Raw genomic sequence first — 72,089 nt, forward strand, 5'->3', positions numbered from 1 at the left:
CACACACACACACACACACACACACACACACACACACACACACACACACACACACACACACACACACGCGCACACACACGCGCACACACACCACATAACCTCATCTCATTCTCTCATCCCCTGGAGGTAAGCACTGTTCAAATACATCACATCATTGGCAAACACCGCACCCTCACCAGGCGGCCTCCCTCTACTGTGCTCATGACACAGATGGATAAGGGAGAGGTGGAGTAGGGAAACCAGTGGGGAAAGACCTGAAAACCTGTGTGTGTGTGTGTGTGTGTGTGTGTTGGGAGTGAGAAGAGGAAGCAGCGATGATACCAGACAATGATTCAGTCCAGAAGCAAACAGGGAACACCATGGTGACTAACTACTTTAGATTTTGGCCATAAATTCTACTTTTATGAAGGTTGGAGATTTTCTTTATCTTTTTACTGATGTTAATAGGTTGTAAAAAGCACTGGAAACACTTCAATATATTCCAGTCCAGGACATTAACTTTTATTATTTAAACTTCAGCTTACACTGAATAAGCATCATACAGGAGATTTATGATAGAGCTGTTGTATTTGATTACAGCCTTTCAAATAAAGACCCAGAAACAGTATATTCTTCTCCATTCCACTCTTCTGTGAAGGATGCCCAGATTCTCTTGAACCATGTGGGAGAGCATAACTGTTAACAGTACCTGTATGTATAAGTAGTTGGTAAGGATTTTTACTTTCAGACTTACATTTATGATGTTTGCCATATCACTATGGTTTTCATATAGTTTTGTGGGTTATTTTAAAGGGAACTACATATACTCCATTACTCTCCAGAGTGAAATATCACAGTATTTGGGAATATTTTGGTGTAGATTCACCATCATTCAGGTCATGGTAATCCGAAGAGCTTGATAAGAAGGTAACATATATTTTTGAGAACCAAGAAGATAAGTATTGTTGCCTTTCTTTTCAAGCTCTCTGGATTTGTGAATATTTGAAGAGATTTAGAAGTACAACTACAACTCTCATGTCTGCTGCAGATATGAAGCTACAGCAGGTTAGCTGAGGTTAACTGGAAACACGGAGTTAGTGACCATGTCTACGGCTGGTCTGCATAATACTCAAAGTTTCTTCTTTTATTGCTGCCCTAACACAAAACAAAAACATGTTATTCAGCGCTGTAGCTGGATTTTGTTTCCGTGCTCGATGTTTCTACTTTCTGTCTTTGATAAAAGCTATGCTAAGCTCAGTTAGCATGAAGTAGTTTGGTATAATCTTTCTGAAATACGCAAAGCCTCAACTGAAAAAGACATTATCTAAATGGCAGGTCATATCTTGTTGATCCAGAACCTGTGTATATCATTCAGAATTAATGGTACCTTCAAAGGACCCTTCCACATGCAGCCCCACCAGAGTGCGTGTTGAAAACAAACCTCAAAGTTTCCTTTTAATCCAATGACTAATCGCCCACGCTTTCAAAAAATAAACTAAACTTTGAATCATCAAACCACAGATTGGTTTTCAACTTCCCTACACCCAGCCTAAGTGAGGTTGGTCCCACAGAAGGTGGCTTTAAAAATGTTACATTCCTTGCATGGTAGAATTTTAACTTGCATTTCTGAATGCAGAAAAACGGTCTTTACTGATTCATTCTGAAATGGTTGAACTACTTTCCTGCAGTTTCAAAGAATGGAAAGACTAACAAGCTTGTTCTTTTTTTTTTTAAATCAAAATAAAATTCCTTAATATCAATATTATATAGTCATTGTTTTATTTTAAATCAGAAAGAAGGACTGTATTCTGTTCTTATTTGCATTTGTCCCAGCATTTTTGGAACTGATGCAATGATGAACTTAAACACATGCTCCATCATTTCTGATCTTATTCCGTAAGCAATAATTTGATCTAAACTTGTAAGACAGGCATGTTTTCCTTGAGAGCTATTTCCAATGCCTAATTAATTCAGCATCCCACCAGACTATTTAACCATTTGGCAATGATGCTCCCTCAGAGTTTAAAAAAAAAAAAAAATCAATGAGGCTGCGTTTTGTGGTCAGAGTGGAGTTTGTTAAACACAAAATCAATAGCCATCACCAGGACTGTTGGTCTATTTGGGGGCACTGCCTTCCCAGCCCTCTTTGGACCCCATGCAAACACACAAAAAGAGGAAGCAGAGAGGAGTTCGTATTTTGTCATGTCTGTATTTTTGTCTCATTTTCACAAAACATGTACAGGGGAAGGAAAAGCCTTTCAATTGAACCTGAGGTATTTTTGCATCAAGCAGCCTAAGGTATCAGGATTTTATTTTAAAAACTCATCTAAATTCAGTGTTCTTAGATGCGTTGCTATTTACACAACATAATAATAATAATAATAATAATACTAATAATAATGATAATAATAGTTTTATAACAACAGTTTAGCAAATGGGACAGCCTGCATCATCCTTGTTACATATCATAAATAATTCTAACAATGTTTCTTAAAAATATGGGGAGAAGGATGAGAAAAGGAGAGGTTTGAACCTCAGGGGAACACAGGAAACTATCTAAACTTACTGTAGATGCAGCAGCATAAGGTCAAAGGTCAGAGATCGCCAGAGAAGTAAAGCTAATCAAGGGTCAAAAGAAAAATAAACACATTTACATCATAAATAAATAACCATCTCGCACCAGGAAAGCAAACTTTTCATTCCTTCCAGCTCAGAACATGAAGATCCTGATTTTTTCTTTCTATCGTGTGTTACGCTGTTTTTAATCAAAGCTTTGGAAATGAAGAAATAAGAGCAAATACAGACAGAGAGAGCGTGGGAACTTTATGGACATGCATTGTGCTGATGTACCAGCAGCTGTGTACCCTGTGCTGGGCTTGGCTCACTGAAAGATCCCCTGAGAATGAACAAAAGGGTGCGTGTAGGGTCGATGCTTGACATGGGAATATAAATGTAAGTGCATACAGTATGGGGGGGTGTGTGTGCATGTGTCTTGTTTCAGCTTTGGTGGGACGTGCTGCGACGATGACTTGAAACTGGTGCTGGCTCGGAAAGGACACTCCAGACGAATCTTTATATCCTAACTTGTCATAGAGCGTGTGCCTGTTTGCATGTAGTTGTTATGCAAGCCCTCGTGTTTTACTGTGTACGAGTGATCAGAGCGTGTGGCTACTCAGACTTCCTCTGCAAACAGTCAAACAAAACAGTCGTTTTAGTTAACACTTGAGCCCTCAAATGTGATAAATCCACGAATTCACACTGTGGTGGAGCCTAAACAGATATCTTGTTTTATAGAATTGAAGGGACGTTTGTGCTGTCCTCCCAAATACAAAACAAAGGCAAAAACTTGGCTTTCAGAGTATCGCGTTGCCAGGATGTGAATGGCAATTGGTTACCAGAAAGCAGAAAAGTGCATTTCAAAGTCATACATCACTCTCTCCAAAAAAGGAACAGCACATATTGCTTGCTTGAATTTCTTGAATGTGTGTATTTGTATGAGTGTGTGTTCATAAATACCATACAGCAAATAATAATAATAATAATAATAATTCAACAGAAAGAAAAAGAAATAAATCCACAAAACATTATATTATTTCTCATTACCAGAATGAACCAATACAATAAATTAAAACTATAACTGAACAGAAGTCCATTAAAATCGCTATATATATTCATATTGTATATATAGTATTTGTCTGTCTGTAGTCAGCCTTTCAGGTGCATGCTCACTGGTGACCATAGGTGTTGACTGAGTCCAGCTGGATGGGGGCTTTGGGGGAGGATCCCAAACCCTCAGTCCCATTACGTTGGTAACACTGGAAACAAGAGGGCCAAAGTCAGGAAAGACACACTGTGCTTTAGGGGGGGAACGCTGCCCGTCACAAGTCTTTGACTCAAAGTTTTTTCATCAACAAAATGCTGAGGATCCTTCATCGTTTGAATGCAGTACCGCCTCTATGTTAAGTCCTTAGGATCTCTGCTTTGTGCTGTGGTTAGGTGAGGAGGCGGTGCTGCTGAAGAGTCCACTATTGTTGTTGATGTTGTTATGCAGTGTCTGTGGCAGGCTGAGCCACTGGGGAGGGTGCGGATGTAGCCGTGCGTGGTTCGGAGGTTCTCTGACAAGGGGTGAAGCTTTGGGAGGAGACATGGGGCTTCAAATCACAAGCTATACACCCACTGAAGCACACTACATTTGACCACAGGCAAGCAGCTTGTCTAAACTCTGTCAAAATTAGGGAACTTTATATATTAAGGATGCAACATGACATTTGCTCAGGACAATTTATTTTAAACCGTGACAGAGCTCATAAACATAAAAAGTTTCAGTACCAACAGTCACCCCATTAGACCCCCACACCCACCCCCCCCCCCACCCACCCTCCTCCAGGCTTTTCTTCAACTTTGAGTAAGAGTTCAGGATGGGTATGGCCAGCTAAGCACTACATCTGAGGCTCTGTCTGTCTTTTCACATTAACTCTCAGCTTGTATCTGTCCTTCCCTCAGTTGGAGTCTTTAACACTGTCTATGAGGTGAGCACAAAAAGTCCTCCTCTGCTCCACTTCATATGTCTTCTTCTTGCACTCCCTCTAACCAGGTCCATTTATGCCTCCAAGGGAAAGCACATATCATGTTCATTATCTGTCAGGACACCTCGATGATCTCCATACTCCCAGAGAAGCTTGACTGCTTCCCAATCTTCCCCAGTTCTTCCCTGGACCTTGTTTCAGAGATGCCCTCCTCAAACTCCATCTGACAGCTGCGCCGCTTGAACTGCTTGTCTGACACGGGCACGCTGTTCGAGCTGGTGGACATGGTCACTGCTGATGACGACATGGAGTCCCGATGGTCTCTCTGTGTCTGTGGTCCTGAGAGCTTCTCCCTCTGGGATTTGTCTCGTAACCTGACACCTTCGCTGCACCCAAATGCCACGTATGCCGAGCTGCTCCCGAACCTCACTGATGATTCCTCCCCCCTTCCATCTCCTCCTCCCAGCTCCATTTCTCTCTGAACGCACTCCTCTGCCCCGAAATGCCAGGGAGCATCTGTGGTTGGGGTAACGGGAGTGACGGGAGTGGTGGCCTGGACAGTGTCTCTGTGTTTGGTCCACATGGTCCCAGACCCCACTATGGGTAGGGAGGGTAGCGAGAGGAGCAGGGAGCCCTTTAGGTTTTCATCCAGGCTGGGGCTCTTATGGTCCAGCAACAAGCTGAGTGACTGTGGAGGTTGGATTGGTTGGGAGTGGATCGGGGAACTGCTGGAACTGTGCTTGGTTTTTCTTCTGGATCTTGAGGAGGTACTAGATCGATGTATTCCTTCACCTCCACAGAGACCCAATCCTCCAATGCTGCCCCCACTACCTGGTGAGGGGAACGGAGAATCAGAGTAGCTGGGGCTGTCGAGGACGGGCGACTGAGAGCAGACACCATTGGAGCTTCCTGTTCCTGGGCTGTCAAGCTTGCACAGCTTGGGGACGTCTTCAGAATGTGTGGGTGCAAGGCTGGGGCAGTGGGGACTGTTAGGAGAGTAGACAGACTTAATGTCCAGGGAGAAGGAGCGTTTGAGCCGGTTAGTGTCCATGATCCTCTCAGCAGAGAGGTGCATGCCGTTGAAGCCTTGCTGGAGGGAGGTGGGTGAGGGCAGCTTGGGTTCTGGTGGGATGTGTGAATCTGCCACAGATGAGTCACAGTTGGTGTGGTGACCATTCATCTCAAAACCTGTTGTGATCCCATTAACCTCTGAGCTGAGCTTTGTGTTGTTTTCAGAGTTCTTGTCGTCGGAGGTTAAAGCTTTTAGTAATTGCAGACCCTTCTCAAACTCCAGCAACTGACCCAGGAAGTTAAAGTTTGGTGATATGGACGGTCTTCTGTCCTTTACAAACCTGCAAGGAGGAACAAGGGTTTGAAAACAATTAGTCACAGTAAAGTAATTTAAAACAAAAGTATTATGTGTGAGTCCTATCTGTGGTCAAGGTTTGGCAGTAAATCATGTCTGCATGAGGTATACAGAGGGACTTTTTAAAGGCAGTTCCTCTATATGAGTCCATGATAACCGTTTTACTGATGCACAATAAATTGTTCTGAGCTAAACTGTCCTGACAGGACAAAGCTAAGCCTTTTGTACAAACGCTGTTACCTGGCAGCCATCTAACAATTTCAATTCACACGACTGGGGCAGGGAGTTCATCTAGCATTTCTTTCAACATTGGGGCCGACACCTTATCTCAGCTGGTGGTGGGCGGGAGGAGTGAGCGTACCTGTAGGCATCATCTGAAGTCAAGCCCATTGTCTTCATGATGTATGCAATTGCGATGGTTGCTGAACGCGAGATTCCAGCCAAGCAGTGTACAATGACTCTGCAGTTTGACACCTTTGCTTTGTCTGTTGGGAGGGAAATCAAAAACTATGAATACACATAGCAATCCATGATACACAAGACTGTACATCCCTGACATGTCTCATCAAACCGACTTTACTCAGAAGAATACAGAGAGTCATCTAACAGACATGTTACAACCAACACTATTGTTACCGAAGCTGCCCGTGAATGCTTCATAACCGACACAATATGCGGATATGTTGTCTAGAATATGCTTTGACACATAACTTGAGATAAATTTACTTCCTTGCAAAGACACCTCCCTCAGTCGTTATTGTGCTTTGTGCGGCTAATCTTTCCTTTCAATCCAAACTTAGCACGACTTCTTTTCAACATATTTGACCATTTCTTACCTATGAATTCATTAGTTTTGTCCAGCCATGGAAGCAATTTCTCGCAGTAGTTGTCATTGACTGGGATGCGCATGAAATGGCTCTCACTGATAAAATCTGGCTTGGGGCAGGTGTTGCTGGCATTCAGCACATAGGTGATGCCATTCTGAACCATCAGATCCTACGGAGATAGAGTTAAAGGTAGTTTAAGGTTGTGTATTAGCTGTAAGGTAACAGTAACGAGTCAGTTTGTTTACATTGATGTGACAACATGCAAAATAAATCATACCTTGTTGAGGACGTCTTTCTGTGAACCCAGGTAGAGGTGTGGCAGGATGCGAGTGGGCCCTACATTAGCTACAGGCAAACAGGGCTGGGACAAGCTCATTGGTAGAGCATTGGCAGGCTTCCCTTCACACAGGCCGGGGAAACAGGAGGAGAAAGCAGCAAAACCTCCTGCAAGGACAGAGGAGAAAACAAGAACTGGTTAGGTACACTAATGACTTTTCACTTAACAGTCACATAATACACTGGAAACCCCTCCAAATGTTCCCATGAACTCATCAGGAACATTGCACCACCATTAGCACGGCAGACAGACGCTCAATAGACATTCAAAGGTTGAATCTGGGCTACAATGTCTGGGTCCCACTTAGTGAAACAGAAGCAAAAAAGAGGCTCTCTGTGCTTCTGTGTGTGTTAGGTTAACTGCTGGGCGCCCAGGAATGCGTGTCTGGCCCTTTAAGAGGCAGGCGGCTCCGCTTTTGGCATATGTGCATATGTGTGTGTGCGTGAGAGAGAGAGTGTGTGTGTGGCTCTGTTTCCTGCATGAGCTCATGTCCTGTAGCAGTGCATTGCGTCAGGCTGGGGGAATGAAAGAGGCCACAGGTGCAGGGCCAGGACAGAGGCCCAGTAACATCCCCCTGACAACCACATTGCACGCACACACACACACACACACACACACACACACACACACACACACACACACGTATGGACACACACAGATATGAGCACAAAGATCATAATCTTGAATCCAACATTTGTTCAATATTCACTCTCACTTCCATCTTTAATTGTCTCTCTGCCCAATGCACACACGCATACCCACACTCATCATTACTCTGCAGTGCTGTGGTTTTATAATTGCAGGGTGGGGGACGCGAGAGGATTTGGGGGGTGAGCGTGTGAGTGTGTGTGTGTGTGTGTGTGTGTGTGTGTGTGTTGAGGAGTGGGTAATGACCTCGCTGAGAAGTGTTGAAAAGGGAGGGCAGTGCTACAAGGAAACCTTGAGACCCAGAAAGGAGATTAGAACCTAATCTAGGTTCAGCTCTGCATGACCCAATCTGGGTCGTGGCGTGTGCACACCTAAACACACACACACACACACACAGAAAGACATGCACACACACAAATATCACGCACACAATCACAGAGTGAGAGTGAGTGAGACATGACATCACCGTTCAAAAGTAGCACACAGATCGCAGTGCAGGCAGGACATTACTCGCTGTTTTAACGCACGCCCAGCTGCACATTACACACACACACACACACACAGAGCAAACAGTGTCCGCAGCGAGCACTGTGTGCTCAACAGATGTGACATGAAGAATAAATAAAAAGCTAAAAACAAAGACTTGTGAAGATTTTGTAAGATAAAAGATGGGGGTATTTGGAGCTGCTTCACAACAGCCTTGTTTCTGAAACACTGAGCACATCATCATGACACGGTGCTATTCTGGATGCACTGTCACTTTAAGAGCAAAGTGAAGAAGGCCTGTCTGTTTCCAGCTATTAATGGCAACCAGCGGAGCGATGACATCATCGCACAACATGGGGGGTTGGAGCGGAGAAAAGGGTAGATGCAGAAAGAACGATCAGATAACTTCCACAATTTAGGAGGGAAAACCGAGGGAGTGCTGCCTTGCTAGCTTGACTCTGTAATCTAACCTTTTTGGGCTCTGTAGAGTTGACTAAACAGACAGCTGTAATTCACACTTTGCTTTGGACTGTGCTGTACGACTCCACCAGGGTGACTCGAGTGATCCTATATGCAGCGCTACAGTGTCACTAATGGATAAAACAGAGGGAGGAAGGGCTCTTTGAAGGGTTTCTTCCTGGTTTCTCTGTTCCCAGGCAGCTCATGTTGGAGAATATACACACACACACAAAGAAAAATAATAGGTGCTACATATAGTATTTACTGTATCTGTGTGGGGAGGAGAGGAAGGGCTACACTCCTGGAGTTTGTTAAATCAACAGGAAAAGCCTCCCGTCACACAGCAACCATTTCCCTTTCTACGTAAAGACATTGTTAGAGAGTTGTTAGAAAGACAGGATGTTTCACAGTGGAGACAGTGTATGTGTGTGTGTGTGTGTCCAACACCGAAGAGAAAGTGCGTTTGTGCGTGTGAGGAGAAGTGAACACATGAATGAAAATATTCCTTCGACCTTTGATCTCGTATGCATCTGGATTAATAATTACAAGCATGATTACTGTGGCTGACCTCATCTCGTGTTAAATAAACGTTAAAGAGCCGACCGTGTAACTGAGGGAGTGAGTAAGGGGTTACTGGCGTGATGGGAGACAGAAGTCAAAGATAAGAGAGCAGAACTTGGTGTGCTTGCCTGCTTTTCTAAGAGCCATTACATTACACTGACATGACGTCAATGCATTTACAAACACCTTCCTTGTAGTCAAAGCACGGCACAATCGGCTCTAATGGACGTTCGTCACAGAAGACATACCATGTTATCGTTGCCTCGTCACCTGAACCCACTCTATTTAAAGTTGCCATGACAACAGAAAGACAGTGATGTTGAGAGTTGGCTCAACTTGTCACCCTGAGGATGGAATAAAAGGCACACAAAAACAGATTGTGAGCACCAAAAAAAGCCCAAAGAGACATGGTCTCATTCTTCCAAAAAAAATGATGACACACCTGCCAATTCTAATCTAAACACACCGAACACTCACACTGAGGTCACTGAAAATACCCCGTGACACACAGCAGCCTGGCTGCCCATGAGGGTGACATCAGAGTCAAAAATGGAAAGATTATTTTATCCTAAATGAAGCTTGACAATCAGAAAAACCAACATACTGCAACACAAAACTTTAGAGATAAACTTTTTGTGTTGCTCAATTTACCCACAACATTTTCCAAGAAATACAAAAATGAACCCAAATGTTCTCAGTGGAATGAAGATAAGCACTTGTGAGGGAATCAAAAGTAATTTCCAGTCACACGCTGAAGTCATGAAAATGTACTTGGACAGGATGTGACTAACCCAGTTCTGAACACACACTTTAGAAGAGCGAAAAAATGTTCAGGGAAAATGAAAACACACAAGCAGGAAAGAGGGCACTGTGTCGCCATCGGCAACGCTAGCCAGCGGTGACTTCCTTTTTCCGTTCTTCTCTGCCCACTTCGTCATTTATGCAACTGCTTATTTTCCTGTCCTGCCCCGTCAGAGCCAAGAACTCAGACCTTCTTTGTTCGCTGGTTGTGAGTCCCCCTCCTCATCACTTGCTTTCTACACCGAATTCAACATCCTCATTTCAGATTTAAGCTGCAGATCAAACTCAGATCAAATAATGGTGCTGCTGTAGAAAAGCCTCAGAGATGAATGGGGGTGGAATCACAGCGAGACTGACCAGAGACGGATGAAACACCTGCCTGGCACAGTTATGGTTATTGGGGGCTCTGCTGTTACATCACTACTGTTGGTACAATTGTCTGCCTTGTCAATACAACTTCAACCCTCTCCTTGTGCATGCACTTCAGCCTTTGTGGCTTTCAGTTCCCCTCTTTAACTCGTCTGTTAATGGAGATTGGGGGGGGGGGGGGGGGGGGGGGGGGGGGGGGGGGCACAAGGATGAATGTATACACTCACACACAACCCTCCACGGCCTGGAGCATTGATCTGCCTGAACGACTAACTACCCTGCACCCCTCTGTCGCTTTCCTCTGTGGTTCATATCAGGGGAGACATGACGCCATCCCTCTGTGCCCCTCCAGCTGTCCCCTCCGCTACGAGGGGACATTAGCATCTCAATGTGAGCCCCCTCACCCTCCCAACATGACATCATTGCACACATGTCCCTCTCAGCTCCACAAAGGCTGTGCTGCAGCCTGAAGAGGCAATGAGAGTGTGTGTGTGTGTGTGTGTGTGTGTGTGTGTGTGAGAGAGAGAGACACTAGGCAACATCTGTCACAAATGTGTAGAATGACAGAATATTGATGAGCTAGGATTGGATGAGGTCATTGCTTTTCATGCTTGGTGTCAGCTTTAAATGGAGTAGCTATATGATGAACATGTTGTCATTTTGGCTGACAGTTAAACTGCTTATTGTTCCTCTATTTGACTGGACAGACAGCAGGAATATGTCACTTTGATCAACTGCTGTTTCAGCAGTACCGTGTTACTGTAATATAGGACCTCCTGTAATTTAGGCTGCTTTCACAAGTCTATTTCCACAGTGATGTGTTAAAGAGCTTCAGTACCTGTGACACACACAATCTATTTTCATCTGATGACGGTTAATGTGTGACCTGAACAGAAGTGTTCAGTTTGTTTCTTTGTAGAAACAATGAACATGCACATGTGCACACAGTGAGAGGAACACCCAAGCTAACTGCTTCAAACCAGATCTCTGAGATGTCCTAATGTGCATACAGTGCACGAGAAACTTCACTCACATTCTCATATGTTATTTCAAACTGATGAACCGCTTAATAGATATTTTTGTGCAAAATGCACGACTGAGTTGTTGATTTCTCCTCAGCGCCATTGCTCGGTATTGCCTCATCGCTCTGTGTGAAAAGGTGTTATGTTAAACACCTGCAGTGCACCCTGCACACATATTGATACCATAATCTCCACAAGACACCATTCTGCAGAGGGAGAGTGAGCTGGAGTGAGTGCAAAAAGCCAAGAGCGAAGCACAAGAATGAGAAAGAGCCTTTGTAATAGTTTTACATCTCAATGACCACAGGCTGAGAGAGCATGAGCACTATGTCATACTGCGGGTCACAGCTCTCATTCTCCCCCTCCGAGCGCCTTTTCTCTCCTCTCTTTCCTCTTCATCGCTTCTCATCTTCATGATGTCATCCTCCTAATCCCCCCTTCCTCCTATTCTGGTTCTCTAAACACATTAACTGCACAAACAAAAGGGTGAGAAAACAATTAACAGTTTTGGCTCAGCTCCGGCGATGTATTCTTTTAGTCTGTTGTAGCGGTAAATCTAGCTATTGCTCTGGTACATATCCTTAAGATTCCCTTCACATCTAACTTTCATTTGTGGCAAGCATGGACTGGAATACCTGAGAGTTTGTGGTGTCTTTGTACTCCTCTGCAGTGCACGAACCCCTATCAGGGGCTTTCCCTAATCGTCTATACCTGCACAAAACATCAGTGGATTTTACAGCCCCGTCTCCAGCAGGAACACATTTACTATTTTAACTCCTCAAAATCTATTTCATTAAACCACTCAGTGCTCGTTTCATCCTCATCATACACACTCGCCAAAAAAGCAGATTTGGGTCTTTTTAACTTGCACACACAATCGTACACACATTCTTTCTCCTCCAGGTAGATACACACCTCGCAGCTCTCTCCCCTCCTTCATCCGGCGGACCCTGATCTTCAGCCTCATGTCCGTGTCCTGCAGGTCCGGCCAAAAGCAGTCCTCTGCTGGGGCAATTACCACATCCAGAGGCATCCCCCAGTACAAACGAGGTATCGCGCGCACACACAGATAAAAATGTTCTGGTGCTCCTTCCTTCAGGGACAGAGCAACCCCTCACCAATAAAAATATATCAGAACAAACAAACAAAAGTAACTGTGTAGAGGACTGACTGAGGTGAGTCCTCAGTCTGAGTCTGCAAAGTCCACTCCGGTCAAATTAGCAGCTCCTGTGTTCAGGCAGTGACTCTCATAGAGTTGACCCCGGACAACAACAAAAAAAGAAAACAGTCCAAAATGTCTGTGAATGCACTCCTCAAGTAAACATATGGCCAGAATCCAATGCAATCACCACAAAAATTCCTAGAATGCTCCTGCGTCAATATTTGGCAATTTTGTGGTTTTGTTAGGATTGGTCGGCCGCAGAAAGAGCAAGAAGGAAAATAAAGTGAGTAGCCTGTAATGTCTGGATGTAAGCGCCAGCTGTGATCTGCCTGCAGCTGGTTTACAGAGCGTCTGTGTGTTCCTCTGAGCGCTCTCTCTGTCTCTGAGTCCACAGCCACAAGAGCTGCCCACTATTGTTGTGCTGCTCCACTCTCCTCGTCTCTCATTCGCTCAGTCACTGGCTTACACTCCTCCCTCTCCCTCCCTCCTCTGACTCTTTCTGCAAAGAGGATGACGGAGCTGCACTCTCTCCTCGAGCTCTGGGGTTGAATGAGCTCACTTGCCGTGAGCTCAGACTCTACCCAACTTCCCTCCCTCCTCCTCCTCCTCCTCCTCCTCCTCCTCCTCCTCCTCCTCCTCCGCTACCTCCCTCTCTTGTGGAGCCAGCGCTCCGTCATAGCTAATGTCTAAGGCACGTAACCACATTCCTTACTCACCCAACAAATATGCGGCCACCTCAGGGGCCTAGCTATGAAGCTGGCCTCTATCAGGGAAGAACAGAAGCTGAGATGAAGCTACCAAGCTGTTAGCAAATACATACACACCTATGAGGCTTAGGCTTCTCTGATGTTCATCGCAGAGAAAAAACAACAAGGTCTGGCTTGCTGAAAGAGGCTTGTGCTGATGTGCATTATAATATAGTTATGAAAGATGATTTTTGCAAGATTTCTGCATTTGACAGCTATTATTATTCACATATGAGACGAGGAATCGATTAAATCAAATTGAATCATCTGCTAATCCTTCAAATATAGATTCTGCCCCCTTAATGAACAGTATTGCATATTAGTACGTAGAAGCTAAATACCTATGTTAGATTGAATGCCTTAAATGTACAGTAGCCTCTAAGGACATTACACTTACAGGGTGGGGGATTAAGACTGTGTCAGTATGTTGACAACTGTTGTGTCTCTGAAGATGAGGGAATGTGTTTGACTTCATAAACGTTTCCTGTGCTGGTTAATGTCAAACATGCCTGTGGACTTCTCGTCTTAGAGGATCTAAAGGCAGAGAGGAGAGAAGAGCTCAGCAGAGGCAACGAATAAATTAAATGAAATCAGGCAAACGAGGAAGAGAACATAGAGGTGGTGAGAAGGCCAAACAAGTTTGTGGTTGACAGCCATTGTTCATTTGACAGGCCACAGAGTCCTGGTGCTTTACTATGGAATGAAAAGCACGTAGACCACAAGTCTAGCTATGGAAAATAAAGCAGCACGGAATAAGAAAAAATAATTACTGGAGGAGACAGGATATGAACTCATTTATGATAAAAAACATCTCCTATATTTTGCTTTTCCAATTTAATCAATTTTGTTAGCAGTAACCACTTAAAAGGCCATAAAGCAACAAAATCAACCATTTTATCAAAGTAATTTATAAAAAACAGCGCCTTCCACGAGTAGGTCAGTCAAATGTCCTTTCTGTCTGTCTGCTCAGTTTCTGGTTGAGACATAATGGTACACTGATTACATTCAAACCAGGTCAGATGGACCTCAAGCACATGAAGTCACAGTCCAGCTCCAAAAAAAAGGCAAATAAGCTTATACAAGATGTCTAGCGAGGGGGCCAGCTGCATGCTGACTGACCTCATCTCATCGCTGTGGACCCCTGAATGATTGCACACGAGTGAGAACACAGACTTACGTCACCCTCTGTTCAACAACAGGAGGGGAAGCAGAAAGGAAATAGGTCAATTTGCTGATGATGAGCTTTGTGACAAATGCAGATATTGGTTTTGGGAGGGTTTCAAGCTGTGAGCAAATGCACACACAACACCAGATTTGCCATTGCAATACACATTCTCGCACATATTCGCCATGTGCAGCTGGTTGGAGCAGGAGTGGCACTCCACAGTGGTCAACAGGGGTCACTACACTTCAAACACACTCGTCAATCACCCCCGTTTGATCTGCACCTAAATTTAGTTGTTCTGTCTGTGTGGCTCGAGGCCGTAAACCAGCTTTGAAATACACAGCTTCCTAACACCTGCAAACCCGCAAAGGTAGAAGCCAAGAGCAACAAAACAAAATAGCCTCTGGATGTCGTTTTAATGCTCAGACCCTTTTGAGTTCCTAAAGCAAACATCATGCCATCCCTCCCTTTACACCCCTTTCCCCCTCCTCTAGTCCTCAGCAGGGTAATAAGGCTCAGAATAGTAGGTGTGTTAATTAGAGGATTACAGCCAAGATGCTATAAATGACAGTCGGGCCTTTTTTATTGACTGCACATGTGTGCCCTGCTGTGACAGAAATAGGTGGGCCGGTCACTCATAGCACCCCCCTCCTCTAAGATTCCCTCTTAGATTTAGACCATGCTTTTAAGATACAGCGATTGTTACTTGGACAACGCTCAGTTTACACACACATAAACGTACAGAGAGAATGGTGAAAACAGACAGGAAGAGCGGTGGAGATGAATATGATATAAAGGCATAGGGTAAAAGTGAGAAGGTGAATGAAGGCCAAAGGGGCCCCGGAGACTGGACCTAATTCTGACTGCTACTCGGAACCTGAAACCTCGACAGGTTCGGCGAGTTGGTTGATTAAAAGAGTAAGACTTTAAAAAAGCTACTTTATATTTATATGAAAATTATATGATAACATATAAAACATATATAAAACATATAACACCCATTAATCGTTTAAAAGATGTTCTTAAAAACCCAAATCACTCATTTCTATCCAAACAAAGGCTTGAAACTGAAAGAAATTTGATTTCCTGTCATGGGACGCAGAGAAGCAGCACATGCATACCTCTGCAAACTGTACCATTTGCCTCTTTTGCTTGAAAAACCACAAAATATTTTGACAAAATATCTGTTGAATCCCTTACCTGGAGAATAATTATGTAATTTTATACAATATACACAGTCAGCTCCTGCTGCACATGTAACACATTTATGGTTTCACCGATCTGCAGTTTTTGAGAAACATTTTTTTTCCTTTATCACCTAAAAAATGATCAACGACAGCCTAAATGCTACAACCAAATCTGCCATGTAAGCTTATAATGACATGATAATATCCAAAATTTGTCTTTCATTTAATGGATTTTGTTGAAGCCTGTCCCCCCCTTTCCTCCCACTGAGACAGGCAGCAACAGGAGTGTCATCCTACACCGCGGATCATCTGTCAAGATATCACAGGAAAGAGAGACGTCATTCTCTGGATAGGGCAAGTTAACGTGATGAGTTAATGTATGTGTTTAGCTTTTAGTGTTTGTGTGTGAGCACATGTGTTGGAGAATGAGTGGTGCAAAGGTGAGAGGAAGACAGAGAGGACATTTCTGCAGGGGTTAGGGACGGGGTTGACAGTTATTTACTCCAAATACATACAAGCATTAGTGTCTGTGCACAAGTGTGTGTGCACGCTTACTCGTACGCGTGCACGTGTGTGTGTGTTGATAGTGCTGGTTGTCAGGGGATCAGTAACAAGACTGCTCTTGCAGTGATGTAATGCCTACAGGAGAACACAGCTGCCATGCCTGGGGGGTGAGGTAGTCACCAGGGGAGAAAGAGGGGAGGACAAATGAAGCGATAGAGGGTGGGGGAGGTGTTTTTAAGGAGAAGAGGGGGAGATTAGGTGGGCTGGAGGAAAAGGGGGTGCTTGGATCAATAGGGCAATATCTGAAAGGATGCACGATATCTGTGCCACCACATGTTTCCTCATGGCATTAAGTACCAAAATGTGTCAAGGACTGAGAACTCTTTATGCAAATGATCAGGCTCATTTAAGTATCATTTGATCAAATACTTACTGATTTAAAAATCAAACTTTTCAAAGCTCATATCAACAAAAACAATTCCTGGAATAATTTCCTATTAGAAAATTAAGATATCAAATATAGATTTGTATGCAGTATATGTGAGTCAAGGCTTGTTGAAGTTAACGTCTTTGCACCAATCTCCACCTGAGACCTTTTCCTCTCTTAGATCTGATTCCTTTTTTTTTTTAGAACTAATAAACTAACTCGGTGGCTTTTGGACACGAAATTGTCCAAAAGAACGACTAAAAGTGAAAATGTGAAGGGGAACCAAAGAAAAATGAAAGGAATTGCTTCTTAGATGTAGACATCAGGAGCCAGAATGGTGCACAGATTAATGGTCTGATACACATGCACGAAGTAGCTTCATCTCTATCTGCACAGCCTGGAGGAAGGCTTCCTCACATCAATCATGAAACGGACCCCCTGCTCTCCAAACAGCTTAACTCCCGAGAGGAGCTCACATCCAAGGCTACTGCACTGGTAAATCTGCCTCACTGGAAATATTTTTTTTTAAACATCGTACACACACACAAACACATACAAAGGAAAGAAGCTGGTAAGCTATCAAATGCACCAAGGGGGGCTTTGAGGACCAGACGGGCCTTCATAAACTAGATGAACTACTTAAAAATCCCAGTTGGAGGCTCAATATGAAACACTACCACAGGCATGTGCTTACAGTATGCTTGCATGCATGTATAGCCTGAGTGTTCACTTTGCTGTTAAGTGAATGCTAATTTAAGCTGAGAGTGAGACTGCAAACAGCTGTTTTCTGACATTTTATAAGTACAGGTGATGTGTTTATGCAACAAATCTGCAGAAATGATGCGTATATCAGTTTGCCGCAATCAAAATATTAAGAATGTGATCAAATAAGAGAAAACATTCCTCTCCATGCTGATTTCCCCTGAGGTGAGTTTGTCTACTCAGGTTTGCCTGAGCAGAGCAGGGGGTATTTCATACTAAATGCAAATGTCCTGCAGGGTTTCCTTGGGGAACTTTAAAGCAATAACAATCTGAAAACCCACCTCACCTCTTTCGTGTGTGGGGCAGTCTGACACATGTGGTGGCGGCGTAATAATCTCAATGCTGGGACAGGGGAAGCTGACAACAGATCAGTTTAATGAGCTTGTGTTGCTACATGCTGACTGACAGGCAGGTCTCCAATCAGTTGAGTGTTAATTAGCTCCTCTCAGTGCAGCAGGCAGGCTGACACACACACACACACACACACACACACACACACAATATCCTCGGCAGAGCTGGAACCTGCACCAGCTGGTCTCCTGCTAGTTCAGTGTCCTCTACTGTCTTGTCTTCCTGTGTCACAATTAGCTCAGACAGTATCAGACAGTCCCAGGGTTGCTCTTTGTAGTATATATATATTCTATAATCAGTACAACCAATATTCTTCAACACTGCAAGTCAACAGCTTCGGCCTTCAAATGCATAACATGGTGTAGAAGAAAGAAAATTTCTGCTTATGTCTCCGTGATACACCACTCTATGAGAAAAAAAAATGAAAGTGGTACATTTTCTCATTTGTACCTAAACAGAAGTTTATGGAAAGATAAACTTTGGCAAAACAGTTTTAAGACAGCATACCTACACTTTTAGTCATTGAGAATTGCCCTCTTATACACGGACATGCAACAGAAGTAAGTCGTTACACCCTGGGACTGTATTTGACCATTGGAGACACGGTGACAGCTGCTATCATAGCACCCGGGGCCAAGGTCGGCTTTCCTGACTGAATGCCATGTAATTTCTGTGTGTGAGTGTGTGTGTGTGAGAATGTGTCATATCCACAACGCGGCAGTGACATCACTCTGTCAGCCACAGAAGAACAATAGAGAAGGAATGACGCTATGCAATGAAAGGAACTAGCCAAGCTGTTTCTGTGCAGTCGCCAACGCCTACATCATGCTGTTAAAACGATTTCTAGAGCCGATTGTGAGACTTTTGAACTTCCCTCTTCTGTCTAAATAAAAATCTGTTTTTAAGTGTACATACACAAGCACATTCTCAAGATAGATATTTGTATATATACATGCTGAGTTCCCTAGGCGTCTCCCTCTCACCCTGGGGAGCTCTGATGTTCCTTTATCAGAAACAGGAAATGGTTACACAACAGTGGGGGAAGTAGCCCCTCCACACTGACCCGACTTCATCTGAGAATGTGTGTACCTGTTTGTGTATGAGAGACTTGTGTGTGTGCAGAGGGGGAGATATCAGGAGGACAAGGAATGATAGCAAACTGTTGCATTCCTGAATCTGAAGCCTTTGGCTTCCCTGGAACTCCAAAATTAGCCTGTTGCTGTGGTAATGGAAAATCTCCCACCTTTATCAGTAAACCGCTGCAGCTCCAGAGGCTTGATCCAACTGATTTTAGCAATCAGTGCTCGGACAGGGAAATACTCTTGTTCCAGTAAGATTAAATAAAGAATAGCAACCCGCCCCCCCAATCAACAAAGTACTTATTAAAATACATCATCACACATTTTATCACATTTCAAAAGGAAGCTGTAGGAAAAAAAAACATTTCAACAAAAAGAGTAAATAAGGAAGCAGCGCTGCAGCATACCAGAGATAAAGTGCATCAAAGACGGCTCGGTGATAAACAGGAATTCACCATTGTTCCAGGGGATGACGCTATAACAGGATCGACAGTGGGCAGTCAGAGCATGAATGGAATTCAGTGGATGCAGGCCAGGCCTGGTTATATTAAACTAGCATAATTGTTGGCTTCTCCTTTCCCTTTTCTTGTGCCTTTTGGAAATTTCCACTCCACATGTGTGTCAGAGTAATCAGCATAAATGCTGCAGCGGTAAACTGATGGCACGGCAACCAAAGTACAGAGAGCTTGGCCCAGATTCATGAGGAGGTTTGAGTTATGAGGTGCTGATGGGGGTAAACCGAGTCTGGGTTAGCTTAGCTGTTCAACTTCAGCTCCTGTTGACCTGATGTGTTGACACTGCCTAGGTAACAGTTTCAACAAACTATTTTTATCCCATGCTGGACGAATGCACAAAATGGGTGGGCTTGGGTGTTCAAAAGGCCTCTAGATAGATTTCAAGAACCAGAAGTTGCACTGTGAACAGACTGCATGCATATTACATACTGCATCTACGGCTGAAGTATTTAGGGCACTTCACTTCCTTGTCTTATCATTAAACTACATCTTAAGTGCAGAGCAAAATCTGCTTTAATGCTTTTCTTTTAGGGTGTGCCAATTGTAATGAACATTCACCACGCAGAGATAACTTTCACTATGTGTCACAGTGAGAAATGAACTATAATGGCAGTCAGGTTTGATGTGTGCGTGCCTGCACTGACATCATGAGCCCTTATCTTCATCCATGCGTTCTGAATTTTATACACATCTCTCCTTCGCATGGATCTAGGAGAAAACGTAATCCTCCTCCTTTGCATGCTTAAGCACATACGTATGATTGTGTTTCACTAGTGTGGATGTACATATGTGTGTGCGAGGCCTCTCTGAGCCAGCAGGGGACTTTGAGTGATGGGGGAGAAAGAGAAGAAGAGCAGGAGGCAAGCAGAGCAGTGAGATCACGTCATGTTGGAAACATTTGGCAACGGTTCACATAAACACACACACACACACACACACACACGCAGGCCTGTTTTTGTTCTCCGGTTTTCAGGGAAAGAAGGGGAAAATGACATCAAGCTTATCATGTGAGGCCAATGAGACCGATGAAGGAGGGGGTGAGAACACTGGCAGAAACAGAACATTGTTACATAAAACTCAACTTAGTGCAGACCTCCCTTGGGCCCTGTCACCATATTGTTTGTGTTTGTATGCATATGCGAGAGCCGGTCCAAATGTGCATGCATGTGCAGGTTTATTGAAGTATGTGTGCAAGATAATCAGGAGCACAATACCTGAACAAGGTGTGCCCCTAAAAAAAGGGATTGATAGATACCTGCAGAGTGACTGCAGAAAACAGCATTATGTCACTGCTCGGCTTCAGAGCTTCAATGCATTTCAAGGTCAGTAACACTTTTCAGAGCGGGAGGTGATGTCATTGGTATTCTGTAGTGCACATATTCTTTAACCTTTGTGGTCCCTCTGTGAGGACTGGGGTGGGGCCGATGTGTGTGCGTTTGTGTATCTACAGGCCAGGGTGAGAGCATCGAGGCCACTGGCGCCAGATGTGATGACCGCAGGAGTCTGGGCCTAAAAATAGAGCTCTGTTCTAAGCTTGACGAAACTGAGGAGAGGAAGGACGAAGAGGAGGAGGGGATGGGTGAAAAGAGGAAGATGTCAGGGGGGAAAGTAAAGGGGCTGAAAAAGAGATGAAGATAGAGGTGGTGAGGAAGGCGAGGACATTGATAATAATGTGTGAGACCTCCCTGGGGATGGTGAGCTCACCTCTTAATGGCACCATTGGCTCCTTCTCAATGAAATCATTGATCTGCTGGAGCTCCCCACAGTGTAATGGAGAGAGTTCAGGTGGAGGAAGAGGCAAAGGGAGAAGAGAAAGGGGCAAGGAGGTGCAGAAAGAGGAAGCTCAGAAGTTAAAAGACACAGTTGCAAACAGGAGATAAGGAGGAAGGGGGGAAATTAACTCAATACATCTGCTTGATTGAACTATAGGAAATCATGTTCCTGTCTGCACTGATGTCAGAGACAGAATAGATAGGCAGCACATTAATGCAAACATTTATTTCAGTGGAAGCATTAAGAACACATTATACAACACAGCAGGTGTGCATGCATGTGCAGTTATGTGAAAGAGAAAGTCCTGCCTCTCAATCGCTGTCACCCTAAGGTTTTACATTTCAGTCTCTAATTAAATATCTGGTCCTTACCAGATGTTGAAATGAAGTAAATACAACCTCAGATAAATAACAAAAAAACATATTAAACTGTGATGTAATCTATTGGGAAAAAAAACTAAATCAAAATCCAGAAACAGTGAGTGAAAAACTAAGCCAACTAAGTCAGACCGTGCAATGCTCAAGAGAAATAGTAGAAAAAAAACAAAAGAGCTACATGTCAGACGGGCTCAGTGAGCATGTTAAATGTTAAAGTTCATGATGGTACAATACAAAAAAAGACTGAACGAGTACAGCTTGTTTCAGAGAGTTGCCAGGAGAGAGCCTCTTCTCTCTCTAAAGAGAACATGGCAGCATGTTTTAGGTTTGTAATTGCATTTGAAAAAAACTCAGACAAGACAAGACCAAGGTGTAGAAATTTACAGCAGAATGTCTGAAAAAGAAAAGATGGCCCAGTCAAAGCCCAGTCTCCAACCTGACCTGAAATGCTAGGGCCGGACCTTAGGAGACATTTGCATAAACAAATGCTGACAAATCTCAATGAACTGAAGCAACGTTGTAAAGAAGAGTGGACCAAAATTCCTCGACAATGATCTGAAAGACTGATAAGGTCATACAGAAAACAATTACTTGAAGGTATTGATGCTAAACATGGCTCTACAGGCTACTGAATCATGGGGTGAACTTAGTTTTTCCCACAAGACATCCAACTGGGCTATAGAAGAAGAATTTGCCATAAAGATTTTCAGCTCTATTGAGGCTGACAAACACTGCACAGGAAACTCTGTCTCATTAAGTAAGATCTCCAGCCACACACACTCTGAATGCACATAAAGGTGCGCACACACATTCAAGATGTAATGAGGAGCATTACCTCATCTCCTCAACTGCTCTCGTCCCTCTGTTCTGTCTTTTTTGTTTCTATCACACATGCAGTCTCAAACATTGCCTCATGCACGCGCACATACACACTACTTCATTATGCACATATTCATACAGAAAAGCACGCAGACACACAAATGCATGGGTACATTCAAGCACACACACGGACACAAACAGACCTTCTTATGTAGCTCATTGGAATGTCTCTGTGAACGGCTGCATTGTGAGATTTGGCCTCCTATGATTACCTCACCTCCTCAGCTTCTCTGTGATGCACACGCGCACACATTTATACACATGGGTCACCACCCTATTGTATACCAGAGCAGCAGAGTGATATATAACTGAATTGACCTTTGGGCTTCCATCTGTGCAGTCACACCTTAACCTGCTCTCATGGGAGCCCTGCAGTTCCCAGCAGCGCCTGGCTGTGTGTTTTTAGCGTGTTTGAAAGGGTTTGAGCCAAAGCAAATTAAGGAAATTAGGGAGAGGGACCTTTCATCTCTGAATACCTGCCATCAGTACGTCACCAACGTGTCTCATCTTGTGCTTTTGCATTGATTTGGCAGACTGACAGACTCATCATAAGCTGTAAATAAATCAAAGTGTGTTCTAAGTATGACATTTTGTGCAATACATACTGTCATTAGAGTAAATAATTTCCAGCTCGTAAATCAAACTGAAACTTCTTAGGTAAAATGAGCCACGATAATAATAAGGTTCTTTCAGCATGACAGAATATCTTCTGACACATAAATTATTTGCGGCTGAGAGCACCAAGGACAACACTAGATGAAAAAAACAGGAGTAAATCTAGACGACATTGATGAGTGTAATGACTTTTGTCACCTTTTAGTGTGAAGGAACAACACATACCAAATCTTATTAGACCTGGCTGATAATTCTATGGAATGTGAAGGTGCTCAAAATTCACCAAGCCTGATTTTTTTCTAAGAAGTAGCAGTCAAAGGTTAGACATGAGCACATTCCTGTGAATCTGAAGTACATCACGTGGACATGACGCTTCACTAAAGAAATGATTTTTTTTCAATGGATTAATTTGTAGATTTACTTAAAACGCTGATAACAGATGTCAAAGAATAACGAAAGTTACTCTGCATACTTTGTAGGAGCTCATTTTTGTTAAAGCTAGCCAACGGCAAACACAAAGATACTTGTATCATGACATTAAAAACAGAAAATCCTCATAATGTAAGAGCTGAAACCAGCAAATGTTTCTACATTTGCCAATATAAACAAGACCCCTATCTAAATATTTGACTATGCATTTTGTGTTGATGAAGTAACCGGGACGGATTCATGGCAACTGTGGTCTGTAAGTAAAATAAGTAGCCGGATGGCAGTTTCCTGCTGCCCTCAAGTCTTACCACTAAAGATAAATGAGACACATGCTTTCACTCCTCAGCTCTACCTCCTTTCCCTCGGTGTCCCTTCTCCCTCTTTTGTCTTTTTGACTCTGTGATGTGACGCTTTAGTAATCCCATGAAAAACACTGACAGATGGCGCCAGGAAAGATTAGGAGCAATCTTGCACATCTGCAAACCCTCCCACTCACAGATGGATGAAGCCCACACCTTCCTTTCCTCTCCCATGACCTACCTGTCTTATTAGACACTTTTAAAACTGTTATTTATTTAATTCTTTCTGCGTTTGTTTTATTTCCTAATCTTTACTTGTTAGTTCAGTACTTCAACAAAAGGTGCCTTTCTTGATCAAAATGCATCTCCCCTCCTCTCTCATCATTCAACTCATCTATCTGCAGAACAGAAATGTATTTTCCACACACTCTTTTCCAATCGGTCTCTGCAGCTTCATTTGTCAAAACTGAAACATAAGTTACAAACACCAGCCTCAAAACGTTTCATCCTGGCAGACCTACATGAGAGCTGCTGTGATGCAACTACGTAGCTGGCATCAGCTTTCATACCACCTACCTCCACACTAGCGGGCAGTGTTCAGTGTTATCTTTGCTTTGGCTTTGTGGTTGCAGATTGGTGGGAAACACGCAAACTTTAGACCCACTCGGGAGGCAGCTGGCTCCAACAAAATGATGTTCTCCTCCTCTACAGACACACACACACACACATAAAATCCCAACTCTGAAAAAGGCAAGACATCAGCCTGAGATCCAAGTGGGTGAGATCACCACTGTGGTATAAATATGGCTGTCCTGGGAGAAATTTGTTTCTCACCAAAAGTTTCACACAATTAATGAAGTCCTCATGCATACACTAAACCATTGTACACTCATAGTTTCACATGCATATTCACATACTAATATTTTGCAACTGCCACAACAACCACATCCTGAGCACATACATATTTCAAAGTAATTACACAGAGAGAGACAGTCAGGACCCAGATTACTCGTTTCATTCAAAAACAATTACACAAACTGGGACGCGGTCAAATGACATCATGCACATTTAGGAAACACTGTTTATGTGAACCAGTGTTATTGATTATTTGGTGAATCGAGAGAAACCCAAGAGGGATTCACTGATTGTGTTTGGATCAATACACACCAAGTACATGCACTTGGGATGTGTAACGTGCCATTTAAGCAGCTTATCTGCCATCTCCCAGTTCCGGTAATTAATTCCCCTGGTTTATGCTAAGTGTAAGTCAATATACATTAGTTCAAAATAAAAGTGTGTCACTGCAAGAATGTACTCAAATCTGCTGATAAGCTGCAGCAAAAATAGCACTTGCAAAAAGAAAAAGAATCCTCGCCCCATTAAACATAAAACTTAGTAAATATACTATAATTCATTGTATCCATTTAATTTAAGATTCTTTCCATGTCCTCTCTATATCTGACCCGCCGTCCTTTCCAATCTCACATTACCTCTTGTTTTGATCTGCAGAAATGCGGGAGTGTAAATAGTGTGTGCTTGAGTGGTGTGAACATGTGAGGCTGAAAATAAGTCGTCATGTCAGATATGAAGTCATTGGAGGAATTATTAGTATCATAAATCAGAGGTCCAGCAGAGGGGAAGTGGAAAAGAGGGAGGCTGGGGGAGGAGCGGATAATGGCATGAACGAAGGAGCAACTAGATAGAGAATTATTACTTGTTTTTTTCTGAATGTGATTGGGGAGTATTGTTACTTAAAGTCTTATCTATTTCTGCTATTTAATTTACGGTTGATTAATAAAATAAAATATAAATCTTACAAATGATTACATCAAAAGTGCATAAGAAAGTTCCCAACTCAGTGAAATGACCTGGAAGGATCTATGAGGCAGCCATAATAAGAGCTGGTGAAATGAAAGTAGATTAAATGTCTCCTTTAATATCTCCTTCATCATACCGGAAAACCCTTAATGAAAGGAAAGGAGATACTTTCAGCACTTTTAAAGTGTCAGTCAATTATTTTCAACCTTTTATTCACTACTGTGGCTCTCATTCCTTTGTCATGGTTTTATGTCACCAACCACCACTTGGTTGCTCATATTGACAGAGCTTGCACGAAAGAACATAAATGAAATTGGAGAAGCATCCAATTAGCTTTCTGTTGTAGTCCATCGGATGTCAAATTCAAATAACCTAGAGCACATTTCTGAATATGGTTCTGCAAATTTCCAACTTAGTTGTAACATCATCAGTAAGATTGATGCAGGACTGAACCGTCTGTATTGCTTGAATACTCAAAATCTTTCCCTTTGTGTGAGGTGAGAACAGCACAAATATATATTTGTGCAAGCGTGAACATAAAGTGTACAAGTGTGGTCAGATTTTCATGACTGTCTTTTCAAAAGCTCTAAAAATTCCCTTCACAAAACTTCCATGACCTCATAATTTTTTTAAATGAACATGTTCGAAAAGTGTTCAGGCGAAGATATAAGATATAAGATATAAGATTTCTTTCTGTTTTGGATGGTCAAGGCTTTTCAAAGAAGAAAAACCCATGAATTGCTTTTCTTTATATATTCTCTGGGTACAATTCTCTCGGTACATCCAGTCTTATCTTTCAGTCATCATCACTTCATGAAAACTCTGCAGCATCCTCTGACACACAACTGCTCCAGCAGCTCTTTTCACATGATTTTATAATGCACGGAAGGATGTGCACATGTGCACATGTCATGGAAGAGCCCTCCGTTTGCCCACACACTCCCATACAAAAATACACTTAAACATTATGTATGCACAGGCACTGGCTGCAAGCTCCACTGACCCAAATAGTACAAGCACCCAAACAACAGCAAATGCTATTGGCTGAGTCGTTCTGGGGAATATTCTCTGCCACTGTTGTCGTGGAAACAGCGGAGAAGCAGGGACAGAAATGGAAGAGGTGTGACTCATTTTTTTTTTCTCCTGAAGAAACACAGAAAGAATGAGCTGTGGAGACTGATAACGAGAAAGATGAGGAAACTGCTGACAGGTCATTTCTCAGGAACAATATGTCTGATCAGAGAAGCGGAGGAGGAAAATCCTGGCTTTAGGAGGCAAACGGAGACAAACTGTTTGACTTTACACCATAAGGACGAGCCCACCCGTGGCATGTGCTCAGTATATCTCTGAGAATACAACTAATTTTGGATTCTGAGTTTCTTTGAGGCAATCCTCAGCATCCATGAATGACTCATGAAAAAGCTCTAATCTCCCAGCGGCAAACCGAGAGGATGAGAAAAAGAGGGATGTGGGGATGCAGAGAACAGAGTAGAGATTTAACCGACCAGCTTGCCTCTGCCCATCTCATTTCCAATCCTGACTGAGGCAGATTACACTCTTTGCGCTGACACATTTGGGACAGATTTATAAGCCTTTGTGGGTGGATGTGTGTGTAATGTCGTCCCTTAAAAAGCTGTGGCCACCACAATCAGGTTGATTTTAACCCAAGGATCCTATTAACAGTACTGCTAGAGCTCAATTATAAGTCTTAGTGTGCTTGGGTGACAGTATGACAGGATAATAACTCTGGTAAATAAGACCAGAGGATTGAAAATTAAGCTTCACATTACTGCAGTGATGCTGGGTAAGAAAACCACTCCAGAGAAGCTCAAACATCAAAGAGCCATCCGAGAGACTTTGTATTAAGGGATACTTTCTTCTTTCCCTCTTACCTTCACAAGCACATGTGATCCTGACACTACTAAAGTTAGACTACTAGTAGAGATAAGAAATGAGGAATAACTGGTATTATGCGTCTGTGACTAATTTGCTGCAGTGACATCTGCTGGTTAAACAGAGCAATGAAACAGTGCACCTGCTCACCGTGCAACACAGGGATGGAGAAGCACATACAAAAATAGATGCTTTCACATGTAAAAATCTTCTGTACTGAAGAGAGCATGTTTTATTCACACCACCATCGTCCAACGCATGATTAACATACAACACCTACAAATATAGACACGCATTCACACACTTTCACGTACCGGTGAGCAGGGAGACTTTGTGAAAGGTTCCCTCCAACTTTCCCATTAGAATGTGAACAAAGCCGTCTTTGGACAGATGCCCTGCCTCTTTGGAACTCTGGTCATAAACCACCACTTCCTGCTTCCTGCCCAGCTCCACCTGCACAAAGGGTAAACAACAAGGAAGAGAAGAGAGCTCATTATTCAGCACTGCAGTGGAAACTATGATAACAATTCACTGCCAACAAAGAAGTCAATGTTAGTCTAAATTAATGCTACTCTAAGCATCTGATTGGTATCTTGAGGAGGGGACTAGAGAACTCATGCATGTAGGAAGCATATGTTATGTGTATTTCACCTGAACCATTATGAATACCTGCTATTGGCTGAGTAATGCTGAGCATAGATAGAAGTAATGATGACACATTGATGATAAATGAGCCTGTGACTCTCACAGTCACAAGGAAGCAGCAACAAGAAAAAGAAAATTAACTCTCAAAACATAGCTGGCTGTTTTGACAATAAATACTAGCTTGAGCAAGTTATGAAGATGCAGCATAGGATTATAAATAATGCATAAGGGCTGAGAATCACTCAACTCAGATGCTACTCAGATGGTTGGTTGCTGTTACGGTGGGTAATATCAGCAGCGTCACAAAAGAAGGTTACATAGTGGAGGGCGTGAGCAACTAAGTGATGCTGTTTCTGTCAGATTGTGAAAAAAGGAGAGAATACGAGCATGCACTGATGTGTCTTTGCTTCGTGTGTGTGAGTGTTTGCATGGGGGAGCGTGAGCACGTGCATGTAGCTGCACACAATACAGCCAGGCTGTGTTGTTCCCCCATGTTGTCAGGCAGGCTTTGGTCACATGACCATGAGGCAGCGCCTACTGCAGCTAAGAATCACTGCATCACTAAACTGCCACTGGACAGGAGAGAGGAGAGGGAGGGGAGAGCAGAGCACACGGAGGGGAGGAAAGGATGGAGAGGGGGTGGATGGTGGAGTAGTTGGGGAGGGGATGGCAGAGATGAGATGCGAGACAAAAATGCAGAAAAGGAAAGGAAGGAGGAGTGAATTGAGGTGGGAAAAAAGAGGAAGTGTAGGGAAGAAACAGAACACGTCAGGAGACAAAGAGATTACAGTTGCTTAATAAACTCATCTAGATGAGCCACTCAATAGCCACTGTTAAGACACGACTGCATATTTTCTAAGTGCTTCTTTGATGCTTTTTTTCTCTGTGTGTGCCAAAAGACATTGATCAAGACTGCTCATGGTACACACAGCGCCACAGTGTATATGAAGTGTGACTGATTATGTTTCTGCTTACAGAGCAGCTGTAGCAGAGAGGTTTGGAAGGCAGCCAGGCAGGTGATTTAGACAGGACAAGGTCAATCTGTGAAGTCTGATAGCAAGATACGCTGGTCTAGTAAAATCTGACTTCTTGCCTACCTCCAACGTCACTGCTGACATAAAAGCACCTGATGTTTCGCCTTGATCATGAGAAAACTTAGTGCAACCCTTCTCTTTTATAAAGATGAAAGAAAGATTCTGACAAATAAGACTACGGTTTTTCATGAAAACACAGTCTGTGATAACATTGAGCACTGAATTTATTCATATAGACGAGAACAATCAGATAAAATAGGACCAGCTGGTAGAGAGAACTTGGCAGGCATTTGCATGAATTTCTCAGAGACAAAAATAAAATGCTGCACATTTGAAACACACTGTGTCTATGTTCTGTTGATATGTTCTTTACCCATCCACAAGCACATATTTGTTACTTTTCCTACACAGATACTCATCTTCATGTCTCTTTTTCTTTGCTCACCCTCCACCCCATTTACAAACCCTGGGTAATTTTGACTATTAATCCTAATGGGATAGGATCTATTTTGGGAGTCTGATCTCAATGCCAGAGGATTAAAGGCCTTTAACTGTACATACATGCACAGCACAAATGTACAAACACACAGCTCAATCGGCTCTATGGTCTAGTTTATCTGCTGCACAATGATAAAAGTTTAATTTCTAGGGTGGAAAAAAAAAAAAAAAAAAGAAGTGCTGCGGTTAAGATAACTCAATGTTGACAAGCACTGTTGAAACTTTTGTGTACTATTTGAAAAATCCTTTTTCAGTCTCTGGACTCATCATCATCTGGACTGTTAGTAGTGTTAAGGTGATGTTCATGAACAGAACTTCATTTGCATATTTATTCAAATATTTTTTTGTGAAGAGGAGGGAATTAAATGTCTACCATGTCCCTCCTATGCAGCCTCTATATTTAGAGTCTGAGTGACAGACCATACGGCAGGGTACGGCCTTTGTCGATGATTTCCTTTTTCTGACAGGTTAAAACTACACACGCTGATAAGTCTGTGAGATGAACAGATTTTGGTGCAGTGTTAGAGGTCAGTGACCTAGGGCTGGAGTTGATTGTCAGACTGCAGCAGTCGTACAAATCTCTCATCCCTCTGCAGTGCTACAGCATCAGTACTACTATAAGTGCTTGCCCAGACTTTCTGATGCATGCACTCTGCAGGCAGTGTAAACAAGGATTGCCATGCCAGAAAAAAAATAATAAATAAATAAAAAATTCTGGAAAGGGGGCACGATTAAAAATGGGGATCGGTTAAAATGTTAAAAAGAAAAAGAAGGATAAATACAGTGGTGCTGGCAGAGCAAAAATGCTGGAATCCTGCAGCATCCAAACTTTCTCTAAAAGGAAATGGAGGCTGGCGTCATAGCAGGGCATAAACAAGGAGCGGTCCCAGAGGAGACGTGATTTTTCTGCTGTTCTTTGCAGAGGAAGAGGGGAGGAAATAAATAAAAGAAATTAGAAGGGAAACAGGAGAAACCCGGAGGCCCAAGTTTTTACATTTGTGTTCAATGTGAGATTTTACAAAAAACTTTGAAAGTGAAATATAAATAATGAGGCACAGAGCAAGGGATGACCAGACGTCCCTGGATGTTTCTAACTGACAACATGTTATAAAATATGTAAAGAGTGGGAGAAAAACAAGGTCAGATACAGGGCTGCATGTCAAGGCCTGGCCTTACTGTCAATGCTCCTCAGTAGGGACAGTTTGTACACAGAAACACACACACGCATGCACACACACACATACTATGAACCAAAGATATCTGTTTGCATAGCAACACAAGATAACTGCTGGATTGTAGAGACATAACTAGGAGTACCATCAGAGATTGCACAAGAAAGTGAAACATGGTTTCTCCAGTCTTAAGTAACGCTACTGACCAGTGACAAGGTCAATGCTGAGCGGGAAAGTGTGTGTGTTTCTGTGTGAGACACAACATTAGCATAAACAGTCTAAAAATGGCCCAACATTCCTAAAGCACAGTCTGGGTCCTCTCAGTGTTCCACGGAAAACAAGATGACTGCAGCATGAACCCTCTTCACTTAACAGTAAATACTGAGCAATACATCAATTTGATGTTAAATCTTTTTTAAAAGAGGATGCATCTGTGTCCGAGTCCATGCCAGTTACACTGATGCAGAACATCAGAGAATGAAGCATACATAAACCTTTTTACCAATCTATTTATCTACTTTATTTCACAGGCGCAATTATCATGTCAATCTGGAATCCATCTGGCTGTGGGGTTGGAAACTCCCAAAACACTCATCTCATGACACTACAGTACATATTGTACATTACAGGCTTACAGGGGACCTGCTGCATGCAGCTGGCAGTGGCCCCTCCAAGAAGTGTATCTGTAAGTTTATGACTCCACCACACAAGCAGCAACATACCCCTCGCACCCCTGTAAAGACACCATCCTTGGGCGAGATGATGTCATTGACTGGCACCGACAGCTGCCACTTCCATGTTTGCTTCAGTAGGTGTGACTAGTGTGTCATGAAAATGTTGTACTTCTACCCCAATGAGGACCAACTGTGCTCATAAAACGGAGAGAACAATATACATTAACACAAAGATAAACACAGGTTCATGATCAAGAATTAGGAAAATTTTGAGAAGTTAGTTTATGTTTTATGAGCTGAAGGATTAATGTCATTGCTGGAAAGTCCTTGAAAGCACAGTGTTACATTTGTGTGTCTGTGTGTGTGTGTGATTAAGACCAGGATGTGTAGATGTTGCAACGTGGTGAAAGTCCCAGATATCTTTGTGCATGTGCAGTGTGAGGTCATCACTGATCATTTCACACAGATATGTGCTCCCTTCATCTGGTCACACCTTAACGCCTCATGTCAGGGGACCTTTAAAGGGGAACTCCGGGGCATTTGAAGCGCAATCCCATTGCTAGAGGTTGTCAAATACTGACAGTAGGACACAGACAGGTGCAAATCTGCGCTCCCTGTGCGGAGATTGCGCTGTTTGCGCAGCCTGTCATGCGAGGCTAATACGTGGTGGCCAAGGGGCAAGTGCTAACCCTTCCACGTAAAACAACAACTTGCACACTGCAGAAACGTCACACCACTTTATAAACCATCCGACAATAAAGTCACAAGCCTTACCATCAAAACCATATGCATGGTTCTCACATTACTGGCATGGGGACGTTACAAAACAACTTTATAAACAGCATGTCACTTACCGGTTGTTTGTTTGCTCGCGCATGTGAAAGCCCAAAAGAGTCAATGGACGATACTCCCAAATACAAAGCAATTATCTTCTCTAGAAAAACTGCGTTCAAGTATTTAAAACATTACAACAATATTACTGGGCATGTATTGTTGTAATGTTTTAAATACTTGAACGCAGTTTTTCTAGAGAAGATAATTGTTGTTAATTGATGGTTTATAAAGTGGTGTGATGTTTCTGCAGTGTGCAAGTTGTTGTTTTACGTGGAAGGGTTAGCACTTGCCCCTTAGCCACCACGTATTAGCCTCGCATGACAGGCTGCGCAAACAGCGCAATCTCCGCACAGGGAGCGCAGATTTGCACCAGTCTGTGTCCTACTATCACTATTTGACAACCTCCAGCAATGGGATTGCGCTTCAAATGCCCTGGAGTTCCCCTTTAAGACCCAGACACACACGCACACATACATAGAGGCTGTGTTCGAAACCGCCTACTACATACTACATACTTAAAATACATAAAACGGCATACTCATCGATCAGACAGTATGCAGAGCGTTTACACACAGTGCACTTCACTCCTGCCCGAGCCGAAATCACCCAGCCTGAAAAGCTGATTTCGCTTAAGCTATAAACTCTGTAAATATATAACTTTAGCAACATTTGAAACATTTTCAGGCGAGAAAGTAGTCATTTAGACCCCCAAGGTGTTGAAAATCTGACGAAAAACCGGCTCTTTACAATTTTGTTCCCACGAATTCGGCGCTAGTAAAGCTAGCCGCAGTGAGCAACGCACTTCCGGTTATGCCGTTTTGACTGCTCTCGTCCCGTTAACAGAATTTGACCGTTCAAATGGCGATGGGCGACGTCACGTTACGTTGAATCTTGGGTAGTTTGAGTGTGACAAGTAACCTCATGATGAATACTCAACATTTCGGCGAATCTAGTATGCATCTAGTGTACATCCGGGAACTTAAAAAAGTAGGACTAGTAGGAATAGTAGGAGAAGTAGGCGGTTTCGAACACAGCTTCAGATTAGATTAAAACATGTTCACTTAAAATCAAAGTATGTAGATTTCTTGTCTCTCATGTGCGGACTTAACTCTTTTCTATAAGGACTGTCGTTCTGATTACACCATGACGTCCTCCAATATTTTGTTGCAATGTACACCACATTTTTATTCTCCAACTAACTCTGAAGCATTACCACCTTTTAGAAAACAAATCAAATAAACGTAAAATGTTCAAAAAACATTATTATTTAAACTTTGTGGTGCCCTACTTTATGTCCAAATCCTGAGAGAGAATGTGTGTTCTGATGTCAAACAGTGGTGTTTTTAAAGTAAACAATAATCCACTGCGTGACCAAGTCAAAGAAAACACATGCCAAATGTAGCTCTTAAGAAAAAAAACCTCGGCTAAAATATTTTTGTTTAAACTGGGCAGAAGGAAAACTATGAATGAAACATGCTGTAAATTCCTGGTGTTTGCCCTCTGGTTGATCTGGGGAAAACAAAAAAATATTCACGCTGTGAGTCATCGAATAAGTCCTCAGTTCTGCTGCTGTAAAGCCATATGACACATGAAAGGCTCGTGTGTTGTCCTTCATTTCGAAACCTTGTACTCGAGATGCTGGAAATGTCTTTGCACAGAATGTTATGCCCCTCTGAATCCCCACTTGCCTTGCAGTGGTGGTGTCAAAGCTGTTGAGTGGTCCCAGTTGACTTCATTGGTTATAGGATATAAGGCATGTCTGGGGCTCAATTGAAGAGTATTTTGTTTGCTTAGGAAGGTTCCTTACAAAGCTAAATGACGCAGTAGTATCTAAGTGGCAGCTGATCAAATCCTCTAAATGTTAAGGAAAGGAGCTTTAAGGCATTCGAAGAATTGAAATATTCTTAACAAAAACTTCCTTTTTTTTTTTTAAACTCATATGCTCTCCAGTTTGTCTTGCAGGACAATGAACCTGGTCATAAGAGGCACAAAAAACAAAACAAGTTTTAGAAATGTTTTCTTAAACAAAAATGTAGTGAATAAACCTCGAGTCTGAAAATTACCCTTGGATTTCCCATCATGTGTCATTACAGCCGCGTCCCGTCTCCTTTGCAAGGAGGATAAAAACAACATATGGTGGAACTGATGGAGATCTTCTTCATTGTATAAATGCATTAGTTGGTCACATGTTGTCTCTCTGTTCAGCAGGGCACTAAGCCAATCCAGCAATTAAGATCACAGACAAGATCACAGACCCCTTGCCTGGCCTGCTTTAGTGCTACGTGGCCATTATACCAAACAACAATAATCAGGCTTCTGTTCATTATCTAATATGCTGGTATCACAACACATGCAGACGTATTTGAGTGTAATTACAGGTTTAAGACTTTACTACTAGCTATGTGTGTTGTCATTGAGACATGACACTGGACACGCTTGTATGGTCAGATCTAGCTGATTCTGTAGTTTCAACAATAAAATAGAAATGAATTGAAGCATAAATTTGCCCAACAAAGCAGTTTGTCGTCCTCAAAATGCTTATGCATTCTGATTTATTGTGCAGAAATAGGAGAGAGAAGTAACACCTGAATTTGAAACTGAAATAGAAAGCTGGGGATTTCTCGAGTAGTTTGTCTAAATGATTAATTCCTCTTCTAAACTTGATCTTGATGACATTGATGCTATTTTCTTTTGACTGAGTAATTAATGTACTGATTTACATCCCTAAATTTTAACTAAATGGCTAAAGAGAATACATTAAACTAGAACTAAGAAATCTAAACGTATCAGTCAATAATTGTCGGTACTCTTTCAAGCATTAGTTTGACTCCTAATTTAATATAAATCCTCTTCTGTGTAAAATTTGTGCACTTCTCAAAACCAACTCAATTTTGTCTGTGGAAACAAATAATATCACTAGAAAACTGACATAAAATGTACAAGGATCAAACCCACATGGCTGATGCCTCAAAGTCCACTTGTTTGGGCCCTGTAATCGGATTTTTGAGATTACATTAAGAAAAGCACAATCACAGATGGATTTATGGTTCTAGTTGTTCCGTATATCACAGAAACTAACACTAAATACAAGAAATATTCAAAAAGTGACGTGTGTCACAATGGTAGGTGACTGTTCTCCCTACGAGTCACACACATCAAAGTTGCAGCATCCATACCAACATACAAGAGCTTCCCTTGGCTAGTTGCTGGTTGTGGAAACCTCTGGGCCATCTGTCCGGCCTGCTGGCCGACTGTCACCATCACAGCAGCAGGGATTATCTAGGCTTAAGCAAAGGAACCAGGCGCCTGCCTTACAGCCTGTCAGAGATGGCACGAGGAAGCCCCATCTCATCTAAGCCTGTTCTGTCTCCCTCCTAGCACAGGTCCTCCACCATAGACTACAGAATCCAGCTCTCTCTGACCTACATTAACAGACCATTATTAAAAGGGGTTATGAAGGGATTGGATATGAAAGGCAAAAGAAAGAGGACACCATTTTGATTGCTACTGTGCTGGACAGGGATGTTCATTCAGCTCAGTTAACTTAGGGACTGGGAGCTTCAATAAAACAGGGTGAGTGTAGCGCCTTGGGAGATGCAGGCTATCAGATCTCAATGAGATGTGAGGTGGGAGGCAGCTGGGGAGGAGGTGGAGGCAGCAGCCCATCCATCAATACCCTCAATACTGCTCTCCTGCTTCCTGCATTCACTTCCTCAACAAAGAGCCACAATGGTGTCCTTTGGTGTCTTGGCTGGCTGAGGCGGCTCCTGGCGATGCTCAGGCATGTGAGGGGCAGAGAGGATGGTGTGTGTGTGTGTGTGTGTGTGTGTGAGAGGGGTTAGTTGTGAGCTGACTCTAACACCACACAGCTAGTCTGCACGTGCCCAACCCGCAGTCTGCCAGTGGCCAAACAAAGGGGATGATGTCATGCTTAGCCAATAACAAAGAGTCTGGGTCTGTCAGGCCCGCCTCTTTCACCCGGCTAGTTCCAGCTTTATCCAGCCTTAGCATTAATCACAAGCCTTATCCTCTTTACTGGGGGTCGGGAATGGAAAATAACAAACCAGCCATGGGGCAACTCTAGACAGGGAGAGGAAATAAACAGGTTGGGGTTGGGAGGCTGCAGACTATGGTTGCAGCAGCCAGACAAACAGAGCTGTCATGAGACTGAAAGTGAGAGAAAGGAGGAAGCATGGCTCCGTGGGGTGCCACAGTGTGACATCTGCCAAGAACAGGGCCTCACACAGAGATGAGCCCAACAGACTCAGCACAGAAACACACTCGAGCTGGTGACACAATAAAGAAACTCTACTAAATCCAAAACCTATCAAATGTTTCAGCTCTGCAGCTGCAGAGTTTTAAACTCCTTCAGCTTTTCTTGTTTTCACTATGTTGTAGTTGTAACCTGTCTAAATCCAAAGCCAACAAGAGTAGGCCATTCATCACTGTAAAGCCTGATTTATACTCGGAAACCAGGTCGTCTGAGTGTGTCGCAGTTAACGCAGACACTACGCAGACACTACGCAGACACTACGCAGACACTCAGGTGCACCTCCTCAAAATTGTAACTCACCGCAGACATCGCCGCAGGGAGGAGAGAAAGGAGGCCTCTGATTGGTCAACTCTACATCCGCTCTACACTATGCGTATTTCCGGTTTGCTAACCGGCTGACGCTAACCGTGCTAACCGTGACGATTCTTTCGCCTCTCTGCCAGCTCCAGTAGTAGCAATATTTCTTCTATTTCTAGATCGATCAGCTGCATCTCAATCAAAGTGCGCATTCGTCCAGTCGCCATTGTTGTTGAATGACCTCCGTAACCGTAACACCCACAATCCTAGCTTGTTCGTGATTGTCCCTCTTGCGTTGTGGCGTGGCATTAACATAGCGCAGACAGCGCTTCAAGGCATAAATCAAAAATAACTGCGTCGTGTCTGCGACAAGCTCACTGCGACACACTGCTGCGAAGTATACACGAGCCTTAACCCAAAATACCACCATGATGTGAGCAGAATATGTTGACGAGTCAAACCTAAGCTGCAGGATCTTCCATCTAAGCAGGCAGCAGAATGCACCCATACAACAGGTGTTGAACAAGATTATTGTCCGGCTGATTATTGTAATTTCTAGATGAGAAGAGAAACTGAAATGGACATCATTTTACTTAGTAGAGTAGCAAACAGTATCCATTGTTCTTTAAGGTACTATATCCATGTGGAAAGTGACAGTCAACACTGAGTGAAGTGTAGACCAACAGGAGTGCCAAGCATTACAATAATCTACCGAGTTAATGATAATTTTTGGTGTTGTAACTGTGCACATCTGAGCATGTAAAAAATGTTTCACCCAAAAGGATGAGTGACAAGTGACTCTTACCTGCTCCTGGCAACCTGGGGGTTAACTAACAATAACAAATAAAGTAAGTATGTACTGCCATTCTGTGTCACACCAAGGAGTGTCATTGTTTCTTTTGTGTGTGACAGTTAAATACCTAAAAATAACATTTAGAACCAGGAAGATGAACACATTCTACCGTGCCCTCAATGGCTTTGTATTTATCTGTATTCACTAATGTTGGACTGTTGGAAGATGTATACATACACAAACTACATGAAGGCCCAAAACACCTCCCCCCAACCCTCCCTGCTAAGGTTTCCCCTCACATAGTTCCCTCAGTTTCACACAGAGACTAAAAATACAGGAGCCAGCGTGCCACGAGTGGACTGGCCATGGAAAAAAGGCTGTCATATTCAGAAGAGAAGTCATGGAAAACGGGAGGATCCAATTTCAGGGCCACTGATAAGCAACAAATCTACAGTATGCCTGCCTGCCAAATATAGCCCACGCAGATGTGGTGCAGGCCTGGGCTAGCACAGTAGAGGCCAGTCCAAAACCACATGAGCCAGGCCATTAGAGATGACCTAAAAAATCCATGGAGCTAGCTGTTAGTGTGTAAGTCTACATGAGGCACATCTCTACACAGTGACAACTTGCTTGAATCTAAAACCTTTGCTTCAAAGAAAAGCCTTACTATCCCAACTCTGTGCAACTGCTGAATAAATCATGGATGCATGGAGCATTTCCATACTACATTGATAAATAGTTCATCTTACATGCGACAACTGGCCTCGGAGGAAAAGGAACACATTTCCTCTGTGTCTACTTTCATTGACACTAGCATTTCCACAGCCGTACACCTCATCACAGCAGCGCCTGCTGTTTTTATGTCTTGTTTTCCCGAACCGATTGTGCTGCTACTGGAAAAACAAGCAAGATTACACCTCATCCTGAAAAGCGAGCGAGCGAAACTGACGCGATACGACGACGAAATTTCGCGAGGGTGTCCTGATATGGAGCGTGACGATTATGTCGGGAGTGATTCTATTGGTTCAGAAAGTACTCACTTGAAACACCGAGTTCTCTGGCGATTGCCGCCCATTCGGCCTCCCTTCGGTTCAGATCTTTGTGGTAGGGGTGTTTGGGGTCATAAACCATCGGGTGCCGTTCCACGGTAAAGATCAGCTTCTCCTCGTCCATTATTCCCTGAGTGATGCTGACCTGTTGCTAAAGCCTGATTCTTACTCGGCGCAAACGCGCAACTGTTCTGGCTCGAGAACCATTAATGACGTCATCGAAAGCGCCAGCCCCTTCACAGTTCCTTCAGCTCATAAGCGCAGTTTGCGCCGAGTATGCGTCACATTTGCAGTTCTCTCCAGACCAGCGGGCGTCACTGTTGAGGAAACAAGCTGAAAAGCACACGAAGAAAGCATACACAATGCCACCTGTGGTGTCACGTCAGCAGAGGCTGGCACATCTGATGCGGAATGAATTTACTCTGGGTGTAGAACTGTATATGTATCTCAGAGCTAAGCGGCTGCGGCAAAAACAGAAGAGAAGGTGGAATGTTCGTCCTTTGCAACAAGACGAACTTTGTCAAACGTTGTCCCAGTGTAACTTCATAGACGTGTCGTACATATGTTTGTAGAGGCGCACCCTCTCGGTCACCGCGGTCTCTGCAGTGTTCATTTTTTCTTTTTCTTGGTCAGCTGTTTCCGGTTGAGCGCGCGCGAAGTCAGAAAAAAAGTTGTGTGCGCGCCCTTGCGCAGCGCGAGGATTTTCTTGCTTGCGACGGGGGGCGTGGCAGAATTTTGTGTCACGTGACCGTTTGCGCCATTTGCGACCAGCTAGTAAGAGCGAGGTTGCGCCGAGTAAGAATCAGCCTTAACTAGCTTGTCAACAGGAAGCAGCGTGTTCATTTCAACCAATAAGAATGGGACGCCGCTGCGAAATTACGTCCAAATAGAGACAGTGCGGGCGATTTTGTAAGGGATCGGCGTCATCGCTGGACGGAGCGACATCGCTCGCGGCTGATTGAAAAGTGAGCATTCTAATAGTTTTTTTTAATCAATCGCTCGCTCGCGATCAGTCAGGATGAGGTGTTACGCTGACTTGTTCAAACACATAAATTCACCATTTTGAGTTCACAACGCTATTTGCAAGAATCGGTCTAGAAGTTAGAGGAAAGAGTCCCAACCACTGGAACCACATCATACCACCAGAAAACCATCAGATGTCAGAAAGCTTTTACTCACCTTCACCTTCCCGTTGGGTTGTAGAAGTTCAGTGACAGACACCTTGTCCTGCTGCAGCCGCCTCTTCACCAACTTTGAGCAGCAAACGTTGACTGCACCTTGCACGTGTGAAGCGTTGTACTCGGAAAACGTCCTGCTGTCAATCACCAGCAAGCGACCTGTTCCTCTCTGGATGAGGCTCGCCAGGCGCTTGATGTCCATGGCGCTTCGCTTGCTGGGCCCTTTCTCTCCTGCCATGATGTAGGAGGGGCTGGATGGTAACCAGGGAGGGCTCGTTAGAGATGGGGTATGAAAGAAGAAGGGTAAATGAGACGGGGTAAGGTGGAGGAGGAGAGGTCAGTGGAGGAGGGCTAACACTAGAGTGTGTGCCAAGAGATTCATGGTGCCTAAAGAAAGAAGAGATAAAGAAGGAAAAAAAACACAGCAACTGTTAGAAAAGAGTTGTTTAAGTGAGAGTATGCGTGACATTCGATGGTTTATTTTGATATTATTCTTGGCAAGAGTGACATTCAAGACAACCGCTGTCAGTTCTGAGATGCTGATGACCACATGACCACGATTCCCCGACTGAGTCTTCGTCCAGTGTCACAAACAAAATCACTCAACTGCTGCCATGACAAATTATCTTGGATAACTTTCCAAGTCCAGGTGTCGTAGAGGAGCTATTTTTGCGATTTTGTGTTGTCTTTTATTAGCAGACTTTGAGCACCTAATTTATCATAACAGCCACAATCCCAATCATAAATGAAAAAGTTATTTAAAGACTTAAAAGCAAACTGAGTCGTGATTTATCGGTCCTGGGATCTGAGAGATCACACTTAAAAAAAAAATAAAAAATCCACATACTTAAATTAGACACACAAAACAATGAGACGCAGAGGTGTGTGTGTGTATGTATAAATTTGGTGTCTGTTGATCGCGGGCTCATGAAACAGGAAACTGAGGGCGTGAGATAAATTAAGCTGGGGGAATTCAGAGAGCAGGTCTGGACAGAGGCAGAGGGCCGTGTGACATCCCATGTGTGTGTGAGTGTGTTGTAGACAACTGTCCATAAACTTGATGAGCTGTCTCTTCTATCGCATCTAATCACTCTGATCTCCTCCCTCCTCACATTCACCACTGCATTTGTACATTTGACATGAGACCCACAAACAAATGCTTTTATCAGGGCTATCAGACCAGTGAGTGCATGTGTAAAAGAAACGGTGTGTGCATGCCAGGTTGCACACATGAACATAAAAAAAACCTGCAGTGCTGTTTGTTTGAGATAATATGCAAAACAGCCATGTATGTAGAGGATCATTTCTTTGGTCAACAAAGTGTCATGCGACAAGCGAGAGGGTCAGAATGTGAATGCCACCATGTTGTTTTATTCATCTGAAGGGCACGTGGTGGCATGAAAAATGAATGGGCTCCCTCTCATTTACCACACAAGCTAAACGGAGGTTTAAAAGGGAGAGTGTGAGAGACAGAGGAAACAGATACGGGAGGGAGACTAAAGCAGACAAACAAACATGAAGGCTTAACCTAAAAGAGAAACCATTTTATCAATCTAATCATATCAGCAACACTTAAAGAGGTGGGGAGGGCAGACGAAAACGAGTCATGTGATCTCAAGACTTTACGGTCTTCCTCTACAACATGAAGAAAAACAGCGGCCCTCAGGAAAATATCAAACACCGGTGAAAACGTGGGTGAATGAGAGAGTGGGGAGATGTGGGGAAACGGTGTCTTCTGATCTGTGCTGTCTTGGGGAGACATCCAGGCAGCTCTGCTCTGGAACTTTTCACTTGTATTCTGATGCTAGCATACCCATGCAGCGAGGAAGAGGGGAGGTAGTGAAGAATGTTATTCAGTGAGGATCTCTCCAATCTAGCAACTCAGCCAGCTCAAGGTGAGGGAGGGAACATTTGTGGAGATGGAGAAGGGTGGAAAGAGATGCATAGAAGATGAAAGTCATCTCATGAGATGTGCCAAATGCTGTTGCAGTGCCATCATTTACAGCAGAGGCTTTGCATCAATTCCTCTAGATTTGTGAAATAATGATTTTCTGTCACTATGTCTCCAACAGGCACCTGACCAAGCTCGAACATACATACATGCGGGCAAGAACATGAATAGACAACAAAACTGCACAATAAACTAAGGCCAAACTTTTGTTGTATCAAAGACCAGCTACAGAACAGCAAAGATACAAGCTAGCTATGAAATAGTTTAATAGGATTAAGACTGTTGCTGAAAGCTGACGGTAAAACGGTCAGTCAGCACTAAGAAAAAAACATAATTTAGCCAATGCTTTATCTTAAAAAAGTAACAAAGATCATTTCAATCCACTAAATCTTAGCTGATCTGTCTAAGTGTGATTCTAAGAGTCATTCACTGCAGATTTCAGCAATATTTCTGTGACCTGAAGAAAAACAGTGCATAGCATAAAATGATACAGCCCCACTGTTCCAATGATGTGTCCCCAAACATCAATTTCTATAGAAAGCCTCTGACACATGTCGACCTGTCCCATCACCTGTCAGACCCTACCTTATATGGCAGGCAGCCCTTCAGTCAAGCAGCTAACAGCCCATCTTCCAAGGGTGGGAATGGTTTTCCCTATTTTACTGTGTCCCTGCTGCTGAGCACAGCATCTGACGCTGCATATGTCTAATGGCGACCGCTCTCCCTCCCACCCAGTCTCACACTTTTTCTCTCCGAATCCCTCCTTCCTTCCCTTTCACTCTCTTGCTTCATCTTGTGCAGTGAGCAGGGATGGGGAGGGGAAGAGTGCGAGAGTTTTCATGCGTGATAGAGAGAAACTGGACCTCTGCTTTTTTGTAGACGATCATCCAACAGTAGTTTCATAGATTAAGGAGGGAATTCAAGACATGTGTTAACAGGAGATAGGAAGACAGTGGGATCACCCCACTGTCCCCACTGACTTCAAAAGGAAGGGGAATTAGATGATGTGAAAAGGGAGCACAAACTTCAGCATGTCTACTCAGCATAACCGTCCATACACTTTGCGCATAATGTGTTTCCACTTCTATCTCACATTTAGGAAGGAAACATAAACAACAACAAATAGGCTCTTTACACTAAAATGGGCAGCAGTCATGGGCTTGTTGTTCGGTTCTGCCTGCACAGAGGAAAACAAGGAAAGAGGAGAGAAGGCAGAGACAGACACAATGTGTACAGGCCCGGAGCAGATTCTGCTGTTGCCATAGAAACAGCCAGGCTGGGGTGACCATGGGGCACAGGGAGAGTGATGGTGAGGGGATGCTACTGGTGCTGATGCTAGATGATGATACAGATCATTGTAGATAAATGATGACACTTTACAGTGAATGAGTAAACAGGCAGTGGATTAAAAACTTGTATTATAGGTGTTCTACTCCAGGTCAAACCAGCAAATTCAGCCTAACGTTTTTTTGTCTATCTGCTGTGAGATTTGTTCTTAAAAAATGAAAACAACCATCAAAACATATCTAGAGAAAAGACTGTGCACCTCCTAAAACTTTAAACTACACAGTTACAACTAGAAAAGGGGCAGAAGGCAGGAGAAGCTGATGAGCTGGTCCAATTTGAGGGTTGCTTTCCAATCTTGGTGAAAATTCTGAACATCTGAATCTACATTTCACTTCCAGAATACTTTGGCGAGTCGCTTTATGCAAGACAGCCACGAAGAAAAACCTAAACCAGACATAACCTCCTTTTATTCCTTATGATCTACAACACATGCTACTTTTTAGCATTACTTCAGAATGAATGAAGGGATTATGTAGGGGAGGGAAAAAATAAACCATGAAAATAACCATTAATAAGCCTGAAAATAACATTTTGCTTATGTGCTTTACTAAAGTTTCACGCAGTGACTAACACAGGTGCTATAACACACCTGTGGACTCATTACACCACTGCATTGTCAGAGACCTCACATGTCATGACAATTTTGCTTTGAGGCTTTCTTGGAAGACAATCAGATTAGGGCTGCACGATATATCGAAAATGTATCGTTATCGCGATACCACGGCTTGCAATACACGTATCGCAAAAGTAAAAAGTTATCGCAAATTTTTTTTTTTTTTTTTTTCCCTTGTCCTGTCCAGCATTATGGCAGCAGAATTGTAATCTGAATACCGTTTATGCTAAACACATTTGCTATGCCAAGGGAAGCTTTATGAATGTAAATGCACTAGCCATTTTGGTCTTTTCCCCATGTAATCATTTAAGCACTTTTAAGTCCCTCCCGACCTCATTTTGTGAACTCCTCCTTGATTCACCTAATTTGCTGTTATTAAAAAGGTTGACATTTTAAGTTTATGCTGTATATCAGCCATGTTTTTTCCTAATAAAAAAAATGTTGGAAATAAAACATTGCTCTCAGTTGTTTTATACATGATAAAATGCAGAATGGCAAGTAGAGAGGGAAAAATATATGTATATATTAAATATCGCAAGTAATATCGATATCGCGGTATCCAGTCATGTTATCGTGTATCGCATATTTTTCTAATATCGTGCAGCCCTAAATCAGATCTCGTTTGCACGCGACATGAAAAGCTTTGTGACACAGAATTGATTCGTCAAACAAATCATTTTGCCGCCTTGTGTCGACTAAACATTTTGGAGACACTGCTAGCAAAGTGCCTGTATTTGGAGTATTTCCAAATTTTCATTTTTGAAACTGTGTTTTATAATATTTCTTTCTGCTCGTTTTATTTTGCTCTTTTCACTTAGTCAGACAATAGTCTGCATGTCCCTCAGCAGCAGCAAACTCCACGATTTGTTCAAATAAAAGACTATTTAAAAAAACAAGTACTATTTGAGTCTATCTTGTACAATTAAGCAATAAAACTGTAGCATGATGTGTTGGGTTTGTCTAACTTGATATGAAAGGTCTTGCGATGCGATTGTGGAGTATTCACACATCGTTGAAGCAATTTATCGAACGGCCCTGTCAATATTTTATCAGCAGAATAGCTTAAAATCTATATAATTGCCACTTAATGATCTGTATGTATAGTAAGATATGTCGCAACAGTATGTTATCTGACTGGAGACCAATGAGGAAACAGCAAAGCTTCCAACATTTTCCCCTTCTAGTGAATTAAAATACGGTCACACAAATCATGAACCGACTTTGTTGCCGTTATCTTTATGGCCAATACTAAAAACTGATAACAGAAATCCTTATTTGTAATACATTATAAAATAGAGTTTAGGAAATATGTTTTCCACAGAGTGAATAATCATTGCAGGAATATTCACATGCCCTTCAAACACAACCAGTCTTGCTAAGCAGAATGGACCAGCTCAATAAAGCTCAATATTGTCATACAAGACATCACGTTGAGAGTCAAACACAAAGAGAGCAACTGGAGGGCGACCAGTGGTGATGTAATACCATCCAGGTTATTCATTAACTCCCTGCATAACGTCACATGTGTCCACAGCCTTGAGTAGGCTGATAAAAAGCTGACTCTTTAATGTTACAGAATGACAGGCGTGACTTGTTTGTTGAGACTGCAAACAATGACATCATCGGGCCATCTCATGCCCTTCACTCTGAGCCATGAGGCTCTCTCATGAACGAAACGTGTTTGTGTTAACAAATGCCCTCTTTTCACCATGTGTATTATTTACACTTTAAAAAGCAACCACAACAAAGCGCTGTGCACGTATTCAGGCCACCAACACGGAGATGACTAGTTGTCTGGTTCTGCTGATACAAATAAAAGCAGTCATCAAATATAACTATACAGCTATGAAATACAAATCAAAGGATTCCTCACGAAAGAGAAGCTGCGACCTAATAATGTTTAAGAATTTTATCATCATAACACTTGATGTAAGTAAATTTATTTCCTGACAAAAAAGACTTTGCTTCTTATAAACAACCTCCTTTCATACCATAAAAATTGTATAAAAATCCTCTTCTGAAAAGCTGTGAGCGGCAGGATGCAAATTATGAATGCATTCTTCAATAAATATGATTTAAAAATGTGTCCCAGGTCTGGGGTGTTTACATTTGTAGCAACCCATGCAGCATGAATGGTGCCCTTACAGTGATCATTTTGAAAAATCAATTCCTGGTTGGCCCTGGTAGTGGAGATCAGTACCATGATACTGCAAACAACAAACTTAGATATAAAGTCCTCTGGTGTCCTCTGATCAATAGTCTCCCAGTGGCAGCTTGTAATTGCAGGGTCAAATAACAAAGTGGGATTACCTCGGACTCCAACAAGCCGCAAATATGACACAAATACGGGTGAAAAGAACCAAAAAAAACAACCAAAAAGCCAAGAAAGTCTGACACAAAATACACAGTTTTGAAATGTGCATGAAAATGATGAGTAGAAGTGTTCCTCATAAATTCCGTTGCTTCAGATTTTGCAACCAATGGAGCGGTGAGGCACACAAAGACACAGATGGGACACTGTATACTGTGTGACAGCCTTAATAACAATGATGGAGGGCGCGCGGTCATAGCGTTCTATAATAAACCAACCTAAATAAGAGAAGAGCGGATACTGCGGACCACGACCACTACCTCTACACAGTTGGGTTTAATTACCATCAATGCTGAACGACAGAGTTTTTAATAAAGCTCTCACGGGTGTTCTGTCAGTGGGAAGCCTGTCCTCTGTTGTTATGACGCGTGGATATGTCCGCATGCGAAAATGAACCACTACATGGAACCTGACGGGCTGTGATGACAACAAGCGGCAGCGCGCAAATTCAGCAAATATGTGGCAAAAAAATGATTTCACCTACCTTGAAATTAAAGCACGGAAAGCTAGCGAACATTCATCTCAACAAAAGTGCCGATAACTTCAACCAGGACGGGTTTAATTCCCATCATAAGTCGGGCGCGCACATCCGGGAGTTGGGGGGTGTGCGCGGACTGGTTCACTGCAGCAGCGGGGGGCACGAGCACAGATAACGAGCATCCGCTGCTAACGCATGCTAGCTTAATTTGAAGCAACACATTGACAGAAAAATTAGACATTGAATATAGACATATAGGCACTCACCTCGGGCTCCACGCGGTCGCTGTGTGTTATTCAACTGGCCACCATGTGTGAGGGGACAGCGGCGGTGTCCTCATGGGGCTGGCTGGTGTTTACCTGGCGGTATTGTGGGAGGACAGTTGCCCACAGCTGACAGAGGCTGACAACGCCAGGAACAAACGAGGCATGAATGCGCAGCTGAAGGGCTACAAACGGCTGCTCCAGCCCTTTAACTGACCAAGAGACGTCGTAAGATCGTGGGAAGGTTAGATTAGCGTAGCTAAGCTAGGTAAGGGCTAAAACGGTTAGTGTGAATGTGTATGTTGAGGAGGAGGAGAGGGTAGGGGGGTGGTTAGGTACAGGAGGTGCACTTTAGCACTTTCATGAACTAAAGCGATGAGGTCATGGTTCAGGAGGGAGAGGAGTGGCAAAAAAAAGAAAAACTGTTAGTTGACGTCACCGCTAGCCAATCAGCGCTGGCGGCTTAACGATAGGATGACGTCAGTTTATGATCCATGATTAAAGGGACATTTCGGCTTTTTTAAAGGAGACGCGCACAAGAGGAGCGTAAACATGGACTCTGATTTGAATGCTACCAGTCGCTCCCAAGACAAGAAATAACAACAAAAATAATAACGATACTGATGATAGAATTACCAACAAAAAGAAGAATGAATGCACATAATGATTTTAATACTTGAAACAGAAGTACGGGTTGATTCAGCTTTTGTTACAATGCCATTTATGCCGATAGGTTGGGATGCTATATAAGAAAATGTTATTAAAAACAGACTGCAATTATTTGCAGATCTCATGAATCAATATTTAATTCACAATAGAAAAACAGAAAAAATCAAATGTTGAAACTGCTACATTTTGTTATTTTATGAAAAAGATGAGCTCATCTTGAATATGATGGCAGCCACACGGATCAAAAGAGTTGGGACTGGGCCATGTTTACCCCTGTTTAGCATCCCTCCCTCTTTTAACATCAGTTTATAAACATCAAAGAGCTGAGGAGACCAGTTGCTGGACCTTTTGAAGAGGAATGTTGCCCAATTCTTGTCTGATATAGGCTTCAAGCTGCTCAACAGTAATGGATCTTCTTTGTTTTACTTTGTGTTTCATGATGTGCCAAATATTTTCCACTGGTGAGAGATCTGGACTGCAGGCAGGTCAGTCCAGCACCTGGACTCTTCTAACACGAAGCTCCATGCTGTTGTAATAGATGCAGTATGTGGTTTAACAGTGTTCAGCTGAAATATTCAAGGCCTTTCCTGAAAATTATGTCATCTGGATAAAACCTGGATATACCTTTCAGTATCAATGGTGCCTTTACAGATGTGCGAGTTGCCAGTTCCATAGGCACTAATTCATCTCTTTACCATCAGAACTGCAGGGTTTTTAACTGAGCGCGAACAATAAACTAGATTGTCCCTCTCCTCTTTGCTCCAGAGGACGTGGCTTCAAAAAACAGTTTCCCACGTTGCCTCAGTCCATTTGAAATGAGCTTTGGCTCGGAAAAGATGAGAGCGTTTGTGAATCACATGGCTTCTTCTTTGTATGATAGCGTTTAACCTGCATTTGTGGACGGCGCGGTGACCTATGTTCACAGACAACGATTTCTGGAAGTGCAACTGAGCCCATGCAGTTATTTCCATGACCGAATCGTGTATGTTTTTAATGCTTTGCTGCCTGAGAGCCAAAAGATCAAAAGCATCCAATATTGATTTTCAGCTTTGCTCTTGCACACAGAGATGTCTCCAGATTCTTTGAATCCTTTTATTATATTATGTGTTGTAGATGATGGAATATTTATGGTAAGGAACATTGCACTGAAAATGCTCTACAATTTGTAGACATAGTTTATTGATGATTGCTGAACCTCTACCCATATTCATTTCTGTCTAAGAAGCTCTTTTTTTATATCCAGTCATGTTGCTGATCTGTTTCCAATGAACCTAATTAGTTTCAGCATGTCTCTCTAACTGTTCATTTATGGTATCACTTACTCCAGCCTTTCATTACCCCTGCCCCAACTTTTTTTGACGTGTTGCTGCCATCATTTACAAGATGAGCTCACATTTTTCCTAGAATATTAAAGCAAAATGTTTCACTTTCAACATTTGATGTGTTTTCTGTTGTGAATAAAATATTGATTTATGAGTTTTGCAGATCATTGTATTGTGTTTTTATTGACATTTTACACATCCTTGTGGATGTTTGCATTAATGTTTAACCTTTGGTTTCTTTGTAGGATTCATAATGTGCAAATCCAGCATTTACGTACATATAAAAAAGACATAAAATCCAGGGAAAAGTCTAAAAACATGGCAAAATGTGCTTTTTGGTGTTTAAATAGTAACTTTTAACACATGCTTAGAACAACTTCATTTGTGATAGAAGTACATGTCCCAAAACAAAGTAGCTCATACCTGAAGTGACTTGCCCATACTGAATGTAACATATTGTTCAGTGAATGTTCTGATGAAGTTACATGGTTTTAAGTGACCGACCATTGATAGTATCTGTTACCCTGCAAGTGCAGGGATAGATTTAGATGTTACACATACGTGCTGATCATGGGACACGTTAAAGCTGCGGTCGGCAACTTTTTTTTAGTCATATTAGCTTGAACTGTCATGGGATTCTGGAAGTAGAATATTAAATAGGCTGTTTAGAAAAAATAACGAAATCTGTAGCTCCCTCTGAAGCCTGTAATCATGCTTGCAAAAACCGAGCGCTCCCGGCTGTTTTAAACCAATCAAGTTAGGGTGGAGGAATCCTACCTGTCAATCACAGCTTGTGCACACGCTGCTGAGCGTGAGTCTGCCCCAGCTTGTGTGCGCTCACACTGGTGTGAACTCACGTGCACAACCTCGTTCACAGAGGGGGAGGGGTTTGGGGGGCGATTCGGAGCTTGTTAGAGGTTGGGGGAGGGACCTGAAAGTTGTGTCAGTTCGAATTTTCCGACTTTAGACTCGCAATTTTGAAAACCTGCCGACTGCAGCTTTAAGTTGTATTTGTTATCATGTACCATATACCAGACTTAAAAAAAAAAGAATATCTGAAAGATATTTGCACTGTTTAAACATGTAACTGCAAAATGCTACAAAAACCGAAACCTAAAGAGAAATGCTTGTGCTGACACAGAAATAATTTGACTAAGTAAAAGGCTCTGGGGATTTTACGATGTCTCTTTTATTAAGAAGAAGGATAAAAGCCTAAGTTTCACTCAACTTCAACAACAGCATAAAAACTTGATGTGTCTACATGTCTGAAATTAATCTTACGTGATGCTATATAAGGGCTTTAAGACACAAAAATATTAATTTTGCCTAAAAATTTTATGAAATCTAGAAATGAACACAGCTGTATATCCAGTCGCACATTCCCATGAACCCCTGAATAAAACATTCGTTATAAGTGGATGTTTGAAATCAGTATAATCATTTCCTTTGTTTAATCGAAAGCTATTGCTCTGTAACCTGGTTCTCACGCAGATGGATGTTTCTCGTGCGAGCTCACGAAGTGTAACGAAGATGCACGAAGCACGAAGGGTCTGCGTGAGAGCCAGGCTAATTGCTCTGTAGCTCTGCCATCAATAATGTGTCATTGAATAAACATCTGAATGAGGAGTATTTGAGCAGCACCTAGTGGCCGCTTGATATGACTGCACTGTGTGGTTCTCTTTTAACTCGTGATGTGAGCTGCCCTTTGACATGAGCTCATCTTGTTTGGTTAACGCAAGTGAAATGGGAACCTAAAGACTGATAAAGTGTGCATTTTGAGTAACTAAGTGGAGCTCAAAAAGACAGGAATACAGATTCATGAAAATCTACCTTTATTTGGATGCAAAAACTCACAACTTAAAGCAATACTGTAGCAGAGGAGAGGAATACTGATTGCTGGTTGTTGTACGTCTGACTGTTTGGCTCTTTTGTCATCCCCATTTTGATCATCAGAAAAGGACCAGGTGAGCACTGATAACGAGCACTCAAGATAAAAGCTTTTCAGTCAAGTACATTGACATTATTAGAGGATTATGTCAGAAGTCTGACAACAGATTGTAGCTTCTCTTGTTAATCTCAGTAATTTTGGCAGTTTTGTTTTCCCAGTTAAATTGATGTTGACTAATTGGTCTGAGCCCCACGCAGGTAAATCCATCCTCTGAGAATGTTCATAGCCGAAGAAGTTTTATGATTTTTGTGACGTAGAAAACTATCTCCACTGTTTTAGCTGCCTTACACGTAGCAATTACTTCTCAACTGTGTTGTTAACTGAGAGTGGCCTAGAGTCACAGATGGATAGGGACTGCGTAAAAACTCAGTCTGAGGTAAAGTTCTCCAAGAAAATGATAAAAACATACACAGAAAGCAAAGCATATTAAAGCAAAGCCTAAAGGCCTAAAGTAATAATACTGAAGACTGAACATAATCTATTTATTCTCTGTACTGTAATGTAACTAAGGTAGTTGTCACATTTTGTTCCGTTAAGTCTTGCAATATAAACCAATGGTTTGATCCACAGTATGAGCTACATTCCATCATGGTGTAAACGGAAATATACACAAGGCATCTACTCGAAAGGATTGTATCAAAATGTTCTAAAAATATCTCTGGTTGGTTTCACAAAAGCAAACTGTATCAAAAGCATTGGCTTAGAGCAAGCAATATAATAATAGGCTTAAACCCTTTTACACAACAAAAAGCAGGACAACCAATCACGTCGCTTTGATTGTGGACCTACTGAGTCCCATACAGCACATGCAGTCCAATAAACTCAACACAATCAAAACACAATACGAAAAAAGAAAAAAACTTATACAGCTGAACATCAGAGAGACAACCTTAGTTGGTCTATTGTGCTTCATACAGATTAGGCCTGGCCTGTCTATACAACAATCATGGGCTTCTTACTTCACAGATGTGTATAAGCTACTGTTGAAAGAAGAGGCGTCACAGAGCATGAGGGTGGGCAGACTTTCATTTACAAGAATACTAGCTGGATATACCCATCCTTTAGGTTCTGGTGAGTTGTCTTGGCCAGCTTTTCTCTACTCGCCGCCCTTTTGTGTATGCCATGAAGGTTGTGTACATGATGAGATTCCATTTGTGGTGTCTGCCTCCTCAGCGTCACTGGCTCTGTGGTGCCTCTGAATGAACATCTATGTGGCCTCAATGCAGAAGTTGTTTTCTGTAAACACCATGGGCCATGAGGACTGCACAGGCAGTGTGGTAAAACTGTAATACTGCAGACTGCACAGAAATCCTAATTAGTTCATTTATAACCTAACTGTTACATTCCTATGTTTCCATAACATTGCACATGCCTTTAATGAACACTTAGCACCATGCAACCTGAAGATGAGGTGACTCAGGCCTTCTGTAAAGATTTTTTTACATTAAAAGAGAGTCAGTGAGAAAAGGCTAGATGTTAATTAACTTATACTTAATATGAACTTTTATAACAATATAGTGTTAGATATTAGGCTGGCATTTGATTATCTCTGTGGATTTTAAATTATGCTGGCACTTATACTGTAAATGGCCCTTATTATCAACACTAATTTTCTTAGACTGGACTTAGATGTCCCTAAATCAAACTCCAGCTGATCTAAGTTGCTCCAGCTCCAGTTTAACCTTTTGAAAACTGTACAATCATAATGTGAGGGAGCTATTTCGAACCAAGAGCTAAACAAGGCCATGACAACTTAGCATCAGTGTGATGGAAGCCTCAACAGCACAAATGAGATGACGCTGGGAGTTTGGGCTTGGATTATTTAAGGCCTGACAGCTGCAACTCATCAGGAACGTGTGGATTTGTGACACTGAAGTGAGTGATTAGGATTTTTGGAGGGCTGCTTTAAATCCCGCCTCCCTATGTTTAGTCTGCTCAAACACATACAATAAGCACAGACTTAATGTTAACTTCTCAGTCCTGCCTGAGTGAGCCTGCCTCGGATGAAGAGATTAACATAGTTTGAAGTTGTTAAAGGGTGAGACTGAAATGATAATAAGTACAGTGGTGCATACCACCGGAGGTGGTACAGTGTACAGTGGTGTGTCTCGGTCTGGGTGTGGCTGTAGTGCTAACTCTACTCCTCAGCAGTGTGAGACAGCTGCTTCTCATACAGGCTGAGGACATGATGCACAAATTGGTACTGCTCACACGTCTGGATCATCCCACCCCTAAAAAAAACACACACAAAGAAGATTTGACTTATGAAAAGACATGATTGTTTGTATTTACACAGTTTTCAGTCAAAGTAAAAACAAATGTACCCCAAAAAACATTCTGCACCAGGTCGTTATTCATTTAAAAAATAACAAACCAAAAAAGTTTATTTTTAGCTTTAGATTTAATAGCTTGTACAAACACCTTAGGCAACTTGTTGTGATTGTTTTCCAAATGACTTTCTAATCAGTACACTTGCAAAAGACGGTTTTGGAAGCGATTGAATAATGAGGTGCACATAGTTTTTCTGCACACTGCTTCCGCATTTCAGCTTGGTTTTGTTAAATAGTTGTCAATATGGTGTAAAACATTAAGCGCTTATTTATGTTACTCCAATGCTTCCTTAGTTATCGCCTTTAGCATAGGATACACCAGACCATCTTTAATGAGAGAAAGGAGATAATTCTGTCCCACAATTACTTACTGATGCAACTTTTATCACAACACTCGATAATGTTTCATCTAGTCGTTCTGACTGTGATTCATGTGGATGAATGTAGACAGGACGATGAGCATGTGGCAACATCGTTTCACTTTTTTGTTTTTCTTTCATTTTCCAGTTACGAACTAGTATTATTATGCATTATCTCTACCATGATATATATGACACAATTTTCATGTGACAAAGTAATAAGATTGCAATAGACGAGTATTTATTTAACAGCTGAAGTTTCAGTACTACAGACCCACATCACAGTTTAGTCTCATAGTTGAATTCTCATTGCAGCATGGTTGTCTTTTCCCAAGTCATTAAGAATTGTTCCTATCATCTTTCCTTAACCCCATGGTGTTTTGTAAGGAGGTCAAGTAGACGAGCTTTGAAAAAGTACACCAAAAGATGAGTCTTTAGCGCCCCCCAGTGGCCGTTTTGCTTCCTGTGTATTCCCGCCACTTTGATTTTTTTCACCCGATCCAAGTAAACCCCCCCCCCCCCCCACACACACCTTTCCTTACATTATTTCCTTCAGAAGCACTCCTATACTTCAGGTATTCTCAGTTTGACCTATTTCTTGTAGTTTGCACATGTTCCTTGCTCTTTTAGATCTTTAAATAATTAAAAAAAAAATTAAAAATTTGAGTTGTATGTCATGTGGATGTTTTCCATCATGAATAGGCAAATTGTTTTTCTTTCTTTGGGAGGAGTGAAGTTCCCAAGCACCACTTCTTATGCATTTAAAATTCTGTTTTCTGTATTTTCTTAAAATGTTTACAATCACACCATTATTTCTGTTGAAATCAAACTTTTCACATGATGACTGCTCCAGCAAGGAATCAAGAATTCATCACATTTTCTGAAACAACCAATGCAACAACAGGCAGGTGATTCTTAGTTATCAAACACAGGTGTAACTAACAAATCAAAGAAAGGCTGGCTTTGCATACAGGTCTGCTGGTGTCAGGGTAAAAAGCTGGTGTTGTTGACATGCTTTCATGGAAATGAACCACAATCAATGTTATTAGTAAGGAGTAGTGATGCTGCTTCTTTTTGAGATTAAAAAAAAAAAAATTCAGCTTGATCGATGGTGTGATGGTTGAAGCTCTGCCGGAGGTGGGAGTTGAAACTCCTCCTTACAGGGGATTCCGCCAGCCGTTCCCAACAGACCCTCACAATACGGTTGGGCCTGCCAGGTCTGACCGGCTTTCTCCCCCACCAGGGGAGCCAACTCGCCACCAGGTGGTGATCAGTTGACAGCTCCGCCCCTCTCTTCACCCGAGTGTCCAGGACATACGGCCGCAAGTCCGACGATACGACTACAAAGTCGATCATCGAGCTGCGGCCTAGGGTGTCCTGGTGCCAAGTGCACATATGGACACCCCTATGCCTGAACATGGTGTTCGTTATGGACAGTCCGTGATGAGCACAGAAGTCCAATAACAAAGCACCACTCTGATTCAGATCGGGGGGGCCGTTCCTCCCAATCACGCCCCTCCAGGTCTCACTGTCATTGCCCACGTGAGCATTGAAGTCCCCCAGCAGGACGAGGGAGTCTCCCGGAGGAGCACTCTCTAGTGCCTCCTCCAGGGACTCCAAAAAGGGTGGGTACTCTGAACTGCCGTTCGGTGCATAAGCACAAACAAAAGTCAGGACCCATCCCCCCACCCTAAGGCGGAGGGAGGCTACCCTCTCGTCTACCAGGGTGAACCCCAAAGTACAGGCACACAGCCGGGGGGCAATAAGTATGCCCACACCTGCTCTACGCCTCTCACCGCGGGCAACTCCAGAGTGGAAGAGAGTCCAACCCCTCTCGAGGAGGCTGGTTCCGGAGCCCAAGCCATGCGTCGAGGTGAGTCCGACTATATCTAGCCGGAACCGCTCGCGCTCGCCTCGCGCACCAGCTCAGGCTCCTTCCCCAGCAGAGAGGTGACGTTCCACGTCCCAAGAGCCAGCTTCAGTAGCCGAGGATCAGACCGCCAGGGTCCCTGCCTTCGGTTGCTGCCCAGCTCACACTGCACCCGACCCCCATGGCCCCTCCCACGGGTGGTGAGCCTGTCGGAAGGGGGACCCGTGTCGTTTCTTCGGGCTGTGCCCGACCGAGCCCTACGGGCACAGACCCGGCCACCAGGCGCTCGCCGGTGACCCGCGTCCGCGCGAGGGAACACGGTATCCAAAAATATCACTCACCATAGGGGTTTTGTGAGCTGTTTGCCATGGGTGACCCTACCAGGGGCTTAAAGCCCCAGACAACATAGCTCCCAGACTCATTGGGGCACGCAAATCCCCCCCACCACGGTAAGGTGACAGCTCAAGGGGGAGCTTCAACCATGTCCCGGGGGAGGTGGGGGACATTGAGCCCGAATGGGCCATGTTCCGTGCCTCCATTGTTGAGGTGGCCGACCGGAGCTGTGGCCGTAAGGTGGTCGGTGCCTGTCGTGGCGGCAATCCCCGAACCCGCTGGTGGACCCCAGTGGTGAGGGAAGCCGTCAAGCTGAAGAATGAGTCCTATTGGGCCTTTTTGGCCAGTGGGACTCTGGAAGCAGCTGATGGGTACCGACAGGCCAAGCGGAACGCAGCCTCGGCGGTTGCTGAGGCAAAAACTTGGGCTTGGGAGGAGTTCGGGGGAGGCCATGGAGAACGACTTCCGGACGTCCTCGAGGAGATTCTGGTCCACCATCCGGCGGCTCAGGGGGGGGAAGCGGTACACCGTCAACACCGTGTATGGTGAGGGCGGGGCTCTGCTGACTTCAACTAGGGACGTCGTGAGTCGGTGGGGGGAATACTTCGAGGGCCTCCTCAATCCTACCGACACGCCTTCCGATGAGGAAGCAGAGTTGGGGAGCTCGGACGTGGGGCCTCCCATTTCTGGGGCTGAGGTTGCCGAGGTGGTCAAAAAACTCCTCGGTGGCAAGGCCCCGGGGGTGGATGAGGTCCGTCCTGAGTTCCTCAAGGCTCTGGATGTTGTGGGGCTGTCTTGGTTGACACGCCTCTGCAGCATCGCGTGGACATCGGGGGCAGTGCCTCTGGACTGGCAGATCGGGGTGGTGGTCCCCCTCCTTAAAAAGGTCCGGTTTGGCGACCTCAGAATCGGGTCTCTGCTTTTTGCGGACGATTTGGTTCTGTTGGCGTCGTCAGGCCATGACCTTCAGCTCTCACTGGAGCGGTTCGCAGCCGAGTGTGAAGCGGCTGGGATGACCATCAGCACCTCCAAATCTGAGACCATGGTCTTCGGCCGGAAAAGGGTGGAATGCCCTCTCCGGGTCGGGAACAGGAGATTGACAGACGGATCGGTGCGGCGTCTGCAGTGATGTGGGCTCTGCACCGGCCCGTCGTGGTGAAGAAGGAGCTGAGCCAGAAGGCGAAGCTCTCGATTTACCGGTCAGTCTATGTTCCTATCCTCACCTATGGTCACGAGCTGTGGGTAGTGACCGAAAGAACGAGATCGCGAATACAAGCGGCCGAAATGAGTTTCCTCCGCAGGGTGTCTGGGCTCTCTCTTAGAGATAGGGTGAGAAGCTCGGTGATCCGGGAGGGGCTCGGAGCAGAACCGCTGCTCTTCTGCATCGAGAGGAGTCAGATGAGGTGGCTCGGGCATCTGGTGAGAATGCCTCCTGGACGCCTCCCTGGTGAGGTGTTCCGGGCCCGTCCCACTGGGAGGAGGCCCCGGGGAAGACCCAGGACACATTGGAGAGACTATGTCTCTCGGCTGGCCTGGGAACGCCTCGGGGTCCCCCCAGAAGAGCTGGAGGAAGTGGCCGGGGACAGGGACGTCTGGGTCTCTTTGCTCAAGCTGCTGCCCCCGCGACCCGATCCCCGGACCAGCGGAAGATAATGGATGGATGGATGGATGGATGGTGTGATTCTATTTTAACTTTGATATACAATTGAGATATTTTCCATAAATTCCTCTATATTTTCTTTCAGGATGAACCCCACAGAGCTTTCTCTCTTGATTTGATTCTCCTTTTTTTCTTTTCTTCATTTGCCTGATCTAAAGAGAGTCATGAGCATAAACAAGGACAAAGCACATTTTACCTGTCCAGACGGAGCTGGCAGGTGGTTCTCAGGATGTCCACCACATCCTCAGTCCTCAGCTGCTTGGACAAGATGGAGGTGGCAATGAAGCAGCCAGTTCGACCAATTCCAGCACTGTGAGAGAAAAGTTAGATTGTTGAGGAAGAACTGAGACTGAAAAGTGTACCGATTAGAATAGATTACACCATGATTAGAAGGAAAAGGAAATACTTCTTGGGGAAAAGGCATGAACGGGCCTTCTAATGTATAAAACTTGGTGCTTTCCACTGTGAGCCAACACTAACGACATGGGTTTAGTTTCCAACATGAGGTCTTTTTTGTTCCCTTTGCGCTGTACCTGCAATGGACAATTGTAGGGCCACTGGAGGGTGGGGCTTTCTCTCTGGCTCGTTCTACCTCTTGTACCAGCTCCAACAGGGGTGGAGCCTTGTCTGGGGTCTTCTGATCAGGCCAGGAGGTGTACCAGTAATGCCGCAGACTGCGCTCCTCATCCCCACACTGGCCCGAACACACAGACACACAGAAAGAATGAAATACTTGCATTGTTCACATATCTACAATTTTTGATCAGCCTGTTTTGTTGCATTGTGCATCCACACTGTTACGTCGTTGTCAGTTGCCATAACAACAGCAAATGCAGAGCAAGACGTGTAAAAAAATGCCTTTATTGTTTTTTCCTCTCTTAACAGTACTGTGCACTATCAAATCCATCAGTTTCCACCGTCCCCTGAGTGCCAGTCTCCCAGTAATTATTAATACTACAGATACACAACACAACCAGAGATAAACAAACAAAGCTTTTAACTCGGAGAACATTTGTACAATGATCCCATGGTGCTTATCAATCAAATGCAGCCTGCATTAGCTGAATCATGCTTGTTTTTGTGCCAATGCCAACATGACCCCAAATTAAATATAGATCACCATGAACACAAGCAGCAGTAAAAAGTCTTGCCACCTCAGAACTTAATGGAAACCACCAACAAACACAAATATTTGAGGTGAGTCTGGATATAACTTCTGAAGAACTGAAAAATTAGATGTTGTCATTAATAAAACATGGTGTATTATTGATTGTGAGAGCAGCCATTCTGATAGGATTTTATTCAAGACAGCACAGTATTTTCTGACAATGCACCACTCATATATAGTCATGTAATACCACTGAGTTTTGTAGTAACACCCCAGAGCAGTTGAGCTAACAGGATGCCACTGGAGTTTCTCAAAACATTATGCACACACAGACATTAAGAGGGGCATGTCATTCCAAGGCTTCATTTCCAGTCACTAACCCAGAAGGTTATGAACTAAGACGAATTAAAAGACTGGAAAAATAAAGACAAACATTTAGAATTGTTTGCAAAGTTGTTTGCAAATATGCATGAATTATCTGAGAGTATGCTCAGTCAAAAAAGCACATTATTTTGACCACTCACATCACTCAGGGTGTTGTTCTTGTTTACATTAAAGGCATCCTTCAAGCATTCAATTATGGCTTTCAAAAGTTATCTGGAGTCAGGATTTAGAAAACCCGAGGTCGGATGTATAAACATTACATTACATTACAGTCATTTTGCAGACGCTTTTATCCAAAGCGACTTACAATAAGTGTGTTCCACATTGGTAGGCAAAAGAACTTCAACAAACATGTGCATCCATTTTTTTTCTCCACACACAAACTGCATAAAGGAAGAATTTAAGGTGCAAATGAGTTTACCACATGCATATTTCCCATGTATGTCAAAGCTTTTGTACAGATTTGTAAACATACCCTTTTTTTTCACTGTGAGGTGAACATGAAAAATAATGCAAGATAGATTTGAACTTAAACTGAAGGCTTCTCTGTGCCAAAGGACAGCCCTATAAAGCCCATACTATGGCTGTGTTCTCAAAGGCTTATTCAACATTGTGAACAGCAGATTGAATTTAATTATTCTCTACTCTACTGCATATTTACATCCCACTGGTGATAAATCATGAAATGGATCTCTGATCCTGGTATTCATCTTTCTAATTGTGGGGCATCTGTGGTTTACCTTCAGAGTAAACACCCTCAGACTGTAGTCATCCTCCTGGGTTACCATGACAACGGTGATCTCTATGCCCTCATGGGTCACAGTGTCCTCAGGCCAGTACTCTGCACATTTCTACAAGACCCAATAGACACACAAGAGAATATTTTTACCTGTTCGTTTATCGACTAAGAATAACAGTGCTTTATTCCAGTAATTCATCAGCATCATCATCATCATCATCGTCATCATTACTCATGTCTACACAATTACTTCGTTCTTCTCCTCCAGGTTGGTGATCATCACTATGATTGGGCTTCTCTCCTGCCACACCATCCTCCAGAAGTCCCCCACTGTGTTCACAGTGGGACCCTGGGTGGCAATGTAAGCTCGCTCTTCATCCCCATAACCCTGGACGCAGGCACACACACACACACACACGCACACGCACACGCCCGGGTTTGACAGTTATTTATTACCCAAGAATAACAAGGTCAGTGACATTGAGTATAAGTGAAATACCAACGGCTACTTCACGGAGCATTGCTGAGGAAAGAGCTCGTCCATAAATACACACATTTTCACTTACTTTAAGATAATTAGCATTGATGTAGGTGGAGAGAAAATCCTCTTCATCCTGTGAGTTTAAGATGACTCTGCTGTGTGTATCTGCACATGGACAGTGTGACAAAAACATAAGTAAGAGTGACAGAGGGTTCGTGTCACTTTGTGAGCTGCATCGTGGGTAAAAAGACCGGGAAAAGGACCTTTTACAGACGTGTCTGTTGCTCACTAGGATGTGAATTTATTAAACCAAAGCAGTATAAATACCATAATCTGTCATTTTCTTGACAGCTATACTCACTCGGTAAAATGGTTTTGTAGCGGTTCTTTCTCACCAGCCCTGGGTAATTGTATTCCTTAGGGTCCACAAAGTTCATGGGAGTTTCCTGCCAGTAGACAAAGAACAATTGGTGCATGAAAAATCAGTCCTTGCAGAAAGGTCCAGGCCTTTCCTTCTACCAAACTCTAAGAAAATAATCTTGAAAAACATGAAGTCATCCACTGCCCCTCGCATCAAACTGTTGCTGTCTAAGTGAACATGACTTAAAGGCTCCTGATAATGTTTCATCTGATCTTGAACACACATCTTTATGCCTAGTAGTCACTGGAATCTTCTGTGGATTATATATGCAAATATACTTGTAGCCCTCCATCCTTCGCCCACTGACAGGCGTTGAAAAAGCTTACGGGTGTGTGCAGAGCTCTGATGGGTGTTTGTGCCTGTGTGGGTGTGAGCATTAGTGTCCGCGCCTATGTTTGTGTGTCAGTGTCAGTCTTTTCCGGTGCGTCTCTGTTAATCTACAGTGTAGGTGGCTGAGCTGCTCTTGCGTCACTTACATAAAACTCAGCCTGTAGGCTCTGGTCATCCATGGCCCTTGTATGTAGCATAGCTGGGGTCAGGACGTGTGACCCCTGCCGGAGGTACTCCTGGGCAGACTGGTCTCTGGGAGAGAGCTGGGCTCCATAGCCGTAGGGCTCTGTGCAGCCTGGTGTGCACATGTCCAAGGTCAGAGAAACATTGGAGCCTCTCCTGTGTGATTCAGACAGAGTTAGTCTGTATAAACGTCCACTATGTGTGTACCCGTTTAAAATGTAAAAATATTACTTCAGTAGCATGGGCACGGCATATTTGTGCAGTTACCAAAATGGACATAAACACTAAACATTTTTCTCTTACTTAACAAAACAACCTCAACCTCGGTGCTTCTGTGCAGAGTGCTCTAACCTCTCCTGAAGCCCCACTGGTGTGACGGTGAGCGTGGCGGCATCTCCATCCGCCCTGGCGTCTGTGCCAATGTCAAAGACAGGGGTCTGGGGCACCGGATCCAGGTCCAGTAGATCCTCTTGGGCATCTGTCCACTCCGACAGGGTGAAGGAGGGCTGGCGACTCACAGACTGACGACGGTCACTAATGTCCCTCGACACCGTTCCTGATGACCACAAGCCTGTACCGTAACGCCACTTAGACACCATGTGCACAACCTGAATAAAGATGGAAAAGAAAAAGTGAATGGCATTATTGGATAAAAACAGATGGGCATTCAATCCTTAGTTCACAAACAAGTCAGTCAACTAAGAAACACATTTTTCAGTCAATCTCATTTCTCTAAAAGACTTTTGTGGTGCTACATCATAAAATACAATCATTCAGCATCATTCGAAAAATAACATTAAAGCAAAAAAGACCTAACAATTGAAATTTTGAATAAAAATGCTGACATGGATATGAGATTAAGGATTCTGTCAATGTTTTACCATGACTACACAGATGGCCACACCAACGCCTTCAGTGCCATGAACAATCCAGTTGTGCTGTTTGGTGTTCGCCACCTCGCTCATTAACACCGTGGACTATCCAATGCAGAGAAACACACAGAGTTAGACACAGCTGATACTCCAAAATTAACCGTGGTACTATAGGTGACATCTGAAACTTACGTCCATTCCAAAAATTGGCTGGCATGGTAAAATGAAGCCAAGGTAGAAGTCAATGACCTGCAGAGCTTTGTAGATGGATGAGAGTGGTCCATTCCCTTCCAGGACAAAAAACAGCCAGTACCCCTGTGAGGAGAGAAAGACAGAGGGCTCATGTTCAGGTAATCAGATGGCTGCTATGAGGTGAAAAGCAAATGAAGAAGAAAAGTAGATGGCCTGTTCTTTTTCACATATGAATGAAATAATAAGTCAATGAAAACAGTGGTAAGAGAGAAGGAGAACAAAAGCGGTGCCAAATAGAGAATATGAGAATATAATGCACATAAAAATAAAGTGCAAGTGGGAAAATAAGAAGAAAGCATTTGCTTTGCTTATGTTGCAGTTACACTAACATGGGTTTTTCTTGTATTCACAGCAAAACTGAAAAACAAACTAAATCAGAAATTTGAGAAAAACACTTTTTAAAACCGATTCACGTACTGTGACTTGGGAGATTATAAACAGTGCAGCCCAGCAGTGGATCTCAATCACCAACGCGTACACCTTATGTATAAACACTTCCTCTCCCTGTGGGCTTTGACCCCCTGTGGGTCCATCTTTGCAGTCAGAAAGCGCATCTTTTTTAAAGACTCCATCGCCTATTTTCTCTGTCTTTGTGGGCTCATCCAACCAGACGGGGTCCTCATCGGGCCTCAGAAAAATGGAGTCTTCAGTGTGCGAACGTGTGGAGCTACTCAGCCGGCGGGTCATGATCCCCCTGTTAAAAGAAGTTCCTCTAAGTTAGGTATATTTGATTGCTCTTTAGGTGATATAAAAGTTGAATTATTACAAAGCTTGGTATAATTATATATATATAAAACCGGATTCAGATTTTTAAAAAGTTTTAGTAGAAGGCAACACACACAGCACTTGCTTGACATCTTTTATGGTGCTTGTCGTCCGATTCCCACAAAAAGTCAAATTTAAAAATCCCAGTTTAAACGAATGTTTTCTTTGGATATTCCTTTAATCTTTTACAGATACAAAAAACTCATAGTTGTTCATGTTTGTTTTGTGGTTCAAGGTGTTTTATGACCGTTAACAAGATCTGAGTATGACACATTTAAGGTTTTTCTGCTCACCAGGCCTAGAATGTGTATGCGTTTTCAACCTCGCCAAAGAGCAATATTTTTCAGTTCAATTGAGTGCTCGATGTGTTTGTTAGCCTCTGTGAATGTTTCCGATTGTGTGTTTTTAAATAAGCGTGTATATGACAGAAAGGGTTGCATTTATTCGACAGGGCTATTCAGAGGTACAGCTAAGCAGCTTGGAGTGGCCCTCATCTCCGGATCCTCTTGTTTCCCTTAGATTGGACTCTATCGTATCAATGCGTGTGTACGTGTTAGTGTTGTGAGTGTGTGCAAGCGTGTGTGTGAGTTAGAAAGGAAGAGAGAGAGAGAGTGACGCTCTATTGTGAAGAGATGAGTCAGGGGTAGCGTGTTTGCAGCCCTGTCCGTCACCCTGGCAACAGAGTGGCTTTCATCCCTCTCATCCGTCCTGAGCATTATTATCTACTGACAACACATACACACACACCAGTCAGCAGTCAAAGCCCTTTTCTGCCCTCCACTTTTGTCCTTCAACCATTAATAAAGGTGTTTTGTACATTTGGCTGATTATCACTACGTGATTTGCGCAGATGTGTGAAAGCGGGGGCTATTGAGAGTGGTGGCGTGCTGTCAGCGCTCATATCACTTATTGTGTGAATGTGTTGCCGATGGCTAAATTTGTTGCGAGTAGAGTTTGGAACAAGTTTTCATTAATGACAAACAAACAATGAACAACAAGGAATATCGAGCCTGTCACAAGACTTACCTATGAGAGATGGCAGGGAACTGGTGATGGAGTTAGATCACATGATCAATTTGAATCCTGTATCCTGTGGCAACTGGTTGTTGTCGGCCATTGTGAGGCAAAGGCAGTTCTGAAGGACACAAGATATGAGCCAAATGTTGAAAAGCATGGCTTTAAATGTAGAATAAAGCATGCAGACCGAGAAAAATACAGGACTGATAGTCACGGATCATTTCAATACAGTCTTAATCTTGCGCCACTCAGCGTTTACAGTGGAGACACCCTGTGACCAGTTCAGCTGGTCACACTGAGACAGGGTTAGCAATCCAGTTTCCTCCGAATATGGATCAGAGTAGCGCCCTCATCAGCTCCCAGCTGTGCTTTCAGGAGCGGAGGATGGTGATGTGAGGTGACACTGTAAACTGTCAATAGTTCTTCCCCTCTCCTTCTTCCTCTGCCTCTCCCTCCCAAAGAGGCAGGGATGATTCAAGCCAGACACCCTCAGAAACACATTTAGATAGCTCCGGTCAAATCAGTATGCATGAAGTCAAGCCTTCCCTGCTCTCCTCTACAATCTCCCCTCCTCTCCTCCTGAGCCACTGGACCCTGTTGAACGAAGAGGGTTGAGCTCAGCGGAATATGAGACCACACCAGTGGCAGAAGATGTGTGTGTGTGCAGGTGTTGAACAGAGGGGAGCTGCTTTTAGTCTTTTTCTTCCTCTCTTTGCTTGCTGTGAAGGTGGTTTTGAAGTGATGACGCCAGTTAGCCCAGCTCGTAGCCATGGCAATGTGCATACATGTAACGTATACATTTATATATATATGAAGTGCACACACGCTCAAACAAAGACACACACACAGGTCTAGATTATTTTGTATAAGAGAAAGTTCAGTGTGCTTCCATTTTTAAATAATAGGTGGATAGGTAGAGGAGTGGATGGAGAGAGGAATGGGAGGAAAAGCAAATATTTTTGTGTGAAGGTTGTCTGAAGCAATGACGCAGTGAGGTTGGCGTTTTGGTAACTGTGGCAACCAACATTCTGTAGTGCACACACACATACACACACATGCACGCACACGCTTTGGCAGGCACACTGCATGAAAAATGAAAAACACAAACATACATCTGCACTGGGAGAGCAGTGACAATATTCCCGTTTGTCTAAAAAGAAAAAAAATCCCCCTCTCTTCGCTGTTGATCTTTGAGGTAAATATCTCTGTTTTCCCAGACTCTTCCTTTAGCTGCTGAGTGTTTGTGTTGCGTATTGTCTGGTACATCTAATCAAATCTGAAATGAGGATTTGAAAAAAACTGAACTCTTTAATGTCCTTCGATTGCTGTAAATCTGCAAAATGATTAGTTTCCTTGCCATCATGCTCTGATCAAAGCATCTTTTAGAGATTTTGAGATATTTAGGATAAATATATCTCTCAAATTATAGAATTGAAAATATCAGATTTATATCAAGCAATATAGAGAAAGCTTGGGGCATAATACCTAATAATACATTATACAGTTTTAAGTATTGTAGCGTTATAATTTTTTATCACAGACAAAAGCATAGAACCAATCATATATGAAACAGTTTGAATCTAGCTGTTTCATGCAGAATCTTATTAACATTTCCTTCCAAAATAGACAGTGACGACTGTCAGATTGTGACCAAAAGACAGTCTATGAACAATGTCACCAGTGAAGGAACTCATATTTACGGTTCATTCAAAATTATATGAAAAATAAGAAACCTCAGCTGAATATTGTAATATTAGGAATTAAACTAACAAAACTTTAACTTAAAAAACATCTTAGAAAGTATTCCCAGCAGCAAATTATATGAAATACATTCATGGCATATAAGACAAACCTAACAGTTGATTCAGCCTTATTCCTCTTTTCTTCTGTCCAACAAACATCACCCCCTCAGTCTTCAATTAGAGTGTTTCCATTGATCTGCATCCATTCAATAACCTACTGTCCAGCTTAGTCTGTACAAAGTTATGCAAAAAATCCTGTGGCTTCTGTCCCAAGAGAACAGCAGGACCATGAATGACCGACTTTTACTCTGTAAAACCCTTTCCTGAAAACTGGAACGAGCGGAATTAATGTAGCGACAGCTGGCTCAGGCTTAAATGGATATTCCTGATTCTCCGGAATAATGCCTGGAAAATAATGGAGCCAAATCTGCTTTTGTGCTCTATTTCTAAAAATGTTTAGCCTCTGTTTTGCTTTTTCTGTGTTGCTGTGGCCATCAACTAAAATATTTCACGTGGATTGGTGCATCATTTACAGTTTCCAGGTGAAAAAAAAGTGAATAAAGAGTGGGTATTGAGTGTCTTGCTGTGCTTGTGTGGCATCGAGACATGATAAGAGGAAGCTCTTACTGAAAGTGATGATGGGATGGTAACGTGAGATAAAGTCACGAGGGCCGGGACCTGTCTCATCAACCTTTTTCTCCCATACACACATGCAAACTCATGCACAGATCTTGATATCAATACGCAAAAAGCTCACGATGACCTTAAAATTAAATACCCAGCAAAGCTTTCTCTTGTATATCACAGAGACAGCTAATCAATCAGGTCCTCTGTTTACGAAGACTCCTACAGTTTAGTGAAGCAACTTCAGAAGCATTGCAAAGACAAATCTAGTTAACAAACATATAAACTTACAATTCTTCCAAAGCTAAACTGTATGAATAATTGAAATGTGCTGGATGGTGAATTGATTTACAGGCTGCTGGAGATAAATCTGGATTGCCGGTGACAAAGGATTGTGTTACATGACTGCACTGCATCAAAGCACCAGTGCAGGAATGGCATTCTCTGGCAGTCATTCATACTAAGACAAAACACCATTCATATCACGTACATGGCTACGGTGAGCTAGAGCGACCACACAGTGCAGAGCTGGATGGATTAGTAATGAATCACCCGGGGAGGTGCTCTGTTGCATGTCTCTTTTTGGTAACTCCCACTTGTCACATAGATATGATACAGAGAGGAAAATCAAGCTTAGAGTAGTAATAGGGAAGGCAAAAATAAAGGTAAAAGCAATATCTTAGAACCAACCTGTTGTCAATTTTTCAGTTTCATTTATCTGAGAACGAGCACACGTACAGAATCTACATCACACATCCCTACCGTTTTTCAGCCAGGAGAGCAATACAGCCATATAAACCGTGGGGGCTTTGCTGAGGAATTGGTATTCACCTCGTGTCGCACTGCCACAGAGGAGGAACGAAGGGAAAGGCAAGAGGAGAAGAGGGGGGTCTGGAACCATCATAGCTCTGAGTGTGGTTAGGATAAGTCCTCTTACCTGGCTGAGGTTGTCTTCACATCGCCATCTGCTGCTCTGCTCCCTCTGAGCCAAAGACCAGAAGCCAAACACCAACAACCACGCCAATCCCTTTACTGCTCCTCTGTCTTAGAGAAGAGGGAGTGTGTTTGCATGTGAGAAGAGGAGAGACCGACAACGGCAGACAGAGAGAGGCAGAGGATGTGTGTGAGGTTTGCAAAGGAAGAGTCTACAAATGTAGGTGTGTGCGAGGGAGAGATAGAGATAGAGAAGTCTGATGGGTTTTCTTTTGTTTGTATCCTGGAGGAAAGAGAGATCCACAGGCGGCAGCTTCGTCTAGGTATATGCAGCAAGAGGCTGTGCGGTAGCCTTGGCAACAGAGCCAGAATGAGGGAGAGCCAGTGAGGGAGCTGGAGGGTGAGAGAGTCTGCATGTGTGAGTGTGTAACTGTGCGTGTGTGTTTATTAATAATTTTGTGGGGACGTAAATCTGGTCCTACACACACTTCGAAGGTAAACCCTTGAGTTTTAAAACTAATGCTGGTGATATCCTACATATTAATTAGCTTACAAATCACAAGAAAATGCCAAAAACAAATGTATCCTGATAACACACCATGGACCTTAAATGGTGCCCAGATCTATTAAACCCAGATCAATATACCACAATCCTGCATCGGGTGACAATGAACAAGGACAATGTAGCTGTTAAGTGCCATCTTGCTGCTATAAATTCACACTGATACAACAATTGTGTATCAATCCTCCTGCGTGAATAGATCCCAGCAAGTACACTATTTCATATGTTTTCACTGCAAGAGAAATAAATGCTGAAGTGAGCTGCTATTTTTCAGGAAATACTATTAAAAGAAAATTTTTTCCATATTTGTAACTCATTTTTGATAGATTTACATCATCAGTATGGCTGAATTTGAGGCTTAGTAATACAAACAGGTTGGAGAAAATCATGAAGCGTTGAGAGACAAGCCTTTTCAGTGGCTTCAAGGACTAATAAATACATTTCCAGACTAAAATTTCAGAGTGAGGTTCAATGAATAAGTAATGGGATCGGTATCTTCCAAAGTGATAAAAACATAATTATGTGCGTGTGTATATAGTAGGGAGAGTCAGATCATAACACATCACTGAGCAGTGAACACCCCCGACTGTCGCCTCCTCTGCTTCCAAGCTGTATGCTCTGCCACCCACCTCACTCACTCATCTCAATCAGCCCACCCCCCCACTCACCATCACCCAGGTCTATCCTTTTCCAGTCTCCATCATCCTCATCATTCCATGTCATCCCCTCTCTCCTCTCAGTTGCTCTTTTTATTCCTCCTCTTTGCATTTCTAGTTTCTCCCCCTTTTCAGTGTGTTGCTCTCCCTTTCCCTCCTTCCTGTCTTGCCATATGGTAGCCTTTCCGTGTCAGCTCTCTGAACTCACCAGCATCTATATGATCAACAAGAAATCCTGGGGTGGCGAATATGAGCATAATGCCCTTTTTTTTAACTGATGTATTTTTATTCTTCTAAATGAATTAGGAAAAAACACACTTAATAATATGTACACAATAAAGTAAACACTATACTTTTGTCATAGTATCTATCATATCATACTTTTGGACATTGCTAATCCCTTTTTGAATATAAGGAACACAAATTTCTTCAAATTAATGATTAAAAAAATCGGATCTCAGAAAAACTTAAAATCTCATGAATTCCAAAAGACCTAATTAATATCAGTGGAGCGTCAGCTAGCTTCTGAAGAATTCATGTGTCACAGTGACTTGGTTCATTTTCAGCATTCATCCATTTTCCATACCCGCTTCAACCTATGCAGGCAGGTGGGGGGGCGGGAGCCCAGCTGCTATTGGGCAAGAAGCAGGGTACGTCCTGGCCAAATCTGCCAGTTGATCACAGGGCCAACACAGAAACAAGCAACCATGCAGACTCACATTAACTCCTTGAGTCAAATTGGTATCACCGACTAAGCTGACATGCGTGTTTTTGGAAGACCCAGAGAGAACCCGTGCATGCACGGGGAGAACATGCAAACTTAGCGCAGTAAGGCCCCAGCCAAGATTAAAATCTGGAACCTTCTTACTGTAAAGAAATATTGCTAACCACTATGCCACCTTGTATCCCTATAGGTTTCAACAAAAAATAAATAAAAGTATAGTCACTGCATTGGGGATTAGGTCACTTTGGCCACCAGCCTTGCAGCCTCTTCAATTCAGTCGCCATCCCACACACTCAATATAGGGTATGCACGTACGTCACTGTTCTTTCTAGAAACGCCCCCTGAGTAGCACAACATTCAACTTGGCACTGCTTGTTGTGCAATTTGGAGTATCATCTATCTGAATATCACCTAAACTGGCTGTTGGTTTTGTAACCTACCAAAGAACTTAAGCAACAGAGACATTTGTATGAGGCTAGAAATCGTACATACACATCACATACATCATGTTTATGCTGAGAAAATTCACAAAGCAAAACCTGAAGGCATCTGAAAGTCTGGATGCTTGGTCAGGAATTTGTCATGTTGTCAGATCCGAATCAACAAGTTGTTATAGAATGAAGGGAGAGATTCAACATGTCATTGTACCCGTTACAACTTAATGCAGACTTGTAAACTAGGTTTATGGGGATCAGGTTTACACTTGCAGCAAACTATTTGGCTCTCCTCTCTTTAGTATTTTATCTGCACTCTTTGCTTTTTAATTAATTAATGATTATTTTAATGGGTTTTTAATTTCTTTATTTTTTATTTCTTTTTAATGATTTTATTGCCTTCTTGTGATTTTATGTAGCTGTGAAGCACTTTGAATTGCCCTGTGTATGAATTGTGCTCTATAAATAAAATTGCCTTGCCTTGCCTTGCCTTGCCTTGCCTTGCCTTGCCTTGCCTTCTGAAAAAATAACACCCCATTTTAGACACATCTTCTAAGTTTTCCATCCGGTCAAACAGTCAAAGGTCAATGAATCAGGTGTCTTTTAGCCTTTTATAAGTCAAAACTCAAGTACAGTCACATGTCTGATGACATATAGCCTCTATAGTAGCATCCTTCAGGGGGCCACTCATTTACTTATGTTGTTACTTAAAAGAAAATCAGATTGTCTGAGATCACAAAGCTGGTGAACTGTAAGAGCCCAGATGGCCTCTTGAGCAGCTTCCTGTTTTATTTAATTCTGTCTCCTGCTGTTGGGAGAACTTTGCCATCAGTACTGGCCTGAAACTGAAAACTAAACAAACTAAAATATTTTCTACACAGAAAATAACCAAACTGCTTCATTTTATTGCAGTTTCTACAGTTAAATCATTGGAAATAAACCAATCACTCTTGGTATGAGTAAAGGACCTTCAGAGTTTCCTACAGTGTTTTAATCAGAAGTCCAAATGTGATTACAGTGACAAAACAAATTGCTTTGTCCGGATTTTTGAAATGGATGATTACAGAGTTTCCTATTTTGCTGCAGCGATAATGTTTTCAGTAATAAGCATGAATTTATCTATTTATTCTTATCTTATTCACTTAACTGAAATAGTTAGTAATAGTTTTTTAGTAATAGTAATGGCTTTTTGCCTTGCAAAGTGCATGTTTTGATATAGCTCCAATGCTTAACACAGTGTTAAAATGTTGTGTTCTTTTAATTTCTTTCTTTCAGGCTATGCTATATTCAACTAACTATTAAGTGATTATTTGTAGCCAAACAAGCTGCAGGAACAACACAGACATTTTTAGAATTTTAAGCCAATATTTCCACATTTATTTTCAACCTTTTGTATTGCAAGTCATTGCCAAGAGAAACAATGGGCAAGAGAAAAAACATAAAAAGCAAACCTGAATTAAATAAATAGTGGATTTTACTTTGCTGTCTTTGCAATCAAAGATTTGTTGACAAATCTGGTGTTCTTTCACAAGATGGGAAATAACATTTGTGTTAAATATTCCCAACATTGCTGACTCAAAATTATTAAGTTTTAGGCTGACAAATCTGGTGATATCTTGTAAAAAGGCATACATGTATGCATTGCAAGTGCTAGTAAACCAGCTCCAGGAGTCAGTTAGATAGCTTAGCACAAAACCTCACAAAGACACAGGTGGTACCACAGGTGGATGTGGAACCAAAATAAAACAAATCAGATGTAATATGTTTGTGAAATGCCGCCCGATGTAATTTGTTACCTGGAGCAAATCTAGCTTTTTCTCTTTTATTTCCAGTGTTTAAAATATCTTTAAAAAAGAGAAAATATTGTCAAGCTTAAGCTTGTACTAGACATTTCTACCAATGCTAGCACATTGTTAAGGTTTTGTTCGTGTGGAGACGAAAAGCTGAAATTTCCGACAGCATCAAACTGCATTGAACACCATCACCAATTTGTTTTTCCTTTAATTTTGACCATGATCAACAATTGGTTTAATTTAAACCAAATCATTATACTGAACACGCTAAGACTACTTTCTTTCTCTCTCTTCTCTTTATGAGCCACACTTCCGAGTCCTTTCCTCTCCTCTTCCATGTATCTTTCCCACACATCCTTGTGTCTCCCCAATCAACTAAATAAACTCTTCTGTCCTTCCTTATCTACTCATGCTCATTCCTTTTTTTCTGCGAACATCATCTAATCTAATCAATGATACAGAAAAGGAGGCTGACATGCACCGGCCTTCAGCTGTCTGGCCCTCTATCAATTTGTTACATGACTTCCTCATTCTCCCACAGCATTACACAGTTTTGAATAAATACTTGAATTTATTTTAGAGGGAGATGCAAAAACTGCACATGAATAGCTGCTTCCTGGAAAAACAGCTTAAATAAAAATACTGTGTGACATTCGAAAAGTAAATATAGTTCAGGAAAGAAAGAAGACTAAGCATTTCATTACATTTCAGAAGATGTCTAAGAGACAATGGGGTAGCATTCCTGC

At 42.8% G+C, this 72,089-nt stretch overlaps 2 protein-coding genes across 6 annotated transcripts; both read right to left on the bottom strand.

Moving 5' to 3' along the window:
- Nucleotides 1–2,168: 2,168 nt before the first annotated feature.
- Nucleotides 2,169–47,140, bottom strand: dusp8a (dual specificity phosphatase 8a). 4 transcript variants are annotated; one of them, XM_075469488.1, is made up of 7 exons: nucleotides 46,836–47,140; nucleotides 39,811–40,196; nucleotides 27,677–27,815; nucleotides 6,976–7,142; nucleotides 6,708–6,867; nucleotides 6,233–6,356; nucleotides 2,169–5,857 (listed from the first exon to the last, which is right to left on the bottom strand). In XM_075469488.1, exons 2-7 carry the CDS (start codon nucleotides 40,045–40,047, stop codon nucleotides 4,621–4,623), a joined length of 2,064 nt encoding a protein of 687 aa, XP_075325603.1. In that variant the 5' UTR covers nucleotides 40,048–40,196; nucleotides 46,836–47,140; the 3' UTR covers nucleotides 2,169–4,620. The 4 variants fall into 4 exon arrangements, with proteins under 4 accessions (XP_075325603.1, XP_075325604.1, XP_075325605.1 ...); XM_075469489.1 differs by lacking the exon at nucleotides 46,836–47,140 and adding an exon at nucleotides 46,576–46,676; XM_075469490.1 differs by lacking the exon at nucleotides 46,836–47,140 and adding an exon at nucleotides 42,346–42,450.
- A 3,498-nt stretch (nucleotides 47,141–50,638) lies between these two features.
- On the bottom strand, nucleotides 50,639–67,528 carry LOC142383775 (tyrosine-protein phosphatase non-receptor type 5-like). Of its 2 annotated transcripts, none has more exons than XM_075469492.1 (14): nucleotides 67,179–67,528; nucleotides 63,885–63,993; nucleotides 62,511–62,787; nucleotides 62,034–62,156; nucleotides 61,851–61,946; nucleotides 61,321–61,577; nucleotides 60,933–61,125; nucleotides 60,397–60,481; nucleotides 60,121–60,200; nucleotides 59,805–59,942; nucleotides 59,556–59,666; nucleotides 57,857–58,017; nucleotides 57,520–57,633; nucleotides 50,639–53,002 (listed from the first exon to the last, which is right to left on the bottom strand). In XM_075469492.1, exons 3-14 carry the CDS (start codon nucleotides 62,778–62,780, stop codon nucleotides 52,909–52,911), a joined length of 1,722 nt encoding a protein of 573 aa, XP_075325607.1. In that variant the 5' UTR covers nucleotides 62,781–62,787; nucleotides 63,885–63,993; nucleotides 67,179–67,528; the 3' UTR covers nucleotides 50,639–52,908. The 2 variants fall into 2 exon arrangements, with proteins under 2 accessions (XP_075325607.1, XP_075325608.1); XM_075469493.1 differs by lacking the exon at nucleotides 67,179–67,528 and adding an exon at nucleotides 64,105–64,508.
- Nucleotides 67,529–72,089: the final 4,561 nt, after the last annotated feature.

The sequence above is a fragment of the Odontesthes bonariensis genome, chromosome 7 (assembly GCF_027942865.1).
Source record: "Odontesthes bonariensis isolate fOdoBon6 chromosome 7, fOdoBon6.hap1, whole genome shotgun sequence".
Classification (NCBI taxonomy): Eukaryota; Metazoa; Chordata; class Actinopteri; order Atheriniformes; family Atherinopsidae; genus Odontesthes; species Odontesthes bonariensis.

Coding starts and splice junctions, on each gene's coding strand:
- dusp8a (XM_075469488.1), bottom strand. CDS start 40,047: ATGGCAGGAGAGAAAGGGCCCAGCAAGCGAAGCGCCATGGACATCAAG. Junction 7,143..27,676: donor CAAAGTCTCCCTGCTCACCG/GTACGTGAAAGT, acceptor CTGTCCTTGCAG/GAGGTTTTGCTGCTTTCTCC. Junction 5,858..6,232: donor ACTTCAGATGATGCCTACAG/GTACGCTCACTC, acceptor TCCTCCTTGCAG/GTTTGTAAAGGACAGAAGAC.
- LOC142383775 (XM_075469492.1), bottom strand. CDS start 62,780: ATGACCCGCCGGCTGAGTAGCTCCACACGTTCGCACACTGAAGACTCC. Junction 61,947..62,033: donor AGCCAATTTTTGGAATGGAC/GTAAGTTTCAGA, acceptor TGCATTGGATAG/TCCACGGTGTTAATGAGCGA. Junction 61,578..61,850: donor TGGCCATCTGTGTAGTCATG/GTAAAACATTGA, acceptor ATCTTTATTCAG/GTTGTGCACATGGTGTCTAA.